This window comes from Populus nigra, chromosome 11 (genome assembly GCF_951802175.1).
Source record: "Populus nigra chromosome 11, ddPopNigr1.1, whole genome shotgun sequence".
Lineage (NCBI taxonomy): Eukaryota > Viridiplantae > Streptophyta > Magnoliopsida > Malpighiales > Salicaceae > Populus > Populus nigra.
In genome coordinates this window covers 10,616,092-10,688,061 of record NC_084862.1, presented here as the reverse complement: position 1 = coordinate 10,688,061, position 71,970 = coordinate 10,616,092, and the positions used below count along the sequence as shown (strand labels likewise).

The window sequence follows — 71,970 nt, the reverse complement described above, 5'->3', positions numbered from 1 at the left end:
CACAATGGCTCTTTTCACGACAGACCAGCCTCCAACAGCGGCAACCCACAGGCCAGAGCTCACCGCTTCCAGCAGCGGCGCCACTCCCTCATCTGTTCCCCGTTGCTGCGTAGCACACGGAACGGAGGAGAAGAAGAAGATGAACAAAGGAAACCGATCTGCAGCAAAGCAGATCCAAAAGAAACCGAAGCAGATTTTACAAAAAACAAAGGAAACAAAAAACTAAAATCAATTGGTTGCTGTGGATTTTGTTGTTTCTGCAGGTCACCGCCGGCACAGGGAGACAGAAGAGGAAGAGAGTCCCGATCTGGTAGCTCCTGCCGTCTTCATGGCGGTGGCGCGTTGGAACACGCGCCGCCACTGTTCATGCGCCCAATTCCTGAAGCACTTCCCTTGCAATTTTTGGATTTTTAAGGACCATTTTGTAAATTTGAAATTATTTTATGTAATTTTTATTTATTTTTGAATATTGTAATTTGTATTGTGGATGTAAAAAAAAAGAAGAAAAAGAAAAAAGAAGAAAAAATATAATATAATAAAAAATGTGTGTTTGTGTTTGTATTTTTTTTATTATGTTATTGAATTATAAAAAGAAAAACAAAAAAAACAAAAAATACATGTTTGTATTTATTTCAGGGATCTTTTCATGATAAGACGACAGAAGAATAAAGAAGGATTTAATATTTTGATTGGATCACGGTGTAGAAGTACAAACTTGTACGGAAGTTGTATTTTTAAAATCCGATGAAAAGACAAAATTTTTAAAACTTCTTAACACATCAAGCCACGAAGCAGCTTACCTCAGGTAGGGTGTGTTAGGGGTGCTAATACCTTCCCTAACCACAATCAGTCCCTTACCCGCAAATCTCTAAAAGACCAGTCAACCTGGGTTTCCTAGTAACCCTCAATTAAATACTAGGTGGCGACTCCTAAGAAAATCAATTCCAATAACAGAGAGCAAAAACCGCCATCGCCAGGACTGGGGATGCTGCGCGGGTGTTTTCCGACGTGCGACAATTCGCATGAAAAAAAGGGATAAATAAACCTTAAAACACAATCATAACATGGAAATCTAGGTGACAACACGTAAGCGAAGGCAAAATATAGAATTTATTAATAAAAAGAAGAATTTTATTACATAAAGTATGTATTCTCAATATAAAGTCATAAGCTACTGTTACCAAAACAAAACAAAAAAAGCATTCCAAAGCATAAGAAACCATCAGCATACTATGTCTTACAACTATATCCTTCTAACTCCTTTTGTTTGATCTTCAACAGTCTTTTTAATTTTTAAAAAATGGTTGCGTTAGTTCATTTATCACAGGGGAAAAGACTATTGTAGTGATCTCTGCTTCATTGCTAAAGGTGATGATTTTTCTCTTAGAAAGCTCTTCATCATGTGCCTTGAGGGATGACTGTAACTTGGTCTCCTTACTTTGCAGCTCCATCAGTTGTTCCTTTATTTTTGTTATCTCAGCATGAGTGGTGTAAATAGATCTAGATGCCTTCTTTTCAAAAGCTTCAGAATTTTTAAGTTGCACATCAAGTTTTTCAATGTCTAAGGCTCGCTGCACTGATGTTGTCATAAGAGATAGTGAAGATTCTAAGTGAATAAATGTTTTACCATTTTTAATCACCTCAGCCGTCATTCTTCTGATAAAGGAGCAATCAACCTTTATATTTTCTATGGAGTGGAGGATTTTCTCAACTTAACCAGCTAAATTAAGAATATAATGGACCGGTGTACGAACAATCTTATTTCTAATGCTCTTCCAACACTTAATAGCAAATTCAGATCTTATCTCACCTATTATATCATCAGCACAATTCCTAGTGTCACACCCGAACATCACGGTGACCCGTTAAAAATATTCTCGATTGGAAAAATAATAAATATCTGGCATCTTGTTTTTTTAGGGAAAAGGTCTAGTTTAAGGAGTCATCATCTAGTATTATGGTCATTAGGAACCTAACTGGTCAACATAGATTCTATGATCTGGGACTGGTTATGCGAAAGGGAAGATGTTATCACCCCTTAAGAGTCCCACCTAACCGCATTGCTGGTTTTGTCTAAATTGCTAAGAGTTTGTTCCCCCTTTCTTTTTTATTCTTTTTATCATGTTCCTAACTCTAATGTCAGTGAACAGTTCCTATGAATATTTTCAACTCTAACGTTGTTAAATATCACACAAATCCAAAAACAATACAATATTCCTGACTCTATTGTCAGTAAATAATTTCATAAAAAATGAATTTGAAGAAGAAATATTTTTTTATGTTTTTAGTTTTTGGGTTGGATCTAGCCCAGCCTCCAATGATAAACTTGATGATACTTTTGTTTGGAGTGCTTGGAGTTGTAATGGTCTTGCTAAGATGTGTCTAACAAATTCTACTTTCACTCTGCATAGGTGAAGCCTAGTCGTGCATGCTTTTTGTTTATCGTAACATAAAATATAGGCTTACGTTATAGTAAGCAATATTGACAATATGAAATAAGTAATGAATAAAATGCATAGGTTGTTTCAATGCTGAATAAAAGGCATAACATGAATAAAAGGCTGGAGACTTTTATAGGCGGATAAAACTTGTGTTTCAAAGTGGTTTAGATGAAAGCTCAACAACTATATCTTAGTCATCCATGCAATGTTGTCGAGCTTGCAATAACAAGTGATTTTGAATAATTAGTTGTAAGTCTGTCATAACTAGAAGGGGATCTGCACAAAACAATTTTTTTTAGATGGCCTAACATATGCATTTATGAACTAGTGGGATAGGTCTAGACTCAATAGAAGGTCTAGTCATACCAAACTAGAATAATGACTCAAAAATACCATAATTTTTTATCCAACCATTGGATCGTGATCATTTTTTTTTATTGTTTCGCTACGTCGACTATTAGATCTTTAGATATAAAAAAATAATCTTGCAGAGACCTCTGGTTTTGGCAATTTTTGTGATTTTTTTCCATGGCTATTTTCATATTTTTATGCTTCTTTCCTCTGTAATTCTAGATTTGAAAGCCCTTGATTGACATAAATTCTTTGTAAGACTCTATAAAATGTTTTTTATGATCTATGGGGTATCTATGACCTTGCACAAGCATAATAAAGCGAAAATAGGAGGCTTTGAAAGCCTCGTATAACAACAAAATCATGGTCTAGAAACACTTCCGGGGGAACCTACCTCTAATCAGATTTAATGCACTTCACAAGGTCATATAGGAGCTTTGAAAACAGAAACATATTACCAAGTATTGTTGAGTTACCAAAATTTTTTGCATCATAAAGATGAACCTTTGCATTTCACCTACTCAAGTTTTCAGTGTTAACAAATTCTTACAAAAAAAAATATATGTAAAATATAAGATCATCACAATCAGGTTTTTGAGACATGCCAACTTATTATATAAGTAAACCTATCACGAGGGAGTATCTATATAAACAAAAAAGTTTCTACCAATCAAATTTTACCATGTGGTATTTTTATTTTATTTTTACATGAAAGTATAAAATAAAATCAAAATAAATAACATAGAAAATAAATAAGCCTTCATACATTTCTTGGTCAATGAAAAATTGACACTTGGTGAGATATTCAAGATATCTTTTTATAAATGCAAAATCTTATTAATAAAAGTCAACCAATAAAATCATGTCATGTGGCATTGAAAAAAGACTTGGAAGCCTTTACAAATCTCTATAAATAAAGGGCGTCAACCTAGAAAAAAGAAGAAGAAAGAATTCTCAGAGATACAAATTTTCTTCAAGACAAGTTCTTCAACTAAGGAATCTCTCTCTTCAAGCAAGGAAGCTCTCTTGAAAGTTTTTAAACCTCTTTTATCTATGCTTGAAGTCTATAAAGAACAAAAATCTATTGGATCAAGTCTCAACGCCCCATAAGAGTTCTTCAACAACACTTTGAAGACAAATCAAAGGTATTCTTCAAAGCATCAAATCATCAAATTTTGCTTCACAATACACACTCAAATTTGCGCTCTTGCAAAGCACAAATCTTAGCTTGATTTCTCTAATAAATCAAGTCATCATATATCAAATCCAAGGGAAGAATAAAAGGATTGTCTTATTCTTTTGAAAGAATACTTTACATAGAGATTATACCCGGTCATACATTTAATAAAATTATATATTTGTACACGTATGTTTGTTTAATTTCAAGTGCTCAAAATTGTGTCTATAAGGACATATAGCAATGCTTGGACATTCTGATGTTTTTGTTCAGTTTTAAAAGTTTATATAGGTCACTTTGATGTTGCTTATGATGTTAAATGAGCTTTTAGACTAATAAAAATAATATAGATGCATTTTTGTATGTTGACAGTAGGTTATAGACTTTGATTCCTATGCATTTTAATGTTTACATGCTTATTGTTGTTTCTAAAGGTTTAAACATGTATTTGACTTACATGAATAGGTTTTAGTCCTTTATTCTGGGTTTGGGTGCATTTTTCTGGATTTGTCTTTGCTGGGCACTTTTGGGTTTTTTGGATTGTATTCTTTAGATGAATTTTGTCTTAGGTTGTTGATTTCTGCATCATTTTAGTTTATTAATGGTTCTTACATATATGTCCATATTTGTTGATCATTAATCTAGGGTTTGTATGACTTAAAAACATTGATTTAATGGTTTTTAATAATCGGTTCTTTCATCCTACTTTTTGCATAAAATCAATTAATCATGATGATTAAGTGTTTATTGTTATGATTCAGCCTTAAATTCTTGTTTAAATGTTGTTCTTGCACGTCTCGGTGCCTCTAATTTGAAGGTATTTGGTCTGATTTTGAATTTATATTTTCTATGTTTTTTCAAATGTTCTTTATATTCTTGAGTAAATTCCTTTGTTGATCTTTATTCTTTCTTTACTAAGTCCATTTATGATAAGGCAATGTTTGGTTGTTTTGAAATTTTCAAAGGAAAAAAACACAATATTTTAAGCCTTTGATTTTTAATTAAGGGCATGTTTGGCAAACACACTCAAAAAAATTTCTTTATTAAATTTTTATTTTTATGTATACGGTCAAATTCTAAAATTTTCATGTATATTTTATAAAAAAAATAAAAATTGCATTTTTTTCATACTTTGAAAAATACAAAGATCATTAATGGGTATCATAACAAGTTTATGATTATCCATTAGAATTTGGTCAAAATTTCAAAAATATCATAAAAATCATATGTTTATTTAATTTTTATAATATATACTTTACATATATAAAAAATGGGCTTCATAATAGTTAAGTTTTAGTTTGATAACATAAGGATCTTTTTATTAAAGATGACTTTTCTTGAACCCTAAACAGACCAATGAATAGAAATATAACTTTAGAAAAACAATCAAACAATAATACAGCTTACCTTAAATTGAGTGCATTGAGGGTGATACGTCGTCTTTCTCATGCGCAACTAGTCTCCTTACCCATATTCTCATAGAATATTAAATTTTCTAGTGACCATAAAATAGGTGGCGACTCCTTAACCCTATTAATCATATTTTTTTATGATTAATCCAAATACATCCAAAGCTCCCTCGATCCAAAGCCATACCCTCTATTCAATGTCGTGCACTAGAGGTGATATGTTTTTTCCATGCACAACTAATCTTCTTATCCATACTCTCGCAGACTATTAGATTTTCTAGTAACCATAAATTAGGTGGCGACTCTTGAACCCTATTAATCATATTTTTTTTTATGATTAATTCCAACACATCTAAAGCTCCTTTGATCCAAGGGTCATACCCTCCATTCAACGTCATGCATGTCACGACAATAATTGAAAAATCATAAGGAAAAATATGAATTTGCCCTTATATGTCAGTTTTAGTTTTTTTTATTTACTTTTAAAAGCAATGTAGTCATTTTGTTGTGTTAAATAAAAGTAAAAGACCGAAAAGCCCCTAAACCTCAACATCTTTAAGTGTATTTAAGTAATTTAATTGTTTTGAAAAAAGAAAAAAGACTAAAATATGCATGTATGTTGGTTTAATTTTTTTTCTTTAAAGGATAAATATATTATTTTACTGTGCAAAAAAAATATAAAACATCGTGATACCCCATTCAATTTTGATAAAACCAAATAAACAATGTGAAAATACCATTTTTTTTCCTTCTAAGCATCACATCTTTGGTTTTTATAATGGAGGATAAAAATGTTATTTTATCATGAACAATAAGGCGTCGATCCCTTTTAGTTTTTTTTTAAATATAAATTAAATGATTAATTTTTTAATTAAAAAAATTAATATTAATTTAATAAAAATAATAAAATGACATATATGACATCTTCTACGTTAGAATAAGATAGATATGAATAAAGAAGATGAAAATTAAGATAAAACACGAAAACCTAATATGGAAAATTGTTACCCATTTTTTGGATGATGTTTCTTTTTCCTTTAACCAATACTTATTCAACACAAAAAAAAAAATTATTTTTTTTTAAAGTATCACAGTATTGATTATACAAAATAAATATATATTTTGCATCTTTACATAAGAAGAAGGAAGCCTTGTAAATTTGAACTCCTTCCTTTGCAACTCCCCACATATTAAACACAAACTCATAAGAGTATATAAATTTACAATTTGTTTTTAAATTATGAAGTTAAAGATAGGAAAATGCAATTTTTCCCACAGAATTTCACTCTCTTAGTACAGATCAATTGATACAGATTATATGAAAAAATATAAGGTAAATTATTATTTGTTTTAATTAAATAAATTTTATTATTAATTTGGTGGAAATGAATTAAGGAGATTTGTCGTGTGTATATATATATAAGATTGATATGAGAAAATAAAAGGAGAAAATAAAAAAAAATTCAGAACATAAGATAATAAACTTGTGACCTATTTTGCAACTTTTATAATGCTTTAATTTTTATTTTAGAAAACAGATTTTCAGTATAAAAAGAAGTTTTTCCAAATACGCAAAGGCTAGATTATATTTAATAAACATATATTTTGTATCTTTCTCCAAAGCTAGGTTGGAAGGCTTTCTAAGTTTAACCTACCGTTGTAATTCACTATAGACTTGGCTATTCCAACTATGGGTCAAAGTCAGATCGTGGCTCCACATTAACAGGCGAATGTCAACCCTCAATAGTGCTACTAGAGGGTTACATCTTGGCAAGAAGGGTCTTAATTCTAAAATGCGAAGGGTTTCTCTTGGGATAGTGGTGTGTATCTTATATGGCAAGAAAGAAACAAGAGAGTTTTTGAAATGTCTGGCAACTATGTGGACCTCATAATTAGACGATTCCAAATCCTATTCTATACTATTTTCTACATGAAAAAATCCATCTCTTATTAGTGTTGGATATTGATGCTTAGCGATAGTCTGTGCTTTCTGGGTGGATCTTTTTTGGTTTCTATGGCCTCCTATCCTGATACATGTCTATTTGGATGGTTTGCTTGTAGTATGGTCCTCGGGTGCCCATATTATGATACGTTGTGTCCTGGTAATGCTGTTTGCCAATCTGTGACGTGTTGTAGCTTCTATTGTTTCTGCCTTTTGGTGATGTGGTCGCTCCCCATGCTGCATAGTACTGTTTGTTTTCCAAGGCTGTCTGCTGTGCCTGGAACTGCTGGTTGTTGTTGTGGGTGATGTCGGAGGATCCACTACATGCTGCTTCCGTTGTCTGTATGATGCTCTCCTAGTCTAAGACTGCATGTTGCTATTGAACAATTGGTTCCTTCTATTGTTTCTGCCATTTGGTGATGTGGTTCCTCCCCATGCTAGCTGCATAGTACTGTTTGTTTTCCGAGGCTGTTAGTATATGTTGTTGTGCCTGGAACTGCTGGTTGTTGCTGTGGGTGATGTCAGAGTGTCCACTACATGCTGCTTTCATTGTCTGTACTATGATGCTCTCCTGGTCTAAGACTGCATGTTGCAATTGAACAATTGGTACTTCATGCTTCATGAGCCCGAGGGTCTTTTTGGCATCTGCTGTGCTGGTGACTGCTCAAGTTTGTTTTTTGGTTTTGAGATATGCTGGATGAATGGTGGCTCCTTCATGCTGCTGGGAGCACGGTTGTGTTTTGCTGGTCATTTGGCCTACTTTTATATGACTTTGGGTCATCTGCTGCTGATGGTTCTATGGCACAATTGGATGGCCTCCCCGTTTCTCTGCTTTTGTTTGCAGTCCCAAATGTCTTTACACATACTTGCTCTTTGGGTTAGCTTAGATACCATCAACTGCGGATTGGTCTCTTCTTTAACCTGAGTTGCTGTTTGCTGTACATGGTCTTGCATGGACTGTTTTTACAGACCGTGATTTTTTGCATCAATGCCGATCGCCTTAATTTAATAGAGGATCGGGAAAAAAAAGAGACTTTTTTTAGGGTTTTGGGCTTATCTTTTTTTAGGCATCGCATTAGAAGATCTTTAATTACTATTTTATAAAGACAGTTTGTACGAGATGAGTTCAAACCCGGTTGAAAGCAGAGACTTGTTCCCTCCTTTGAGCTTGTCTTTTGTTTTCCTGGATAGTCGGCCTATTTTCATATGGCTTGCTTTTATCCAATTTTTTTTTTTTTAATTTGGGAGTCTGTTCCCTTTATGTGCTTTCAATGTATATGTATTTATTGGAACTAGCATGGGTAATTTTGATCTTAATACATATTTATGTTTTGATCAAAAATAAGCATATTCCCAAGAGTCACAATTATTATATATAAAAAGAAGAAGAAGAAATTATTAAAAAAGTAGGTTTCCCTTTAAAGAAATTGATTGGGCTGATTAAGAATGTTTGAGTTAAATAAATTGTAAATCTACCAAATTTAACCTTCATGTACTTTTTGGATCATATATAAAGCTATATGTTGAATTTCTTTTCGATTCTAATTGGGATGGAAACTAGATATCTCGAACTTTCCGTCTATTTATGGTAAGCCTAGTAACTCATCCAAACGAGAGAGAAAGATATGTTTGAAATCATGCTTAAAATCTACATGCAAACAAGAAAATTTGAAAAATGACTATTTTCAATATTATTTATGAATTCTTACAAGGCAAAGATTTATTTACATGTAGAATCCTTTGTTTTAATGGATTTCATACTTTTCAAGAAGATAGCGTTAAAATTTCATAGCGATCATATATCGAGAAGATCTTGCAATAAAGACTAGAAGTTACTATGTGAGAATTGCATTTAATTTTCTAGTTGGTTTAGGATTATTTTTTCTATTCAATTTAGAACTTTTTTATTATTTTTTCAGTCTTATTTAGGACATTTTATCTTCAATAAATATGGTTATTTAGTTTCTATTTAATTTTTTTTCCTAATATCTTTATGTTCTTTGATGACTAAGGGTTTAGAGGTACAGTTAACAAAGATATGATTGAAACCTTTACATTTAGCACATTGAACCTTTGAACTTAATAAAGTGTCATCCTAGACATTTCATTGATGACTCATTTGTCTTTATCTTCTTTATAAATTTGATCACTACTAAGATTAGACCTACAAGGTGGAGCACTTAATAAAGTGTCTTAATGTTTTTTCAATTGACTCTTTATAAGCAACTCATAATGTTGCACTACAGTGGAGGCTTGGTCAAGAGTAAAAGCACCTATGAGCCTAACATCTTTTTTAAAATCATCATTCAAACTTTTATAAAATCTACACAAAGTCATGGTTTTATTTTTCCTTATAGAACATCTTGTCATATAATCATTAAATTGTGTTATTCATTAAACTTTGTTATGAACTTATTAATAGACTTGTTCCCTTATTTTAGATTGTTTCATTAGTCTAAAAGTTTGTTCCTATAAGTTCAGGGTAGGTACTTCTCATATAGTTTTTTTTTTATTTTAGTCCAATCAATTATATGAGATTTACCTCTCATCTTTAAATAATCATCAACATCTCTAAAAAAAAAATTGATTTCACCAATGAGCATCATCTTATAAAATTTGACTCTTCTATTATCAGACAAGTTGTCACTCAAAGAATTGATCAATGTCATGAATCTTCATATTAAAAATCCAAGGGTCATGATGACTGATAAAAGTGGAGGCTTCTATTTTGTTAGAGCTCACAACTTGCTCACCAAGATCATCGTGTGTAGGATAACCTAAATGATAGTCATGTTAGGGTGCTTAGGGAGAACTTGCCTATAATGGTTATTCTTGAAATATTTATTGGTCTTTTAAGTAACTTATTTGAGAACTCTCTTAAGGCTTTATTTTTTAAAACATGTTGGTCATTTGGGTTTACAATTTCCCCTCAAATGACCCTAAGAGTTTCATTAAAGGTCGAGTCCATGGTAAATATAGACTTAAGCTTGAACACTAGATAATCATGATATAAATGCATGCAACACTAACTTAGAAATGGAACTGAAATCACATACAATTCCTGCAAGTCAAATCACAATACAAAAATAAAGTTAATTTTATTTTTTTTAATGTGGAGATTAATCAAGAACAAAATACACCAAAAAAATTTTAAGCATGCATTGCTAGATTTTTAAGTATAAATAATTAATCAAACACAATGTTACAAACAAGAATTCACAATTATTAAATAAGACAAGATACTTAGATATCAATGACAAAAAATATTGATGAACAAAAATTAAAAAATAAAAATACAAGGGGGGGTTTTTTTATACACAAAAGTAATATTAATTATAATCTGTGCAAAACCAAAAAAAAAAAGATAAAATTTAACAAATCAAAATATAAAGTGATTTACTGACTAGATTGTTTGGTAGCTGGAATTTGTTGTTGATGTTGATATGGCCGGACTAGAAGACGTGTCAACTAGCGTGGCAGGACTGGATGGCGTGGCCATTGTCACTAACATGAATGTGGCATTGATGTGGCAGGTGAGGGTTAACGGGGAATGAGGTCTGAAGTGGCAGGTGAGGGCTGATGTGGCAGGTGACATGGCAGGGGTTAATTAATTTGCCTTGAAAACCTGTAGTGAATTCCTTCTTGTTGTTGCTTGCAGTCGTATCCACACATCTGTATTGTGCAGCAGTATCGGCTTGGATTTGTCTCTGTGGTGGTTTCGGCTGAGATGAATTTTAGCGGATTTAGTGAAGATAATCAGATATGGTCTATGTTGAAAATGAACATTTTATTTCAGATTTTGATTATAAAAGGGAAAAGACAAAAAGAAACATTTTTTTATGCACAAGATGTGGCTATGTTTTTTTTTTTTTTTCTGTTGATGAAAGCTTCTCATAAGATCTGGAGTATGAGCATGAAAGTAAGAAATTTGAACAAGACCATGGATCATTTAATTGTAAAAACAATTAAAAAATACTTGGTCAGGATATTAAATTTAATACAGGACAAAAGAAAATTTAAAACCTAATAAGAAAAAAAAAAAGAGTTAAAAAGAAAAGGCTAAAGAAAAAAAAAAGGCCAGAGAGGAGAAGAATGGGGGTTAAAAAAATATACAGCAAATTTTATTCAATTTATTAAAATTATTTAATATTTATAAAAAAATATATGATATATATATTAAAATTCTAATTAAAATAAATAATTGGGCTCAGAGCCCAATAAATAAAATACATAATCATAGTTAAATAAAGTCTAATAAATAAAATTTAATTAATATAAATCAATTAAAAATTCAAATAAATTAATTCAAAAAATATAAATTAAAGTTCAATTTCTTAATGGTTTGAAGTATCATCCATCGTCAATAATTATATAAGTGCATAAATAATGTATTGGGTCCGGTGTTTCCATCATAATTATTCAATGATTTAAATCATTGTGTATGATAAAATTTTATTTTAAAAAAATTAACATTAATTTTCCCTTTAAAATCCATAATTTTATTGTTTAATAATATTTATTTTCTCTATCATTTCCTCTAAATTTACAATAATAAAAAATCATCAAAATAAAATAAATAAGTATTTTTGAGAATGTGATGATCTTTGGAAAGTTAGTTTTACAAGCTGGAGTGGTATATATTTTATAATCAAAAAAAATATTTTTTCTAGACTATAATTTTAATTGAAAAAACATTTTATAATTATCAAGCTCTTCAACAATAATGTTTTCATCTAAAATATAAAATTACGTGTTGTTTTGATATATAATTTTTGTTAGGTAAACTGTGAATAAGAAATTAATTTTATAATTAATTTTATGGATAATTCTTAATTGTATAGACATTAAACATGTTTTTTTTATCAATGGAAAGAATAGAACAAAAATTTGTGGAAAAGATAGTTAAATTAAGAGATTTGAGATGTAGGGACTTAACTGGAAGCAAAATTCATGTAGGCATTAAATTGTATTTACTGTAAAATACAAGGATTGAAAAACTTTCAAATAAGGACTTATCGATCAGAAAAAATTACACGGGCCAACGTAAATTTTTTCAAAATTCAGTGACAAATGAACAAGCAGCATTTTTTGTTTTCTTTTTGAGAATTCAGGTCAGCCTTGACTGTTTGGAAATACAAAGCATATAGAGATAAAGGCGTTGAAAGGCATTGAGTTCACACTTGTAACCAAAGCGTTGTAGAATTTTTCACAGGATAAAAAGAGAGGCAAGGGACCCTTACAGGAATAGAAAATTATAGAAGAATCAGGAGAAAACATCCAGAAAATCAACAAGTTCCAGTTGAGCTGTCTAAAAGACAAGAAACAAATCATCCAAAGAGAATCCTCTAAGAACGATGCACATCAAAGCATATTACAGAGCACAGCACTACCTGTGAGTTCAAAGAAGCGCGCACTTCAGGTCCACCAAACCACTCTAATTGTTTCCAACATCAAGAGATTATATGGACTATCAGTCAGCCGTCCAGCTCTGCTCCACTACTTCACGAACTCTGCGGTTGTACTCCCGCTTAGTCTCACTGAACATGCGAGCGGCTTCAGAGTTTGCCGGGGAATTTGGGTTTGGATCACAGAGCAGAGACTGGGAAAAACACAGAATAATCTTTTGTTAGTATATACTACCTCACTTGAGAAACTTTCAAAAAACATTTATCTAAGTGGCAGTAATATCAGTGACGATCAGCAAACTATTACATCAGATAAAATATTACACGCGTGGTAATGCCTATACTAGTAGCCAATTACAACAAACTGAAAAAAAAAAAAAACATGAAGATTATCTTTTGTCCTGTCTAAGTACGTTCCCAAATTGCAATAAACATTTGTTTTCCATGAACTGGTGCTCATCAGTTCCAAATCAGCAACCTCTTGATTGCAGACATCAGATGCATATCATTGCACTTAACAATTCCACTCAGTAATATAAGCAGAGAAAAAAAAGAAATAAAGAGGCTTATTATCTATGCCTAAAATAAGGATATTTATGGACTAGAATAAACCCGTATTTTTTGTTGGTTGTGTTTACTACTGTATATTCAAAACAAGTTTGCCGATCCAAGGACTGAGAATATTGGACCATCCTCCTAAAACAGTGTCATAAAGGGAATTGCTAAGAGAATCAAACAAGCCAATTGTCTTTTGGAAATAAAATAATCAAATGAGAAACATTTCAAGATGATAACAACTTTGAAAATAGAAACATTAAAGATGGCCAGGCTTCTCAAGTGCAACTCGAAAAGATCTGGGATGAGATTATTTGAAATACTCAACTGAAATGCCCAAATGCTTAAGCTTACAAACCAGTGCACAGTAGACAACAATCCAAAGAACAGCAAGCAAATAAAAAGATGTGAAAGGACAGCAGTTAAAAACAAATATAGAAGGTTTGGGCACCTTATTTCTTTTTGAAGCCTAGGATATTTTTCTACCAAAACCATTACAAAACCACACCAGAACACAACACCCCTTCTAACATAGAAAAATCTTCATTTTCCAAGCTCTAGCCTAGCCCATGCTCAAATCCATCACTACTTGACATAACTAGAATTGTGCTGTTTAGATTTTGTTTGTAAATACTCTGAAGTTTTTTTAAGGGCAGCAGTTCATGTCATTATGCTTGGTTCTGCATTGAGTCTGAGATATACCAGAACATGATCACTTAGAAGTTAGAAACATGCAAATTGTAGGTGTACTATAGTACAATCATCTTGTATATGAGCCAGAAGCCAAATGATGCAAGTATGTACTGGTCAAAATTTGCTACTATTTAGTTGCATTCAAAGTGAACAGATCTGAGAGTATTTGTCTACACTAAGCGACACCATTGAAAGCCGACTCATTCATGACTCATAACAAACATTGCACATATCAAGATGAAACAGAAAGAAGAAGAAAACTTTGAGCAATATGAAGGTAATCTATAATTGCAAGGTAAAGGAATTTATCTGCTGAAAGTCCCCTTTATGAAGGTTCTTGGGAGACGTGACCTTGACAGCCCACCCTTATGTTCTTCCCCCCTTCTTTTCTTTTGTTTTGTTTTGTTAAAGTAGCTGCAATTAAGATTTGTGGATTGTGATTCACAACCCTACCCTAAGACTATCTAGAGTTTGTCTAAGTTTTTTAATGGATAGTTATTCAAAACATTGCTCATGGTTTCTCAATCTCAAAAGTCAATCACATGAATCAAAATACTTAAAACACAACAAGCATAACAGCTAATTAGTACAGCATAACAATACTTTGTTAATAATATAAAAAAAGAAACAAGCTGTAGAAATTCAAACCTGGATGGAGGTAAGTATAGCAGCAACATCATATATCGGACTCCACTGATTTTGTAAGATGTCCAAGCATATACTTCCATCTGCATAAACTGGTGATACCAATTGAAACAAAGTCAGACAATCCAGACAATTGCCAATACTCCAAAAAGAAGAAGACAATCTTTATGAAGAAAAGTCACATGCTAGTTGATTTCGAAAAGGCAAGAGAAAATTACATGTCAAAAAGAAACAATGTAAGGAACCAGTTCACTGATTTACTAATGCAAGTAAATATACAAGTAAAATATCAACATACTGTTTGGATGAAACATCCGTGAAACAAATCGGACTGTTGGAGGTTTATTCGGATAATCCTCCGTGAATTGAAGAGTCAACTTAAACGTCCCTGAAGAAGATTGAGAAGAAGTTAGACACCATAAGAGAATGCTATAAGCAAAATGGTATGCACATAAAATGTGTGGCTGAACACACACCCAGTTACTGGGGTAAGTATATATCCAAAGGTCAATAGAGCCCATATCCCAGAAGTGATTAATTGTAATAAACACATCACTGTTTAACAAAAAAAAAAACATGAGAAAAGATATCAATTACAACCTATTCCCACCTGCTTGATCGTGCAGTTACATTAAAATACTAGTTGATACACATGAATCAAGTGGATGCCTTTTTATTTCATCACTCATCCAAATCTTTCTCCTTCCCCTTCATTCCATTACTCCACTTGCTAACCAACCAGAAGGATGGGTACCTTTCAGCTTCCTTCCTCTAATTTTTTATCTCCAAACTAAACACAGCGAAACATATTTACATAACTTCAAAAATCTATTACTTTCCGATATTCCACATTAAAATATTTGAAGATTAGGAGTAGTAGTCATAGTGTCCAGGGTGTGTGTCCTTGTTCAGTATATACCCTATCTTAATCACGATCGAGACTCTTAAAATTGCAGGACTTAAAGCTGTCCAACAATAAATATAATAAATGTAATCAATCAACATACAACCATAACCCATCGTCCAATAACACGAAACAAAACAAAACAAAAAAGGGGTAACATAAAAAAGATTAGATATACTGAAGAAAAAGCAAGAATCAGAATTACCCACCTCCATCCCATGGAGTATCATCAGGTCTACGAATAAAAAAAACAAATTAATAAGAAATCAAGAAAAGAAAACGATAAAAGAAAAGAAGAAAGAAAAGGGTACCCGAAAATAACAGCGTTCCAGAGCATGATGTTGTTGTCTTGGGGAGCACCACTGATGCCGGCAGGTGGATCCTGCTGCAGCCTCTTGAAATCCCTCATCAACCTCTTCCTGGCTGGGGTTGACATCGTTCTGTTTCTTCTTGTTGTTACTATTTTCCTCTTCCTTTACCTTTCTAGAGAGAGAGATCTGACGATTATAATGATGTGAGTAAATCTATCAAAGAACAAAGATCCATTAGAGAGATATAGAGGAGGAGGAGGAGGAGGGTTTGGCTTCTTTTTTCTTTTCCTTTTTTATTGGTGGGGTGGGGCGGGGCGGGGTGGGGTGCGGTGGGGTTTGTTCTTGCGTGTTTCGCAAAAGAGGTCTTACTAAGCGCGTCCAATATAAGAGACTTCTTTCCGTGTTCAATCATTCTCAACACAATTTTTACAAAACACCTCCTAAACTTTAACCTTATTTTGCACTTACTTCATTTAACTCTTTTTTTTTTTTTTGCCTTTCAATTTTATCAAATTACACTATTTTTTTTCTTTCTTTTTATTTTTCAATGTGGATGGACTAGACTGATTTATCTATCAAATTTAAGATTAGAATACGGTTTTGCGATGAAATGAAAGAAAATATGAGTTGTTAAAGTTGTAATTTATAAATAATTAAGGATTAAATTATTAATGAGGATGATGATGATATTTAAAAAAAAAGTAAATAATGAATATTTATTTGTGATCAATGATGATGGATAAAGGAGAAATAAATTTTAAAGGTAATGGTAAAACTCTATTTATTATTAAGAGATAGCAAAGAATAAAATTATAAAATTTGATAAAAATAATCAAATTAATTAAATCATGACTGCATTTGAAAGAACAATCCATCGTGATGGTAGAAAATCTTAATAAAAACATCAATTGGATATTCAAATTTTTATTATTTCACTTAAAAATCAAAATCTTTTAAAAAAGATAATCCAAATATTATAGTTTTATCTACACCTCTAATCTATAGATAAAAATCCTATTAATAATTTTTACAATTTTCGAACCAATTTAAATAATTTTGTGTGATCATTAATTTGAAATATTGATCTAGAATCAATTTGCAAGCTTTTATATTATTCTTTATTTCTATTTTCTCTTATACCATACTTTTAAATATTTATTTCTTTTTTATGTTAAAAGTTTGTTATTCATAGTACTCATCAGTTTCTTTGGAAGAATGGTGAAAGAGGATGATATTGATCACTATTGCATCTTTGTGTGGGAAAGTTACCCCTTCTCTATTCTCTATAGTAAAAATAGTTGATTTGTATCATGGAGCGTTGTCAAAAATCTAGGAAAGACAAGGTAATTATAAACTAACCCATTCAGATTCATCTCCATAGCCTTAAACTATTTAAAGACCAACCACACCTATAGGACTCTTCCTTTCACTTCTGCAAGCGTGGGTGAGACTATCTTTTTACACTCGTCTTTTAGGATAGTTATGTTAGGCAATGAGCTTTGCACAAAGATTCTTAAATTTGAGGATGGATATATGATTCAAATTAAGATACCATATACAGGTTGACCATTGAAAAATGGTAGGGAGAATCATGCACAACACATCAGAATCCTATATAACAAATATAGATCATTATTCATATTTAGTACACTTTTTATCGGTCTATTAGCCCATCATGGTTGTTTAGGTTTATTTTTATAGAGATAAAAATATCTCAAGATACAAGTGTCTAATACATGTTTGGCTAATGGAGAACCTCTCACTTGGTAGGGATATGCACTTCTATATATAAGGCTTGTATCACCACAAACTTGACTTTGCTCTAGGCTCTTTTCTTGTCGACAACCTGAGGAAAGCACTAATGAAGAGTGGTGATGACGATGGTGGTTGCTCCTATAATTGCAATTATATATTAATTTATCATTTGACTCTCTTTTGCCATTTTTTGAGCATCCACTTCAGGAATTCTCTTTATGATGTTGAGAATGGCTTTTTATGAGGGTTGTGGGATGGATAATGCTCTCTCCTACTCTTTTATATCTTATTATGGCATATTCCCTTCTTAAACTAAAGTTTTTTGCACATATTAGGAGGTGTTAGTTGTCTAATAAATGGAGAAGTCATCTACCATGAAAGAGGTAAAGCCTTTAATTTCTTTTGTATGGACAAAAATAGACTCTATAAGCTAGACTCTATAAGCTTTTTATTTGCTGGTGAAGCACTTGTGATGGGAAGGTATATGACCATCTCATGTCCCGAAGTTTTTGAGTTGCTAGTCATGGAAAGAAATGAATGATATGTCAAAATAAAGAAAAATGAAATTATTTTTGTTCAAATTACCCACATATAATGCCAATGATAAGGTTCAAGAAAATTCCCATAAGATTAAGCACATTTCATGGCTGATAAATGAGTTGAACTATTGAATTTAAACTACTAGACTTGAAAATCATGAGTACCTAATAAACAATTTCCATGTTAGGTTTAAAAGACCATCTGATGCTCAAGTTAACATAAATGTAAAAGAAATGAAGTCCTATAAATTGTGTGATGTATATGTTTGCAAAAATATAATTAAGAAGATGATAACAATATGCATTGATAAATCTGGAAATAAGAACATTTTCTTTACTTGGTGGTTCATAGATGTTTAAATAGTTGTAAATCATGCTAACTTGTATAAAAATATGTGTAGAATGGAAAAGATATGTATTACATGATTTAATGGCAAACATTTGAGGTAACAATTCTAATAACTAGTGGTTCAATATTGATTGAAAAAAATATTATCATATGAGTCATCCACTAGGTATGGGTATTTCTAATGTCACTTTATTAACATGGTTATGACATAAAAAGGCCGGGGCATTTAATTTGAAGTACTGACAATACAAAAGGTGGGTGAAATAGTTTGGGGTTGGGGTTCTCTTGTTTGGACTTATGCCTTCCAATAGGTTAATTTATCCTAAACTTGTTCTAGAAATTAGTATATTGTGAACTAGTTAGGTTAACTAGATTTCTTGAAAGTTATGTCACCCACCTTATGTCAAATGAGCATTGGATGCATGTCCAAGTTCAAATAGATATAGTTTGCATTCAGGCTTTTGACTTTGGATACATTTCATGACCCCTTAGTTTTTTGGCTTTAGATTATCTCTCGTACTCTGCATCATATGTATGATATTTAAGGTTGTAAATTCTGGACTCATCATGCAAAATATTTTTAATTACTTAAATTATTCTAATTAAAATGCAAAAGAAAAATGAAAAAAGGTTGTTATTATCTTTATTAGTTTTATCTTTTAGTGGATAAGAGTCCAAATACTTCATATTCTTCAATTTTAGAAAATTTTTTTGAGAAATAATTTATATAGAATCTTCTCATTTAAGTAATGGTTCAAAAACATTAATAACAAGTGAAATACACATAATTGTATATAAACCTTAAAAATTTATAGTTTTATATATTTTGCTATTATAAAAGATCATATTCACATAGTCTTTGACCCTTAAACCCTCTATAATATTGTATAGGACTAAGGGAAAATAGTGTAAATTTATAAAAATATAGATACAAGTCTATATAGAGAGTCTAGAAATAATGTAAAAAATCAATTAATTTTTTGTAAAATTACTCATTGAAATACAACTCATTTACTTCAATATTTTTTTCATGAATAAATAAGATAAAAAAAATCTCTCTTGTAAAGTTCAAAAACAACATCAATAAACAAACACATTTCAAATTAATTTATAAGAAAAATAAAAAATGCTAACGGTGATATTTGAACAAATGATTTTGGAGTAATTTGATTAAAATATTAAATATTTCAAAAGAATTATTCATGTAATAATTTTAAATGCCATAATATAACTTCCTGTAAAATGATACAATTAAAAAAAACATAAATTTTGCTCAGTATTTCAATATAAACTAAAAGAGAAAGCATTATGGATTCCATTAATGTTTTTTTTTTTGTCTTTAAAGTATTTTCTATTTCAATCTCTAATTTTTTATCTGGAATTTTATCTATGTTGACGGGGAATTGAGTCAAATAATTTATTTCAATTAGCATGTTATGAAGTTCTCAAGGTGTCAAAAAATATCTTGACATTAAGTTAATGTTTGATTTGACAAAATATAATTTAATTTTATTGCTTAAAATAAATTAAGATTAAAAAGATCAAATTTAAAAATAAAACAAAAAAGCAGCCTCTTTTTAATTTGTTTTAATGTATCCAAAGGCTAATTTAAAAATGTTAGCCCTAAAAGTTTTTTTTTTGTATTTTTTTAATTTTTGGTCATTTTAGTTTAAAAATTTTATATTTTGGCCCAAAACTTTATTTTTTTTAATTTTAGTTTTTGAATTTAAGAGAAAAGAGGGATTTGCTGAAAAACATGGTAAGGAAGAAAAAGTTCTCAGTTGTCCATTTTTCAGCAGCTAAAAAAATCAATCTTAATGTAATAAGATCCATTTGATGAGAGGAATTTTATTTAGGTATTGTTGACCCCTCATCTTACCATAAAAATAAGGCTTGGGCTTAAATTTATTTATTTAAAATTATTTTTAGATTTTTCATCGACTAAAGGTTACTTTGAGGTTTATAAAAAAAATTTAGGTATTTTCAGGCGGAAAAAAGGTTGAAGCATGTTTTTTAGTTTTAAGAAGGCGGGTCATGACTTTTTGGCCATCTTAGATGGCTAAAATAAAACTAGTTTTTTTAAAATAAAAAAACAGATAAAGTATCATTCGCCTATTTAAAAAAAAAAAGGATGGAAAGATGCATAAGAATGGCCTTATAATCCCATGCACCTACTTTTTTTATGGGCTAGTTGCACTGGCCCACCCAAGCCCAAACATTTAACTTTTTTCCCCTTCGATTTTAATTATAATTTATTAAAATAAGCTACTTAAAAATATAATTGGAGTATTATTTTATTAAATATTGTTTAATTTTTATTTTATTTTCGAATAAGATTATAATATTAGCAAGCACTCTTTTTTTACAATCTTTCATGATGTTTTTCTCCTTCAATTTTATTTGATAACTTTCCTACATATATCTATTTTTATTAATATAATTTAATAAAAATAAATTAAAAAAAACAAAGTTATTAAACTAAATCAGGTTCTTGGCCTAGATTGTGGCTTTGGTGGGCAAACTAGGGTTAACTCTGGTCAATCCAAAACATTATTTGTTAATATTTAAATAAAAAAAGTTATAACAATGCTATTTTTTAAAATAAAGTCAAACTGAATTTTGTTTGGGACAACTAGATCATGTTTAGATCTTTTAGGTCAATCAGGTCATAATGGGGCAACTTCTATTTGATTTGATGTTAAACACTGTCCAAGAAAAAGGGCACGATCGAGGGTTTTTAAGTTGACCCACCATGTTAGATCATGTTTAATCATACTATCAAAAAGTTTTCCACAATATTGCTTGAGTAGTGTATCATCCTTACACTTTTTTTAATATATTTGCACTAAAATTATTAGAATATTATTATTTTTAATTGAAATTACTTTTATGATTATAATAAGATGTTTTTTAAAAAGTAAAAAAGTAAATATTCTAGTAAAAATAAAAAAAACCATGTTAATAAGATAAAAAAGTTTTAATTTGAGATATACCTTTTTAGCTTTATTTCAAATCATACAAGTTTTTTAAAATATTAATAAGAAAAGAAGGAATCATATTAGAAAATTATTTGGTTATGATAAAATTTAAATTATTACTTCTTTTATAAAATAATAATTATTTTTATATAATAAAATAAGAATTTTTTGAAAGGATCCTTATAAAACGAGATAAGATATTATATTGTATTCTTTTCATACTTGTTTTAAGTTAGTATTAATAACTTTTTTTTAATATTTATTACTGCATATGATTCTCTATTTTTTTTATTATATATATATATATATATAAATTATCAATTTACAATTAAAACTTTTTTTAATGCTAAAAAATACATTCACAATGCTTTTAATTTTTTTTTTGTTTGTGTTAATTTTCCTTTTCATCTAATATGTAGAGAAAGAAAAATTATTTCATTGAATGTATATATATAGTCGGGGGAATACCCTTAAAATATTATAACAAATATTTAAAGTTTTTTAAAATGCTTTGGAAATGTAAAAATAAATATAGTCTAATCTCGATGAAATAATAATATCCTAAACATTGTACCAATTCTAATTGTTATTTAATTTATATTACTGTATATCCTTAATGAAAACAATTGAAGTGACAAATGTTTGTTTATTTTTATATTTTAAAAATATTTTTTTATTTTAAATTAATTTTTTTTAGTGTTTTTGGACTATTTTGATATATTAATATTAAAAATAATTTTTAAAACATAAAAATATTATTTTAATATATTTTTAAATAAAATTTTTTTTTAAAATAATTATTATTATATTTTCAAATATCATAACAGTACAGTGTATCCCTTCATTAATAGTGATAGTTTAGTGAGACAAGATGCCACCATGCTCGGCAGACGAATAGATAACGCTACATGGCGTGATGATCCATGGATAACATCAAAACCCTCACGACCAGTAGATGAGTTCAAAAAAAGTCTTGGATATGGCTTCTCGGCATACACGCTTTCTCTTTATTATCTACCATCATCATTATTAATAAAAATTAAAAAACGTGGTTTTTTTTTTGAAGTCTATAATTTTTTTTATATTTAATTTATTGAAGATTATGTGTTATGATTTATTAGGATTTATTTTTTCCATAATTATTTCAGCCGTATTTTGAGTTAACTTTGTTAATTTAATTTTTTTAATTAATATATATTTTTTAATTTTATCATTTAATATTAAATTGATTAAAAATTAAATTTTATTGTTTGTTTCAATTTACTTTTTACGAGGCTATACAAGTCTTATGATCCAAGTTATGGATTTTACAAATTAACATAAGTTGACTTGGTGTTTTTTGTCAATTTTTTAGAATTAATTTTATTTTTTAATTTTATTATTTAACATTAAATTGATTGAGAATTAAATTTTAAAATTTCTTTTAATTTACTTTATATTAGGTATCATAATTTTATGATCTGAATTGACCGAAGTCAATATAATATATTGTTGTTTCAATATTAAAAGAAAATATCATTTAAAATATTTTTTAATCAAACTATTTTTTTATTATTTATGTAAATTATTTTTAAATTTATCAACTTGTCGAGTTAAATTAAATAAACCTTTACATAACTGTTTTTTTGTACTAAAAATACATTAGTCCAAACTTTTTTTTTAATCGATGCAGCTCAACCTGAATTAGTAAATTATTAGATTGATCAGATCGATATTATAAATGAAGCCTCGAAAAGATAAAAAATAAACAATCAATGGATAGTGACTCAATCGATATTTGGATATATTTTTGATATCAATACATTAAAATAATTTAAAATATATAAAAAATTATTTTTTAATAAAAAAATTTAAATTTTTATAAAATATAATTTACATTGTATTTCCAAAATGTATCTATACAATAATCGATGCAGTGTATTAAATAATAACGCAAGTCGTAAGTTTTAGTAATATTACAATTACAAAAAAATCTAAAATGGATTAGAAAAACAATATTAGCAGAGAAAACACTAATAATGTTTTTTTTTAAGTTTTTTAAATTTTAATTGTTAAATATTTTCTTTCTTTAATTTCAACTTTAATATTATATCAACTTGATTTATAACTGATAATTTATTTTAATTAATTTATTATAAGGTTTTTGTGGTCTTAAAAAAATATTTTAATGTTTAATTTTATACAATAAAATCTGATTTTTTTTATTAAAAATAATAAAAATTCAAGGATTAAATTAAAATAATTATTTTAAACATGCTATAATTTTTTTTTAATTATTTTACAATCAAAATTTTAAATATTACATTTTACACTTGGGTTGAAGTAAAATTTGAAATATAATAAAATGACAATAATATCCTCAAAGCATGGAAGGTAACTTATTTTTTCTCTTTGTGCTAGCTTGTTTTTTTTGTTTTTGTAGAAATTGTTTGGAAATGTGGTGTAAAATATATTTTTAAAAAAATTTAAATTTTTTTATTAAAATTTAATATGTTTTGGATTGTTTAAATATATTAATGTTAAAAATATTTTTTTAAAAATAATAAAAATATTATTAATAAATATTTTAATATAAAAAAAATTATTTAAAAATCAACCGTAAACGTGAAACAACTCTCCCTGACAAACACAAAGGAAAGACCCAAGCACAAATCCAGTAACTTCCAAAACTTTTCCTTATAACCTCTTGCTGAAACTACTTCGGAGAGAATCACACTGTTAGATTGTACCTGCATTCATGCCTGAGAAGAGGCTGGATCTCTTCTACTTGTATACCGAGTTTGCAAGCTTCTCTGTGAAAAGACGAGGAGTAAATGGGTTTCAGAGGGTGTAGCTGAAAAAGGACTATAATTAGAATGTGTTGGACCCTGTTAATGATATGTTAAGAGTACAGGTAACCTCATCGGCGACCGGTGCTTCAGTCTAGCTGCTGTTAATTTTCTGGGTTTCGGGTTAGAAAGATTTTTAAGATGAAAGAGACTAGCAAGATGAGAGGGCTGCTTCCTTGTTTTTGGTGGTTTGACATTAGAGATCGTGGTTCACGGCGGGAAAGATGGGAGAGAAGGACTAATCTCTTTCTTTCTTTTTCTTTTTTTTTTTCAAGTGATATTTTGTTATTTTCAAGCTTTATAGCTTTTTAATTATTATTTCAAATATAATAATAATAATTTTATAATTAAATAAGTATTTTTATTGATTTTTCTGTTGTTAAATTTTTTTTATTTAAACCTTGATATTTATAAGTTTATTAGATTCTAATTAATCTTGTTAAATTGAATTAGCTTAATAAAAAATAAAGCTGATAATATATTTCATTACGAGATTTAAATTTAAAATATTATTTAAAAAGAAAAGTATCTAGTCATTTATAATTATCATTATTATATTTTTTTACCACATTTCAAAACTCAATTATAAAGTATAATATTTAAAAGTTTAATTACAAAGTGAAAAAAAAAACCAACCTGCTCCGAGTACTTTTCCGTCACAATTTCCGTCACAATTACATAGAGAAGTAGAATCAATGGATGTTTCCTTGTAAATGAATAATCAAACTTTATTTTTTTATTTTTTTTATAAGAGTATTTTAATTTTATATTCATGATTATGAAGTTTTACAGTTTTTTTTTAATTTTACCTTTTAATATTTAATTTTTTGATAATTTAGATAGACTTAAATCATTTTTTTTATTATTTTTTATTTTTTTATCATTTAAATTATTAATTAAACTAATAACTTAGTTGTTGAATTTTTTTTATTTTAATATATTTTTTATATTAAATTTTGTTTTTACGTAGCTTAGCGCTGAAAACAAATCTAAATAATAGACTTAAAAGTATAAAGTAGAAGTTCAAAGCATTTAAGGGTGTATTGATTTGAAAGTGTTTTTAAAATAATTAATTTTTTTTGAATTAATTTTTTTTTATATTTTTAAATTATTTTAATATATTAATATTAAAAATAATTTTTTAAAATAAAAAATTATTATTTTAATATATTAAAAAAAACATTTTAAAAAACAAACAACAACGAAAACACAAAAAACGGCGAATGGGAATAATTTAAAAAGGAGTCGTTACTGATTTGAAGCGCGCTTTCACTGCCTTTCGCTTCTTCAATTTTTTTTTTTATATAAATTTCCTTAATTAATAGATAATAATAATAAAGCCGCGCAAATAATAGTGAGAGAGAGCAGCAGCAGCAACAATGGGCTCCTCTTCTCCTTCTCTTACCCTTCTTTACTCTTTAATATTTGCCTCCTCTGTGTTCCTCTCACGTGCCACTCTCAAAGGTAATCAACCTTCTTACTTACTTTGTTTTGGTCGCTTCCTGATTGATTATCACGATCTGTTGTGATATTTGGAAATTAAACTGCATGTCGCTGTCTGGTCCTTTTCTTTTTCTTTTTCAAGCTTTTGGAGATGAGGCTGCTGGCATTTCAAATCCATACAGTATATTTTTTAATGGGATTTAATGTTTTTATTTATTTATTTTACGCTGTGATATTTGTAGTATAGTGAAGAAGAATTAATTGGATTATTTGAGGTTTTATAAGATATCAATTTTTATTTATGGGGTTTTGTTAGAAATCACTACAGGTAGGCACGCTTGGTATTATTATTTAGTGGATTTGATATTTAAATCAGATGATGAACGTAAAAATATTTCGTTCGATAAAGAAATGTTGCCGTATTGTGGCTGAATAGGTGTCTTTTTCTTATGCCATTTGAGTTTTGGAAGGTTTAACGGGATATGAAATTTCTTGATATCATAAACTTTGGAAGAAAACTCTTATCTGGGTGGTTTTCTTTTGGGTCTTTATTGGTAGCTCTAGCTTGCCTTGTGCTGTTTGGCTAATTTATGTTTTTCTTCATGTGACTGAAAGCATTTTCTTTGAATTCTCAAAAAAAAAAACAGTTGTTTTGAAGTCTCTAACCTTCTATTGTACTTTAAGTGATTTTTTTTTGGCCTTTGAATGATTTATGCTTAACAATGCTTTCTACAATTACAGTTCTTGACCCTGAGAATCCAGCTCTGGATGTCACCCCGTCTCGCTTGCATGGGCATGTGTTTAGCCGTGATGTTTTCTTTTGTGAACGAGTTAAAGTTTCTGGTCACTCGAGATGGAAACTCAGTAGTTATGCTAGTTCATTTCGAGTTACTTTGGCTCCATCTGCAGTAATACCGGAGAGAATGCATAGCAAAATTCAGGTTTGCTTTCACCGGTAAGTGAATTTCTTGACTCTTTTACTGCCTCTCTTGTTTCTCAGTTTGATATACTTCCTATTACAGAGTGAAAATTTTCTGTCTCATCCATGGAGCACTCGCAGGAATGCTTCCCTTGGATTATGCCAGTGTGAAAAGGATGATTGGAGGGCTGTTCAGAACGGGCTGTGGAGAACTGCCATGTCTCCTTATGTGGAGAGATATGTTGATGTAAAGTTCGCTGGTGATACTTCTGGATCTGTTTCAATCGCTGTTGATGAAGGTTTGGTTCCCCTTGTTCCCTGTCATGTTCGTTTTTTCACTGTATTGAAATTTCCTTTACTGATTCTGATTAATTGTCGTTTCCGCAGATTTACAGCAATGGCGCCTCATGTGTCTAGCAGCTGGATTTGTTTTACTATTGCTGGCATCAATTGTCAGCAGTTGGGTTCCCTTTTATTATTGCACTTCAATGGCTATTGGGTTTTTTCTGGTCATTATATTCCTTCTTTTTCAGGTACATAAGTTTGGTTTTGTTGTTTTCAGATCTTTCTCCCCCTTTCTCCAATGTTTTTTTTTCTTCTCTCTTTGCCAATGTGGTATCATCAAATTGGTTTCAAATGCATAACCCAAAAACAGTTTTCAATAAAATTTCTTGAGCACTGATGTTATTTACTTGAAATATTGGTTAAGGTTCCAAATGTGCCAGTATGTCCCTGATTGAGTTGTGGATAAATAGTGATAGATATGGAACCCGTGTATGTCCCTAACAAAACATACAAATGTTGGCAAATAACATGTTGTTGCTGCATCAAAACATATAAATGCTAACTAATTTGACTAACATTGAACTTGGTAAAATGAAATGTTGAATAATTGAAATATGAGATAATTTAGGGATACACATTTAATGCTAAGATTAAGCATTGAATTTCTGGTAGTAGATCCATAATCAAAAAAGTGTTTGTGATTGTCCCAGAAGAAATGAAATATTTTCTTCATGGAATGGGCTGTTTGCATTCCGTGTTGATTGTTCTACCTAACATGCACCAAGCCAAATGGGGCCTTCACACCTAGAGCTTATAATGAAGGGGATTGCCATGATATTTTGTTAGCTAAGCCAGCTGCTTTTAGGGACTTGAGTTGTATGGAATTGCATTTGCACGCATGGTGCATTATGCAGCCTCCTTGTGTCAGAATGGATATTTAGTGGCATCCTCATGAATTTTCAAAATTGGATTCCCTAGACTATTCTTCAATTGAATCCATTTGCTATTTCATTTCACTGATTTGTGGTGTTTGTTATCAACATATACTGTCCAAGTAAAAAAATTGTTCTGGATTTCTGAAGTTCCATTGGATTTGATGCTAAAACTAATATGTTGCAAGAGGTCAACCCTGTAGAGTTTGATTATCACTCAAGATTCAAGAAGGTGCTAGTTTGGCTGGCTTTTGGTTTCCGTGCCTCAATCTATTCACTGAAAAAAAGTTGGAAGTTTCGACAGAACAGTTTTTTTTCTTTTTCTTTTGGTAATTAAAACAACATTTTATAATATTGCTTAGGAATATTATTTTCAAATAGCATCACTCTGGAACATTGATGTTGGTTTTGTTATAATATATTTTGGTCATATCACTGATGTTCCTGAACATTAATATGCTTTTAATATATTCAAGTTACAATTCAATGCCTGCAATTTTGCGATTCTATATTTCATCTTAGTTTTTCAGCTCAACATTTTATAGATACACTTATTATGTTTTCCTTTGCTCTAATGATCCAGGGAATGAAATTGTTGTCAACTGGAAGGAAAAACTTTTTCTATCTTTCCATGTATGGATCAGTGGTGAGTTTGCTTTTACTTTAGCTGTAAGTTCCAATATCTTCTTATCATTTCTTCGCACTTGCTCCCTTTTTTCAGATAATTTTCTTTTTTCTTTAGTCTGTGATGCATAGCTATCTTTCTATCCATCTCTGGTGCAGCTTGGAGCTGGCACTTTTGTTTTACATCAAACTTCAATTCTGGTAAATTCGATTCTTGTCAATTTTGGGCTGAGTGAAGAGATGCACTATCCAGTAAGCCTTTCTCTTTTGCAGAGTTTTATAGCTTACTTGCAATTACAGATTCAAGGGAATCAATGTTTTAGAGCCATTCCTGCAACGAACACCATCTCACCATGCAAGCACTCCCATATTGATACTGCATTAAATCTTTTGGGTACCTAATGCCAACAGCTTCAATTTCTCATATTTTCTTTTGGAATATCCATAGAATTATCCACAAGCTACGTTGGCTGTTCTAATAGGCTTCTTAAGACACATATTTGGCATTACTTTCTTCTTTTGATAAATGTGATTTATTCAGATAATATTTAAAAATTTTGATAAAAAAAGAGAGATACAGCTTTTACTTAATTCAAAATCCCCTTCTCTCAAAGCACTTATACACAAAGAAAAGAAGGGGAGAACCAATTGTGTGCATGTGATCCTTTTTACTATATTATTCTTCACATAAAGTTTATTCTTTATTTGCTTCTTCCTAACTGTTATTTTCTGACCTTTCCCTATTTCACTACAGGTCTACATATTTGTATTAGTAGGGATTGTTCTTGCAGGAGCTGGTTTAGGGTACTGGATGGTGAGGAAATTTATAATCTCAAAGGATGGGAGCGTGGATGATGAAGTAGCTCAGTTTGTTAAATGGGCAACACGCATTATTGCATCCACCTTTATTTTCCAGGTATGACATGTGTCCAGGTTGATTCCATTGCACAATGTTGAACTAAACAAAGATTTCTAAAGTTGTTCAAATGCCTCAAAATTGAAGAATCATCATACAGCTGCAGCATTTTACAGATATACCTGTGCCCCATTGTACATCCACACATATAAATACAACTATAACCCATGCATGATGATGGCGTGGATAATGAAGTTCACCTATTTACAATGAATACCCTCCGTTTGTTGCATGGATAAATCTCTTATGCCACCACAGTCCACAGATGCATGAGGGGACTTGTTTAATTTATATATAAAAAAAGAGGGGGGTGGGGGTTACTTTAGTGCATGAACACAAAAAAGCTTTAATGTTTTAGATAGTAGAAGATGTCATTAAAGAAGAAAAGCTTTATAAATCACCTAGAAAAAAGTTTTTTTGGGGAAGATAGAGGCTACTAAAGGGCCAATGATGCAAGCTTTAATCACTTAACAAGACCTTACTACCTATTCAAAGGTATCCAGTTATCTGTTTTGACAAGAGAAAGTGAGAGAATGGTAATTGGTTATCTGTGACTTACTTCTATTGTATGATGTTCCCCAAGTTACTACTATTATTGGACAAAGAATCTTATAGAGGATGAGGTGATGCCTCAACAGACTTTGATTGTTGTTAGCCAGCCCTTTAGATCATGTTAGATAATTATATTATGTCTTGGGTTGTGTACTTGTGTTGGTTAAAGCTGCTTTTCTGTTCACCGTGTTCTGCTTTGTGCTGAATTCCGTTGTGGCCAGTTGGCCTTAGTTTCGCCCTGTAAGGCAATTCTTTGATCCTTCCAATAATTGTGCCTTATTTTCCTATGACTATGGGATAAGATGAGTCTGTGAACTTGCATACATCCTCTTCACACTCCAGAATCCATGTAGTATAGACTCGACTTTATTCAAAAAGCACCATCATCATTCACTGCCTTAGGCACTGTGTACACTGTCATTCTATTACAATCTTCTTGTGTCTACTAGCTTAGCTTTTTTCTTCTTAGCTCATTTATCTTCTGATGCAAGTGAAGTAAATCTCTTGTAGTTATTTGAAGGACAAATTTTGTTTGACAGCAGATTTGAGTGATGACTGATGTGTGACCTTTCATATTCCTGTTTTCCTCTTCTTTCTCAGAGCACTCTTGATACTCCTTTAGCAATGGTTGCCTTGTTTTCTTCTTGGGCAATCTGCACTCTTATTTTAAAGTGGTGGTATCGAATGTGAGTACTATAATTTTTCTGTCCTTTCCTTTTTTTTCTTAGTAGTGTTGTTTTGAAGTGGATGCATTCCGCTAAAAAGTTGGTAAATTTTGTATCAAATTAGTATTTGGAATCTAAAACAAATTAATTGCCTTGTGAAACATTTTTTAGCAAATTATCTACATTGTGCATCACAATGGTCTTAAGAAAAGTTATTTGGATGGGTGGTTGTAAACCCTGGGAAATAAATGTTTGCGTAAATTGCAAACTAAATAAATGGAAAATAAGATTGAAGAAATTCATGTACAAATTTAAATAAATAAAGACCTATATTGGTTGTTAATATGAAATGTATCCTTGAATGAGGATAATTTATGAGATATGCATGTGATTATAGGAGGGACCACATGCATGGTGCAGCAATAGCAGTAGCAACGGAGCACGAGTCAGCAACAACGGAGCACGAGTAGAGCTTCTACTGCAGGTAGGTGATCCGCACCTATGCTTCTTAGTTAAATTTCATGATTTAACATGTTATTGAGGTGAAATGTGAATTAGCGAATGTTAGATATTATATGAAAGTTTGCGTAATGACATTGTTATTTCGGATAGTATCCCGAATGTATATGTGTTCAAGGTGAGTGGTCTTTTGTGTGAATTGCCAAGTGATGGAAGTATTGCTGACATAGAAAATAAGAAGTGTGATATGTGGCATGGACTAATATATATTTAGTGTATGTTAGGATCTCGGGTAAGGGGATCACTATTCATTGGCTAATATATATTTAGTGTATGTTAGGGTCTTGAGTAAGGAGATTGTTATGCATCGATGCCTATGAGGTGATGATGATACTGATGAAATTGGTATCAATAATGTGTTAGGCGGTAATAGATGTGGTTGCTTTTATGGAATCTTGAATGGAAGTTGGAAATGGAAGATGAAACAATTTTAGTAGTTGAATGAGAAAGAGTTCCAATGGAAACAAAAAGGGAGAAGTGAATAGAATAAAAATACATGTCTACCTTTTTTAAATTATTGAATATTTGTGTTACTATGCTTATTGTGATATTCATGTTTTAATAATGTGTATCTTGTTTCAGGACCATAGCATGCACGACAGGAGTAGATTCTAGCTTTTGTTCACTTTTTGTTATGTAGTTTAGGGAGTATATCCTTGTATTTTGTAATAATGAAACATTTGTATAACTTAATTTGTATAATTAATGTTAAAATTTGAGTAGATAAACTTAACTTTGAAATTCATATAACCATGTTCCATGTATGCATGTTTATCTCATTTATCCCTTTATTTATCCCTTTATAATGATAAATGTTGTTCAATGTATGTTATAAATATTATGGTTGAAATGATGATAATGGTTGTGAGATTGAGATTCAGGATGACTAGGTCATGATTGAGTTATGAAATGTGGGATATTAAAAGTGTAAACATGTTATATGTTGATAACTTGGGACCTTCCGGTATAGGGAAGATTTTGCTGAAATTTTGAAAGACTTTTATATGAAAATTATATATAAAAAAATCTTTGTCCTATTTGCCCATATGTTTGGAGGTGATTTGTTCCGGAAAAATAAAAAACGTTACAGGGTTTGCCGCTCCTTGTTCATAAAGTTTAATCAACAGATGTTGAATTTGGTCAATGTCATCTTGACATCCTATAGTAGAGTTGAAGTTTTTTGAAAAAAAAGGTGAAGTTGGACACATTTCAGATGGTATAAACAAGGTTGTATTATTCTCTGTTTGTAAAGTGCCTGTGAAAGACTTGTTTGTTTGTATGTGTTCTAAATATTTTACTTCGTGTATTAGCATTTAACTCCAGAACTCAACTGTGATTTCATGCAGGGATCAATCAGATTCTGGGGGTGCGCGTGCTTGGGTCCAGCCCACAGGACAGGTGGCAAGATATAGACTGCTGAATTCCTTAGCAGGTCAGGAGCAATGAGCCCCCAGAGGAAGATGCGCAACAGTCCAAAAAGCTCTTCTGCTAGGACCAACTCCCCTGTTAAAGGTGAGTAGCTAGAACCACAATACAGGTACACGATTTTGTTGCTCAAATTGGTCACAGTAAATATGAGCCAATGGATTAGAATCTTCTTGCTTATTTTGTCCTTGTTCTACAATTGCACTTTAGCCATATGCTCTGATGCTAAATATGAAACAATCTCTGACCTAAGAATTCATATAAAACAATCCTATTTCATTCACAAAAAAATGTGAAAGAATTCTAAAAATAATTTTGACAATACAAGGCAAGGCAGTCCCAAAATATTTAAATTTGTTCACAGTTATCCTGATTGCTATTATTATTATATGATCTATCTATCTATCTATCTATCTATACTTTGGTCTTGAATTTAGGCCAAAATCTTCAAGTCAAGGACCAAATGGGCTTAAGAAAAAATTGATTCAATTAATAAGAGTCCAAAATACATGAGCCTAATTCTTTTTATTATATATATATATATATATATATTATTTAGAAAACACTTAATTATGATTAGGTTATGATATAATTAGCGATGAACACAAACCAATTTGATTTCTACAATTGTATCTACTTTCTTGTTTTTACTTTCATTTTTTTTTTGCTGGCTCTGTATTTATATTGCTGCAATCAACCAGCTCTCCGGCTATCAAACTATCAGTTTGGTAGTTCATATCTCATGTATGTGCTAGTTGTTGCATTAGCATTTTTCATTATTTAAGCTAAAACTGATATGGTTCATTTTCTTTTCCCCAAATAATTCTCCATATGTACCATTGATGTCATCTGTTCTGGCACTTTCCGTGCTTATTCTAAAAGATTTATTAATAGAACTGTTTCATAATTGTTTATGTCCTTGAATTCTGTTATAAATGTGCCCCCCAGTAGGTTTCAGAAACATTTAGAGTTTCCTTGCCTGATGATGACCGGAAATTCTTGAGATTTCAGGGCAAAAAATCTTGTTATTTACTCTTTACTTGGATAGAATGTACATGTAGATAACTGATCTGCGTGCATTCCCTGCTACATCAAGTGTATAGTTTTTATTTCCTATTCTTCAATCGGATATAAAATAGCAAATTCAGATGCTTCCTGAGCAATTTTTTTATGCTTCTAATCGATGACATGTTTGTTCATTTATTTTCCATTGTCTTTCTTTAAAAATGTTTTTGGATCATTCAGCAAGGTGCTGAATCCTTGTCATTTCTCAACCTTGTAGCATAGTGTGAGTTTCTTTTCTTGGCATTGGCAGGTTTGGTATCACCATCTTCTCATTCGGCAACAGTAGATAAACAGGATTACTACTCAACCTTCCACAAGACACCAAAGCAAAAGAAGTTCACAACAGCGGGAGGATTTCACCAGGGAATCAACACACCAAGCTGTGGCCGAAGGGGCAGCGTCACCGGAAGTCACCAATTGGATCATCGAGAATGCTGATCGGATTCAACTCCTTCCAAGTGATTATAGCTCGGAAGAAATGGTGGGAAGTGAATCAGACTTGACAGGCGAGACTGTTGCTGGGAGTGGCATACCATGCGGCCTTTATCGGCGCTGAATGGACCAGAGAAATCACGGTAGCAATCAGGGATCAGGTATTTAGATTGTGTTGGAGGTGACACTAGTTTAGGAAATGTAGTTTGCTGCACCAACAAGCCGAATGGATTTTTTTCTAGGATTAGCCAACCATTTGGCTAACAGTTTGTTTCCAGAATTAATCTCCTAAGGACATGCAAGGTTACCTTGTATAAGTAAAAAATCACAGTTGTGCACAGAAGGGAAAGCCATTGTTAGTTCTTGATTACTTTCTGCTTGCTTGGATGGTAATATGCGGTGGGAGGTGCTTCTACTCCCACTACACTATAAAAAAAAAAAAAGTTGATTCCACCATCAATTGATGCTTGTGGTTGTTGTCAATTAAGTTTAATTATACAGTTGAATACTTTTTAACTATAACTTTTTATTATTATTATTATTAAACACGTATTAAAATTCAAAAGCAAAAGCAAAAGCAAGAAGAGGCAGAAAAAGAAAAAGAATTTTCTTTCAAGTGTCAAATCCATCCATGAACATGTAGCCATTGGCAAGGTGATGGAGTTTAGTAAATAAAATGGTTGTCTTGATAAGTTAATTATAAGTAATGAATCTCGTAATTTTGACATTTATATATTGAAATCTCAAAACCAATTGGATCAAGGAATATCTGGGAGTGTGACAGTGAAAAATTTATTTTAAATAAATTTATTTTAAAAAAAATTATGAAATGCTGTTTTGATTGTAATTTTAAAAGGTTACTTAAAATAGTAATGGTTTATTAAAGTGTTTTTTTAATATATTTAAAAAATTAAAACATCAAAATAATTTTAAAATATATAAAAAATTAATTTAAAATAAAATAATATATATTTTTAAATCATTTTAAAAATATTTTTTAAAAATAAAAACAAACATTCTCTTAGGCAGTGTTTAATATGGTGTTTTGGAAGCATTTTTTAAAATATTTATTTTTTTTAGATTTTTTATTTTAAATTAATATATTTTTAATATATTTAGATCATTTTAATATATTAATATTAAAAATATTTTTTTAAAAATAAAAAATAATATTTTAATATATTTTAAAATAAAAAATACTTTTAAAAACAATATCTTTTACCACTGTACCATATTAAAAAATAAGCTATGATAATCAAAGTTGTCAATTCCGTTCTGTTTCGTCTAAAATGACCAAAACATTCCATATCAATTCAAAAAACGGAATAAAACGGAATAATTTTCATCTCATTTTAAATCTTGGTTCGTTCTGGATTTTTTAGCTAAATTTCGGCTGGAATGTTCCAGTTCCATTCCACATATTCCGTTCCGCTCTTGAAAAGTCATTGAATCAAATTTAACCTTGTTCAATTTCATTAATTAAATCACCCAAGCATAAAAAACTCATTTTCATTACTATTTTCAATAACAATAATATTAATAATAATATTTAAAATTATTATTACTATTTTTATTAACAATAATATTAATTTTTTAAAATTAGATTTATCACTAATATATATGGTTTATATTCATGTTATTTTTTTTTCATGTTTATACTTTGTAGGAATTTGAGGAAAACAAGGGATGCTTTAGATTCCATTAGCCTTGATAACATTGATCTAATTTTATATTTAAAATATTTGTGTTAAAACATTTTACTTTTATAATATTTTAATATTTTGTTTAAGTTAAAGATCTATTTAATCTTGATTATTTAAAAATATTTTAAATTATATTAGTTTGATATTATATTTGTATTGCATAATTTATAATTAATTTATTAAATTATATATATAATACAATTTCAAAACAGCATGTTAAAATATTTCAAAATTAAAACATTTCATTTCAATTAAAAAAACAAAATACCTATCAGAATTGAAAACCTTAATGTAATATATCAAACAACTTTAGAAGAAAGGACGCCCACCACCCACCATCGTTCCTCATCATGCAGGCCGGCAGGCCCCACCCTCTCTTTATAAAATTAACCACACCCTCTCTTTCTTCTTCAAAAATCGAAAAAAACTTCCCCTCAAATTCCCAGCACCCAACACGCTCCCTTCTCCTTTCTCAATGCCACCCACCACCTCGTCACCACCGGCATGCACATCCCCGACCTCTTCGCTCTCCATAACAGAAACAGTAAACGGGTCCCACAAATTCACAATTCAAGGCTATTCATTAGCCAAAGGAATTGGTGTAGGGAAACACATAGCTAGCGAGACTTTCACTGTTGGTGGTTATCAGTGGGCAATTTATTTCTACCCAGATGGCAAAAACCCTGAAGACCATTCCGCTTATGTCTCTGTTTTCATCGCTCTTGCTAGCGAAGGCACCGATGTTCGTGCCCTTTTCGAGCTCACCTTGATTGATCAGAGTGGTAAAGGCAAACATAAAGTTCATAGTCACTTTGATCGCTCCCTCGAGAGTGGACCCTATACCCTCAAGTATCGCGGCAGCATGTGGTATAATAAGATTCTGGGTTTTCTTTTTTTCTTTTTTATTGTAGTTTCCTAATTAGGCATCAGAAGAACTTGGGATCTTGAGTAGAATCAATTGCATGATAGAGTAGAGTGATTGAATTTAAAATAGAGTTTGTTTGCGGGCGGGTTGATGTTATTTATGAGCCGTGCTAATTTGTACGAATGCATTTTCCGAGTGATCTAATTCTGAGCCCCGCTTGCAGATGAGACGCTGCCACTTAAATTGTTGTTGGTTTTTTCATGGTCTTCCTTTGTGTGGTTTACTTTGTGGGATTAATGCTCTTCCGCTATTTGGAACTCTCCTATACTATTAAGAGGATATATGCTGTTTTATTTATTGAAATGGAATATTAGAGTTGACTTTGGTGATAAAATGGCATTTTCTGTATTTTCAATTTTACGGCTGAGAACATCTAAAGTTTTAAGTGATCTATAGATTCTTTGCTGATACAATTTTCAGTGTTTTTACCTTTTATTTTGTTGGAATTGGTTGTTAGCGTATGGAATGGTTTCCAGTTCCTATAGCTAAATGTGTGCCCTTTGCCCCCCTCCAGGGGTTACAAGCGATTCTTCAGACGAGCAATGCTTGAATCGTCAGATTTTCTAAAAGATGATTGCTTGAAAATTCACTGCACTGTTGGTGTTGTGGTTTCTGCAACTGATTGCTCTAGATTGCACTCTATAAAGGTCCCTGAATCAGATATTGGAGACCATTTTGGTATGCTATTGGAGAATGAAGATTGTTCTGATATCATTTTCAATGTGCAAGGGCAAAAGTTTCATGCTCACAAGTTGGTATTGGTTGCTCGGTCTCCTGTATTTGAAAATGAACTTCTTGATGCAATGGAGGAAGATAACAGCGAAATAGTTATTTCAGATATAGAACCTAAGGTGTTCAAGGTATCATTTCTTGGAGTGTTCTGCTTTACCTTTAAATAATGAATTATATGTTTGAAGCATGCATTATTTTAGAGCTCAATTTACATTTTTGGTGCAGTCGTGGAAATTATTTGCTCTAAAGATTATGTTAGTCTTTGAAGGTTTTGTCTTAGGTCAGTTAAGTAATTATGTAGACAAAATACAGACATAATTCAAAATTTGCCAAGTTTGGTTAAAATATTCTATTAATCATCCGCTTGTAATGCATAGAATTGAGTTTTTACGCTAAGATACATCCTTCAACTTGAGTTTTATTTCTATTTTTATTTTTGGGTTACAAAGGACGATAATGTTATAAACATCAGAATAGGAGAGCAAGGTATCCTTTGAAATAACAGTGTACCAAAACAAACGAGCTTCTCAGTACTGCTGTTTATCAGCCAGGGAATTTTGCCAAGTCTCTGCTGCAGAAAAACACAGAAGCTAAATCATTAGTGTTACCCCATGGAGTTCCGAAGCCCTTTGATTTGATCTCAGAAAGTGCTTACTGCTGAATGGAGCTGAGGATCAGAAATGACAAGAGAAGATTTTAATTTGACCATTTCCCTCTCTTAGATGTTTTTGATGACATTTATGAGACTTATTTGGGATTGTAAAGAAATGTGTCATGAAATATGTATGAAGAACATCATGTTTATTCACAATGTAATGCTTGTCTCAAAAACAAGCAGATATGAAATTTAAGCTGTGAAATGAGTTTTGGTACCTGTAAAATCATGAAATATTTGGATATCAAATATAAAGGGGCCATTCATAGTAAATATATGTGTGGCCTACAATGGAGGGAAAGAGAATTTTTCGGCCGTGTTTTTTAATATCTTCTTGCATGTCTATTGTCCAGGCTTTGCTACATTTCATATACAAAGATGATCTAATTGAAGACGAGGAACTTTCTGCTTCTAGTTCAACTTCTGTGATATCTGTGTTTGACACATTAACTGCAAAATTGTTGGAGGCAGCAGACAGATATGACTTACCTAGACTCAGACTTATGTGTGAGGCTGTACTCTGCAAGGATATATCTGTGAGTTCTGTTGCCAAGATTCTTGCCCTGGCTGATCGATACCATGCTATGGATTTGAAGTCTGTTTGCCTAAAATTTTCTGCTGAAAATCTTGTAGGTATGTTCTTGTTTTATTTCTCGTTTTCAAGATTTCTATATAGAACAGTTTGGACATTGCTTTACACAAACTGCAAAAATGATGTTTTCTTGAATTTTTGTTGTTCATGTGATTAACTGACTAGCCACACTTGGTATATCCGTTGCATATATTCAGGTTGTACAGAGTTAGACCATCATTTCAATGATCTTAGCAACATTTATATGTTTGTGGCCCTAAAATGCAGTTCTTTTGTGAGTAGCATCTGATGGTTTCTGAGTTACTTGTTCTGTTACTGTATCCTCTCTTGCATCAACTATTGGGACGGGTTTTGTGGCTTATAGACTATAGTTTTCAACTCCCTTTTTCTCTCTTCAATGTTGGCTTTTATTCGAGGCAAAGTCATTCTTACAGAGATCAAATGAATTATGACTATTTCTGTTGCAGTCATTCTAATTTAGGCTTTCTTGAATAGAAAGCACATAAGAATTTCTTATATGAGAGGGGAGGAGGGGGGGGGTATTACTAACCTGTCAGTTTTCTTTTTCTTTTTCTTTCTTTAAATGCTGAATTATTGTTGTTGGAGTGGATTAGATGGTCTAGCAAGTAAGTCACATGCAACCTTGCAAATTATAACCAAGTTTAGTTTGCTCACATGAATAATGATACAGCTTAAGTGCAAATGACATGTGGTGATAAAAGAAATTTTGGCTGGAGGGACAGTTTTTGGATTTCAAGAAAACTACTTCATTTCTCTGGTGGGATGCATAAAGGTTGTTTTTCTTTCTTTTCACTGATGCATGTCTTTGTTTATGTGCATTTGTAGAGAGGGGAGGGGTCTTTTCTAAAGCTGTATCTAGTGGTTGGGAATTCTAGACACATTTCATGCTGACCAACTGACTTAGATGTAGGGTAACTTATCTTTTGTTTGTTGTACATAATTGTATGCAATGAAGTATAAATAAAGCCGAGTTTTTATATTTTAGGCTTGTTTGAAATGAGCAGGACATGCAATTTAGAGGCAATATGTAGTACCTGAAAACTACATACTAAGTATAGCCTTTCAGATTGAATTATCATAGCTGATTTCCTTGGACAGTATTATTTATACCCATAATTGTATCATGTAAAGGCACTTTTTTGAATATGTGAGTCTTTGTTTTGAAAAGAACCTAAAAAGAAAAAATCATGTGACAAAGATATGGCCTGAAAGAGAACTGTATTGCACATTGCCATATCTAGGAGCATGTTTGGGTTGGTATGATGATCTAGAGAAATGAATAAGGTTGTTAGGTAACCATCACCTCTTGTCTGGATTATAAGTAGTAAGGTAAAAGGATGGCAGTCCAATATACATTCAGGATCTATGTAGTTCTCCTCAAACTGGTGGTATAAGATCGAAAGGGAAAGAAATGTTTGTTGAATATTCACTTAGAGAAGTTGTTCTTATCAACAACATAATTTTAACTTATGAAATTTCCTTATAGTAAATCTGCTGATCCTAAATGGTTTCCATTATCTAACTAGAAGATATACTATGTTACCTTCTTTGTCCTCCTAAATTGGTAAAAAGAAAGATTATCAATTTTGTTCCTTCTTCTAAGGTTTATCGCTTCTAAGAGACTGAGCCTCCATATAGCTTGGCACCCATATGTGGTGGGTAAGTGATTTCTTTTTGTGTTTTTTTTTCTTTCATTTTTTTTTGGCGAGGATGTCAAAGAACAATTTCAACTCAAAAGCTTAAGATATTAGGTGAGTCTCCAAGATAAAATATATATTATTCTCTAACACATCCTTTTAAGTGAAAGCTTTTTGAGCTTGAAATTTGTATATAGTCACACTACCTTATGTTATAAATTAATTTAATTAGAAGATAGAATGAAGCTGGTGAGATTCGAACTTATGATCGTTTGGTCAAGTCATTGATACTATGTCAAAAAACCTCTCAACCTGAAAGCTTAAGTTGTTAGGTAAGACATGAAGAAATGATTTATATTATTTTCTAACAGGAGCATTGGGGGATGTAGCTTTTGTTGTTTCCAAAATCAATTGTATAACTCTTTTTAGCCTTTACAAATGCTTTTAAGATTTCACCCAGCAATTTCCCTATCCAAATTCAGAATATTTTCTCAATTTACTTTTTATGTGTTTAGGAAAATTAATTCTTCCATACTATCATCCTTCCACCACCAGCAACATCCAGCATGCAAGCAAATTTGCACACCCACACATGCATTGAGAGTTGCATAAAATATTTAAAGGCAACTAATTTGGTTTTGCTGCACTTTAATTTCCTCCCTCCCTCAACCCTACCCATATAATATAGACATGAAAAATAAAAATTCCTTGTAATATCACAGCTAATTATTTCCTTATTTTTAGCAAATTGCGGTCGAGGGAAATTCAGTGTTCATTTTCCTTGTTGTAGCTCATTAAAGAAATTAATTTAGATTTGTAATGGTCATGATTCCTTATTTATGGCCTTTATATGGGACATAAAAAAATCATCTTAAGCTGTTAGAAAACATGAAATTGATCAAATGAAGAATCATCTCACCAAGCTATTGTAACATGTGCTTGCTTTCTTCTCTTTCCTTTTTACAAAGAATCTTTTGATTGCCTAATGGATGTCAATTCATCCCTTGTTTCATTAAACAAATTCTCAGTACCCCTTTCATTATTGCAACCTTCTTTTTTACATCAGACCAGAAGCTATTCTCAAATGATTTGGATCTCAGTTGTTCTGAAGGCTATTTATTTTTTGAGTAGCATTACCAAATCCTCGACAAGTTTTAGAATCTTGAAAGGATAATGCTACACATCACGAGTAAAACTTAATAAAATTTACATGAATAGACACAATGGCAAGATATGTAATTCTATTCAACTTCAAAGTTATTTATTTCATTATGTTCCTGTAAAATTTGCCAGCTTCTATCTTCATCCGTCCTGAAATTATTCTCTAAACTTTCATGTTTGTATGGATTTCTAAATATTGTTGCTTATCACCATATATTTATTACTTTTTAGCTAGGATCTAATGAAGTATTTGAGTAGGATAAGGAGCGGGAAGGTACAAACCATGAGTCCACAATGTTAAACTCTTGAAATTCAATAGGGGTGCTTCTTGAATCCATTTAAAGCTATGCTCATGAAATCCATGAGAATAAAGGAAATTTCGCAACACATTTTCATTTATTAAATGGCCTATGTTATTGTAGGCACGCCAAAATGTTTAAGAATTGAAATAAGAAAGGAAATCCTGACATAGAACTCCCGACCAAGTTAGCAATAATAATAAAAACCTGCTCATTGCAAATACTAGGATTGGAAGCTTCTTAAATAATAACTTAATTACATGATTTACAAAATTTAGAAATTCCTGTTCCTGTTGTACGCATCCATTATCTTTTTGTGAACATTTATAAAAGAAAAGAAAACTAAAAAAAGAAAAAAAAAACAAAGTTTTTGCATTCTCAACATTGCATTAGTTTATCTATTTCTATTTCTTTCACACTTGACTTTTTATTTGCATGCACTTAGGTGCCCCTAAGAAAACCCCTTGCTTCATCACTATCTTTCCCATTTCTTTTCATCCCAAACTACCAAATGATAGTCTAGTTAGTTGACATAGTTAAATAGAAATAAACTGGTTTATTTTGTTATTTTCTCGTAATTTTATTTGATGTTTAGTAAGAAAAAATATAGTCTAAACTTGTGTAAGGAAATGCCTTAACTTATTTCCTTTTCAACTTGAAAATGCACACCCAATGGTAATCAACCAGCAGTTGCCTTGTTTAGGAGTTAGATACTGTATCCATTAGGCCACTGGTGCTTCTTCATATGTGCAAGGTCATTTAAAAATTTCTATGTAGTTTTACTGGTTTGTTTCTGTTTTATTTAATTACTCTACAGCTATTTGTTTGAAATGGAAGCAAAAAGATTCTTAAAAGCAAAAAAAGTAACGCAAGTTCAATGGTCCAATGTTGGACACATTTGATCTGAAGTCAGGGACCGGGTTTTACACCAACCTTTTAAAATTTTAGCAAATTCCAACTTCCATCACAAAGTTTGCTGGCCATTTTCCAAATGCCACTGGTTGAACTGGTTTTGACTGTTTTGCATTGCATCTCTCTCCATTGGAACCAACAAACTGGAAAAGCTCTTGTCTATAGTATGGTTTGACAGTCTGGTTTGTATGACCATGCTATAGTCTTAGTGAGCTTACATAAAGGAGATGAGAAAGTTGTGTTTATCATTTTTATGAGTCATTTTATGTTTTGTCCTCTGAATTGCTTTAAAAAGCAGTCCTGTCTCAAATACAGCTGTGAAGCTGTCTTATATCCCATTTACAGAAGTATAGTAGAGCCAAGGGCCGTGGACTATGTATAGCACTTATGCATTATGTTTGATCAAAATTTCCATCGTTACATTTACTTGAGGTGAAAAGACTTCAAGGAAGTTGTCTTGCTTCCCGTATTTGAATTCCCCATAATTCTCTTTGCCGACTTTCCATATTTGAACTCCTTCCCATAACTCTCTTTGCCGACGAAGAGCATAAAAATGCTCTTTTTTGCCAACCTTGCATTCTGTATATGTATATTATTTTGTGTTTTGGCTACCTGTCAGCCACCAAAAATAACTTATATTTTCACTGCTGATGTTACTTGTGTTTCGTGATTGCCCAGGTATAATAAATGGTGGCAAATATAATGCCATTTCTTCTCCTATTATCTAATTTTAAAGCCTGGCATATGAATGGGGGATGATGTGATTATAGAACTGATACCGGCACATTTTCTTTTCCTTTGGGATTGTTTTGTGCTGGAGGTCCCAAGGCTACGTCACTTGGAAAGGGATTGGAGCTTAGGATTTTTATTATATATAAGCTTTCCTCAGGGTTTTGCTTGTTCTGATTGTATCATTTGATGCAGCTGTTGTGCAGTCTGATGGTTTTGAGTATCTGAAAGAGAACTGTCCACTACTGCAATCTGAGCTCCTAAAAACCGTGGCAGGATGTGAGGAGGATGTCAGTGGAGGTGGAAAGAGCCGAAGCGTTTGGGGGCAGTTCTCAGATGGAGGTGATACAAATGATAGGAGTGTCAGGCAACCATGGGAAAATGGAGGGGAAAGGAGCCAAAACTTGTGGGCTCAACCTGAAAATAGCAATGGAAGGAGTCCTAGGCAAGAAGAATGACATGAAACTAACCTTGATTTGTATTTTGACAACGGTGGAAAGGGATGGGCAAGTAACCGGGAAAGAGGTAGGAGGAAGACAAGGAACAGTATGAAAACATTGTCTCCGTGATAGAAATGTGTATCCTCCCTTGGTGTTGCAAATACAGCCGAAGACATTTTCGTAAGAACTTGTAATTTATCCGATGAACTTGTGATTTCTCTCCAGAAAAGGTGATTTTCTAATATTCTTCTACCTCTGAAATTCATTCAAAACTGAAATTAACGGTAAAACAATGCTGTAAAAAAATGATATGAATACTAAATCAGGGGCGAGCAAAATAAGTGAATTGTTTAGAATATTTGCAATAATCGATCCAAAAACTAACAGCAAAAACTTATCTAGAAATCAAATTAAAAAAAAAAAAAATCGCAAATGAACATGAAAGTGTCGTACTGCAAATCAGAGCATGCTTTTTTAACCAAAATCACAAGGCTCGGATGCTTGTAAGAAGTTATTTGCAACAAAATGATTCTACGTGTTCCACATACTGAAAATTGAAGAACAAATCTTGTAAAGATATAAAAAAAAGCTTGTTTTTGAGATATCAAGAATCTACAAAGGCATCCTTAATTAGAAATAAATTTTAAGCTATCAGAAGCGTTGCAACTCACCAGCCTACATATCATTTCATGGATTGATTCAACATCATATCCAATTTGGGAAAGGTTTTGTAAACTCTGGACAGAATTTCAAAATTAACAAAAATTTAATTGGGAAATAAAATTTAATTAATTAATAATAATAATAAATGATTATCAATATTTTTATGGAGGTTGAAGTTAATATATATTAACTTGAGTGGCCGGTCATGAGCATAGGGAGGGAGGTAAGGATTTTGTGAAAGTTCTACTAAAATCCACACTAAAATTAATTAAAATAAACACTAAAGAGGGTTAGATTGAAGTGATCAAGGGGGAGTTAATAGAGTTCTAAGTTAGGGTTTGGAGTTTTCTTGGTTAGAAAAAGAGGAGAAAGGGACGGCAAGAAGAGGGGAAAAGGAGGAGAAGCGAAAAACTTATCTCCAACACTTCTATCACCATTTTCTTAGATTTTAGATGGTAAGTTAACTTGTTTTAAGTATGGATACATTTATTTTGATGAATTGATGAATAATCTTGTAACGAAACATTGTGTAAATGATTAAATTGAATGAATTGATATGTTGATATTGGATTTTGATGTTTTATTATGCTATTAGAATTAAATGGATAATTGAGTGATGAACCAAAATTACATATTAAAAAGAAAAAAAATTGGTCTCTCTCTTTATGGGCGAATAAAAAAAATTAGAAATAATTTAGTTTGAAATTTTATAGCAATTGAAAATAAAATTGGATTATTTGGGTTTTGTAAAAGTTAATTAAGAGGTAATGTATATATGGGTGTCAGCTAATGGATAAATTTAGGGGGTAGATGAATTAAATTTATTTAATCAATGTTCGATTATGATTAACAATATAAAATAGTGAGGGATGAATTTTTAAGAAAAGGCATGTTACTTCAAAAATTAGTGATATGAGAAATATTAAAAGATATAAAAATTATTTTATTTTATTTGGATTGTTTACTACAAGAGAGTTCTAAGACTCTAATATGGTGTGAAGATTTGAATATTTAGTCATGGATTTTATGATGAAATCTTAATAAAAAAACTTTGAGAATTTATGTGATTGGTTGTGTTGTAAAATAGGTCGTTGAGACTATACAATAGTAATGAAGTACTAGTTGAGTTTGAATATTTCAATTTTTAACATATGTTATATCTAAATAATATGCTTATATGCAATAATAGAGTTATTTTTTTTTTTTTATTCTAAATTCTATAGATATCTCAGCAAAATTTCCCCTATATTTAAAGAATACTAAGTTATCGATATCTTCAATCACAACTTAAAATTTACAACACCATAAACATGGACCCATCCTCCTTAACCTTATCTTACATATACACAACTCAAAATTATCATACAATAAATTTTCTTCTATGAAATATAAATAATAAATTGTAAAAAATCAAAATGATAAGAATATAAAATATGTGATAAGAAAAATAAATGCATGGTACTGTATTTAAAAAGTTTACAAAATGATTAATTTACATAATAAAGTTAAGGATTCTACTTATTATACATTAAAAGTGTGAGTACAAAATATATCTAATACAACAAAATCTACTCTTAATATATCAACCCTGCCCTACAGTGCGCGATGATTATGCAAATGACAATAATAAAATAATAATAATAAAGTTTAATAATGAAATCCACAAGCGCACACCATCATTTAAATAAATTTTAATAAGTTTCGACATACTAATTATCTTTTTCTTAATATAACATCTTTTCCCTTCCAATCCAAAATCTTCATTTCTTTACAAGTATAACCTTATCTCCCTTTCAAAAGTCATATTTAATATTCACAAACACTTCATCTCATTGGTTTTCTTCTAGCAATAGAAACGATATATTATTAACTTTCATTCAATTATGAAAGTAACATATAATGGTTTCCACTCAACGATGAAAATTACAAACACTAGCTTTCATCTAGGTATGAAAGCAACATAACAATGACTTTCATTCATCGATGGAAGCAACAAACATAGCATTGGCTTCCATTCAATGATGGAAGCTACAAACATTGGCTTTCATCTAGGTATGAAAACAACATAACAATGACTCTCATTCTTCAATGGAAGCAACAAACATAACATTGGCTACTTTTTTTTTTGTTTCAAGAAAACAATACGCATTGGCTTCTCTTCAATAATGGAAGCAACAAACATTGGTTTTCCATAAACCCCTTATCAAGATACGTTTATCAACTTTACCAATGTTTTATTAGAAATATAAGATATAAGGCTATAACTTTTATGAAGGATGATGAACCCAGTTTTGCCAGTTAGGTATAAAAAAGTACTCCTTACAATAATATGTGGAGTTGTCTAGTAGGTTCTAGGTTAGACCTTTCATCAGTTGTTTGCCTATATTTGGAGTTTTATAGCTCCAAATGATGCAAAACCAGTTGCATTTGAAAGTTAATATTCATACCTATAACTTCCATAAAGATAGGTATACCATATTTTAACATTTTAAGAGTCAAGTTACAGTTAGAAGTCTAGTGACAAATCTATGTTTTTAGCTTATCACTTTAACAAGTAATTAAGTGTTTTAATGTATCTCTTCATCATTCAAAACACCTATTTCCTTTCAATATCTTTTCTAATACCATTAAATATGAATCTAACATAAATTAAACTAATCAAATTTACCCTCTATAGGCAAAAATCTCTCAATCAAACCATGTCAAATGACTATTCATAGTAAACAACATCATTCCACTATAACAACATCAAAACACATAACTAAGGTTCATTTCTAATAATTATATCACACTCTTACTCATTAGATACACTAATAGTCTTAGTAAAAGTAATTCTCACCTTCAAATCACAATATTCAAGAATAATTTGTAAAAAGAACAAACTTTTATCCACTTCTATTTCTTCCTCTTTTCCATCCCTTGCTTGTCATGACCCAGTCTCTGTCAAATCTACTTCTTCTCACTTCCCCTCATATGATATGTCTCAATTTAGTATTTAGGAGGTTTATCTCTCACAAATTTAAAAGGTTTTCCTTTAATTTTCTTATTTTCCTGTAGTTTTTCTAAACTCTCTCAAGCTCTCTCTTTTTCTTTTTCCCTCTTAAATGGCCGAACATAGGCCATGTGTTTATACCCATTTCCTTATTATTGTCGTAGCCATCATTTTTTAAATACTAATTTTTACCACACCTATATATGGAACTTCACAAACCAACCATTTTTAATACCAAATAATAAGCTATTAATAAGTTTCACGATTATGAAGGCAGAACAACATTCAAAACAAAAATCAATTTTGGATTCCATGTCATAAGACCTTTTGTTTTGTTTTTCCAATATTCCCTAATAGTTATATGAATTTTTAGGTGGATTATTAGTTGGAATAATTTTTTTGATTTGGTTTGTCAAAGAGTCTTTTGTGTTTGTAAGCTTGGTTTTGCATTAAGAGTTTGTAGAATAATCATCATCATGAGTGTTGATGCTACTAGTAAATGTCAAAGATTTTTGTTAGTTTGGCTCGAGGGAGGCATTTGCTAAACTTGATGTTTGGGACTTTATCATTCTTTGCTCTCTCCTACATCTTCAAATAATTATTAGTGTAATTGGAACAAGTCTAGGTTAGTTTGCAGGTGGTGATGGCAAGGGAGGAGGAAAAAGCTATTTATGCTTCAGTGATTTTATTTTTATTTATTTATTCCTTATTTTAATGCAACAATGACACTTTAATCATTAATTGGGATATAATGGAAATCTTATAAATATTTTAAAAAAAATTATTCACTTTTTTTTTGTGTTAGTAAAGATGTAAAGTGTTATACAATTTTAAATATTGACTCTGCTTGATCTATTTTTAAAATTATAAAAGCAAAGTATAATCAATAGTTTTCTATAGAAGGGTCAAGGAAATTTTTTCTTTTTCTAATAATTTTTTTTTTATCATATACTTGATCTATATAAACTAGATTAGAAAGATCCCAAACAAGGATGACAATGGACACCAACAGGTAGGGTTTGGTATTATTCGGTCATGAATTTGAAACCAAAAGCTATTATCCATCACTGACCCAGAAAAATCAACAGATATAGATTTTAGATAATCTTGATTGAGTTTTTGGTATTCATTCAATTACCTATAATATAGGAATTTAGAATCTTATAAAACATTTTTTCTCTTTCAAATGATTATATTGGTGCAAAATGGACTATATTTAAAAAAAAAAAGGTTTTATTTTTCCCTATATAAAGGTCCATTCCAAAATAAATCAAATCATAACTTTTTCAACATAAAGGTGGCCTCAAGCTCACCATCTATCAAAAAGTATAATTATACACAACATACATGCAAAATAATAAGATCACAAAACTTTCTTGAATATATACAAACATCCCCCAAATAAAAAAAAATTCCTTGCTTTTTGTTTTTCTTACAATCCATATTGTATTAGTAGCTTAAGTACATATGATAAGTTTATTTACATAACATTAATTTATTTTACTAAATTCTACCTAATGTGGAATAACTAAGAGGTATTTGGAGTGTGATATCAAGATAGAGATGGTGGATATAATGTATCTATAAAACATATAGAAGTATAGAATATATAATAAGTATATGAGTATCCATTTCAAGTAAGAGTTTTACCATACTCTGATAATAACATAACATTAAGGGACCTTTCTCGAGCATATTCAATCTACACCATATTTTTAATTTATTCCCCCCCTTATTATACTATCATTTTCATGTGTAGGTTAATATTCCATCAACTATACACTCATTTATCCATTTCAATAATCATAACTTGTGTCTTAAAATACTTTTTAGAACCCATCATTATGGTAGATTCAAATTTACAACAAAGCCCCCATCATTGCAGACAACTCAATTTCTTATCATAGCCTCCGTTTTTATGATTGACTCAATTTTCACGTCATAACCCTTGGCATTGTGGCCAACTTAGTTTCACGACACACTCATTTTCATAACATAGTTCATCCCATTTTAGCGGACTTAGTTTTCACATCTTAACTTTTGTTATTACGGTCGGCTTAGTTTCACTTCATGAACACATATTCGTAGCATACTTCATTTACACACTAAATAATTATACTAAACACTTATTTAAATAAAAAAAATTCATGTAATGAACACGTACCTGAAGCTCTTGTGGAATGCGCTCTTTTTACAATGGGTTCTACTTCAAATATCCCTCTAAATTCTAAAAGAATATTCTAAGTCAATACCTAATTTTTTTTAGTCCATTTATAACTTTTACTGAATCATATTGTCACCATTTTTGTTATACAATTAATTGTCCAAACATATCGTCACCCATTTTTGTAATAGAATTCAATGTCCAATTATCATCATCTATTTTGGTGGAATGTGATGAACGCGTACTTTAAGCTAAATAATTATGCTAAACACTTATTTAATTAAAAAAAAGTCATGTAATGAACGTGTACCTGAAGCTCTTGTGGAATGTGCTCTCTTTGCAGCGGGTTTCACTTCAAATATCCCTTTAAATTTCAAAAGAATATTTTAAATCAATACCCAATTTTCTTTGGTCCATTTATAACTTTTATTAAATCATATTGTCACCATTTTTGTAAAATAATTAGATGTCCAAACATATCATCACCCATTTTCGTAATAGAATTTAATGTTCAATTATTGTCACTCATTTTTTTTTCATACAACTCAATGTCCAATTATATCATCACCCATTTTTGTAATACAATTTAATGTCTAAACCAATCATTACCCATTTTTATAATACAATTCAATATCTCACATCATATCTTCTCAATCTATTATTCATATATTTTATCAAACACATTGTGTGCATTTAAATTAAACCATTCTTTATATAGAGATTAAACATGTCCAACCTTCCAAAACACACCAACAATGGTTCAACACATCAAATATTTTTTTTATAATTGTCGCACCCTCGCGGCAGAGCGGTGATCCTCGATTGATTTAGGGGTCTTTTTGGTTTTGTTGAATAATGGAGTCGCCACCTAGTATTATGGTCACTAAGAAACCTAACTGGTCTTTCAGAGATTCTAAGGCAAGGGACTGGTTGCATAAAGGGAAGGTATTAGCACCCCTAATACACCCTACCTAAGGTAAGCTGCTTGGTGTTTAGTTTGCCTTATAATTGCTATGGTGTTGGTGTTTTTCCTAGGATACGTTTTGCTATGATGAATGGATTTGGGCTGAAAGTTTAAAAAGAAATAATCCTTGGTCAATGTGGATCACACCCTTTGATATGTCTACAAAGTACCAAGGAGAACCAATGCAGATCTCTTGAAATATGTGTTTGATTCAGATTAAATTTATTAAGATAGAAATCCAAGGAGATTCCATGTGCTTTAAAAGCTCATTTTTCCCTTAGTATTTCAAGAGTTTGCGACTCGTAAATCGCAAGGAGGAGGGACAAAAATTTAGAAATCTAGGGCGCTTTAAAAGCCTTTTTTTGCCTTAGTGTTTTATACTCTCACGGCTCGTAAATCGTAGAGTAAAAAAAATGAAATGTCCTCGATTATAATCAAGGCTTCTTTCAAAGATTGTGATGACTTATTATCCCTAGAAAATTATTTTTGATATTTACCACTTAAGGTTTCTTTATCCAAATATTAACAGTGAATAATAACAAGTTATTCCCATTAAATATTTTGGATATTCATTCCTTTGGGATTTCTTTATCCAAACATTAATGGTGAATACTAGATGATTTCTCCATAAAATAAAATTTTTATATTTTTTGGAATATTGGCCAACACCTTTTGGAGTTTTACAAACATGTTGTAAAATCCAGAAATGCAAGAAAATAATTTTTGTGTTTAAGAAATCTATGCGAAAACATATTTTTCAAAACTTCTAATATTTTTTTATATAAAAAAACGTTTAAAACATGTTAGGGTATTGACCGTATGCAACACACAAAAAACATTTTTTTATTTTTTTTTATCGAAAACACAAGCAACGCAATTAAACACAAATGAAAAATCACAATAAAAGCTAAAAGCCGTCATATATATTCTAAGATTTATAATAAGCTTAAAGCAATAATAATAATAAAAATTTCAAAGCCAACTTAATGCGCAGATAGCCAGAATAAAAACAAAAAAAATTTGGGAGAAATCAGTAAAAAAACAAAGACCGGCTGATTTCTTCTCCAACGGGTGTAAGGAAAACAAAAGAAAAGTTCCTAAATGTAAAAGTTCCTAAACATGAAAGAAAAAACCTTTTTTACACGGGCAGCAACTGAACTCAAAAATCATGAAAAAAAAATAATAGGCAAGCGTTGGTTTTTCTAAACAGAAACCAATTATTTCAGAAGGAAGAAAAGCTTTACAACCGAATGCTTAGTATAAAAATAACAAAGGATGAGAGATTGGGGCTTATACCTGCAGCTCCTGTTTGTAGAAAATGAAACTAGGGACCAAAAAAATCACAGCTCACGCTTGCTTCCTTGAATACAATTGCCTGCCTCTCTTACGTGTTCCTTCAAACTGCAGCTCCTATTTGCAGAAAATAAAACCCAAGGCCGAAAGACACAGCTCCCGCGTGCCTTCTTACCTGTTGGTAAATGACAGACGAAAATAGAGATGCTGAAACGGACGAAATATTTCAGCTATGTGCTGGTAAATGACTGGTTTCCCTATCGCCTGCCTCTCTTACGTTTTCCTTCTCTTTATTTTGCTGTGTTCTCTCTATCCTCTCCTCTCTTTTCTGCTCTCTCTTTGATGCTCTCTTTTTTTTCTGTTTTTTGTCTCCTTTTTATGCTCTCTCTTTTCTGCGTTTTCCACCTCTCTTTCACGTTCCAGTGCAAGCTTTTTAGTATCAAAGAAAAGCCTCCTTTCTTTCCCCTTGTTTTGCCTCCATCTCCTCTTTTTTTCTTTCTCTCCTCTCCCCCTCTTTTAGGTCAGCAGAGGCAGCGTATATATAGTCTATACACAGCTCTTATTAGGAAAGATTCAATGCATTAATCTAGGATGCAAATCCTAGCTGATTTGCAGCCAAATAATTAAAATGAGGAAACTACAATATTGTCATTGATTATGTGCTAATTCTAGTGATTTCTTTCCAACATTAACACATCATCCCAGCCATCTATGTTAGGGATAAAATCCCAGCCATTAGATGATGGTGAGGTTCTTCTTTTTATGGCATTTTGCAGCTGTCAAAAGCTGTTGTTTCTTATGAATTATAGCTGCACAAAAACGTGATTTTTCTTATTCGGTATGGTAGAAATCCTGTCATTTATGATGATCCAGCCCCCCTCTCTAGCTTTCAATATCCTTCTTCAATTCAATCCATTTTAGCACCTTTCGATTCAGTCCTTGGTCCAAAAAAAATCCTTCGAATCAATCCTGTGAACTTGGGCAAAAAACCGTTCTTGCGGCAGGAATCCCTACTTTCATACTAGATATTCAAATGAGAATATCTTGAGCTTCTGATATCGAAATCAGGTGATTCAAAAGCCCAAATTTATCTATGCGTCTAGGACTACAACTTTGATAAAGGAGTCGAAGTGAGATAAAATCTTTTACAGAACAGAAATTGGCAGTAATCTAGTTGGTCAAAAGGGATCTTCGGGTCTAACTCAAAAACTGATGAATACCGAGAATCCTGATATGACTGAGAGTATGAACTAAGAACAAAAATCACAAAAACCAGGCCAAAAATAGAGTTTTTTTAGTGCAGACTCGGGTCAATATCCTTCTCGCGGTAGAATTCTCTACCTTTACATTAGATATTCAAACAGGAATATCTTGAGTTTATGATATCGAAATCAAGCGATTCAAAAGCCTAAAATCATCTACACGTCTAGGACTACAACTTTGATTAAGGAGTCGAAGTGAGATAAAATCATTTTAGAGAACAGAATCTGACAGTAATCTAGTTGGTCAAAAGGGTTCTTCATCTGATAATGCTGAGCATCCAAATCTGACTAAGAATTTGCTCTAAGAACAATGATCCCTAGGACCTAATAAAGGTGTACATTAATTTTTCAACATGTCATGAGTGACAAAGTATACCTAGGATGGTCAGATATCGTACGAAACCGAGTCAGAATCAGAGCCTAAGTTGGAACAAAAAATTGCGACAGCAACATAACTATTTTTTTAGTGCAGATTCTGAGGGATTTATTCAACCTTAAAGACCAGATAAAAAGGAATGAATTTAGCATTATAAAGACTCCTGATCAACCTAAGAAAACCTGATGATTTTGGTAGTAAAGGGGAAGGATAAAAAAGAGCAGAAAACAGCTCAAACAGGGTTAATATATATATATATATATATATTTCTTTTTCCTCTGCTTTTGTCAATCTTCTGGCGAACATGAGCTAAACTTCTACACTCCTGTTTCAAAACGGGTATACACCATCTCCAGCTCGTGGGGTTCAAAATTGAGTAACAACAATAATCATTCACACAATTTATCGAAAACAAGGTGTGCACATAAATGAAACCATTCTTCACTTAAATACTTACCCAGTCTTTCAAAACACACCAACAATGGTTCAACACATCATATCAATCTAATATTAAATGGTGAAATTGAAAGGGAAAAAAAAGCAACAAAAAAAAGACTTAAGTCAATCCTAGTGAACCTACCGAATCCATAAGAACATGAGATTGGGATAATCCCATAGAAAGAAAAGTTAAAAAAATAATAAAAGCTAATTTCCAACCAGCTAAATTTTGAGAGATGAAATTAAAAAAATAATTAAAAAAAGGCCTAAAAATACTAAAGCCAGCCCAGTCTAATCTTCAAAACATATGATACGGATCATGAAACTAGATTACACCATAAAAGGCAAACCCAAAAAAATTACAGTGTCAAATTCCTAACCAACAAAAATAATTAGGGATAAATTAAAAAAACCAAACTTGATAAAAAAATTAAAATAAAATTACGAGAGATGAGATTGAAAAATAATTTCAATTAGGAAAAGTATAAGAAAAAATAAAAATAAAAAAAATAAGGTTCAAATTTTAAATAAAAAATCAAATTCCAAGGGATGAACTTGAAAAACAAATCAATGTATGATTCAAGATTAAATATATTACAATTAAAAGAATAGGGACCTAATTTGATTTAATGGATAAATGACCAGACTTCTTTGGTTTTTTGCAATGCCTAACATATTTTTTGAGGAGGAGAGAGAGAAAACAAGAGAGAAAAAACACATTGTTATAGCTCAATAGTCGCTCATTTGTTGTCATAGCTCAATTGTCGCTCATCTGATGGCACACACCTCACCACCATGATGGGGACAATGAGACACATCAAACACGTGGCCTAAAAGGCAACGTTTCAAATATAAACGACTCTACATACATCACCCAAAAGGCATGAGCGTCACCTAACACATGCCAACCATTTTTCATTTAAATTATATTTTATATATATTAAAAGACTCAATTACCCTAACCTCACATGATAATAATAATAATAATAATAATAATAATAATAATAATAATAGCCAAAATAAAATGACAAAAGAAAGTGGCATTTAAATCATTGCACACAAAACTAATGAAGTTTAATTTTAAGGGGCATTTAAATCATTATACTGTGCAAAAAAAATGAGGAAAAAAAACCATTGGCCTAAGTTAAATGTTTTTTTTTCTTTTAAAGGTAATTTAGTAAATTCATTATGCAACAAAAAATTAAAAAGACTAATTCACCTCTATTTAATTTTGTAATGACTAATGAGTCCATGAAAAAGATCGTATTTCCTTTCATATCCAGTCAAGTGGTTTGTCTTCTCAAAGGTAAAATGATAATTTTACTGGGAGAATCCGCAATAAATTATAAGTGCGTGCATAGTAATTAATTCTAGTACATGTGGTATGTTGCGGGCCAAATCACTTTCAAACATAAAAAAAACATGTGGATCCAGTTATATTTTTTTATGTCGATGAAAAATCTCAAATGCACATTGAAAGCTTGATTAATGTGTTTAATAAAAATAATCGATCACCATATGAGTTAATAAACACTAAAAATAATCATTCATGATAAACAAAGATTGAACCAAGATGTTAAGTATTAGATGCGGATAGAAAACATGATCTTGCAACATGTCATGCTATTTAATATCTTTATTTAATCATGTGTTAGTATTTTATTTGAAAATAAAAATAAAAGTTGAATCGAAACAAAAAAAAACTTGTTAGCATAGTTCATTTGTTTTTTTTATTTATTTATCTAGCTTTGCTCTATGTCGCGGTCCTTTATATGGCTTAGGTTTCAACTCTAACCATGTTTGAGTTGACTAGGTATGACCTGTTTGACCAAACGAGCGCAAATACGGTTCAGTCGCCCCATCTATAGCCTAATCTCACTCCAAATTGTTTTTGAAGTCGTCGTTGTTTTAACCTTTAACTCACCTAATTAGGCTCAAATGCAAAACAACAAACTGTAAAATGATAAAATAAAATAAAAATTTACTAATTGAAAGAAAAAACGACACCATACTGGATCAACACAGTCAACCCAGGTTAACCTTCCAAATCTATGACCTAGGTTGTTACATGACCATAATAAGTTAACTTAATTTGGCCATCGATCTCTTTCATTTTAATTTTTTGATTTGGTCCTTAATTCTTTGATTGCTTTTCAATTTAGTTCTAGATTTCATCTCATCTGAACCTAATTAAGGCCAAACCGAGGAGAAAAGAAGGGATGAAATAAAAAAAAAAGTATTTGGGGTGTGCGTTGCAATCGTTAGCGTGTGAGAAAGCCTGTTACATTCAAGTGGCACAAGCAGCTTCTTCCTAGCTCTATCCATGGCCCTTCTTGGTGATGTTTGAATCATGTCAATGAGCTCTCCATCCCAAAATAGCATGTGTTAGCGACGAGTAAACAATGTGGCTTCGATGACTAATTTTTATTTTTCTTATCTCTCTCTTATTTTGATCTTTATGCCAAACTAATAAAAAAAATATTTTTGTTGTGTTTGTCTTGTGAGACAGTTATAATGTTTTCAACTTAGGAATTATTTTTATATATATAATTATAATTATAACTATTAGATAGCATTTGATTATTGTCCTGAGATAATAGGAACGAAGACAATAAAAACAATGATGTGTATGGTAGAAGAGACAAAGATAGAGACATAAAAATTAATCTGTTTTTGAGATAATTTTAGAGTAAATTTCTGTACTTCAAAAACAAGAGGTACAAAGAAAACATGTCTTTAGAGACAATATTTATTATTTTTTATTCATAAAATATCCTTGTAAAAACTCCTAATTTCAAAATTGTCCAATTAAAACATGTAAGGATAAAAATAGTTATTATCATAGTTTTAAAACCTAACTCAAATGTCGATTTAGGGCGAATCTCGGGTCACTAGTCTATACTCGGATCACTATCCGGGTTGACCCAAGTCAGCGTAAGAATAAGTGGTTATTATCATAATTTTAAACTCAACTCAATAGATGACTTGAGATAAGGCATGGGTCACAAATGAGATTAATCGTTGACCAGGATCAATGTAAGGACAAAAGTAGTTATTAACATAATTTTAAAACTCGACTTAGGTGTCAACCCGAGGTAAGGTCTAGGTCATGTGTCAGGAAGGTCAACCCAAGTTGACCCGTGTTAACATAAAATAAAAGTAGTTATTATCAAAATTTTAAAACTTTATTCGAGAGTTAACTCGAGATAAGGCTTGAGTTACGAGTTAAGAAGGTCAACCAGAGTTAACCTGGGTGAATGTAGTGATAAAATTGTTATTATCATAGTTTTAAAACATGACTCGGGAATTGACCGCGAAAGGGCCCAGGTCACATGTTGAAAGGGCCAACATGGGTTAACCCGAGTTTATGCATGGATAAAAATGAATATTATTATAGTTTAAAAATATAATTCAAGAGTCGACCTGATGCAAGGTTCAGGTCACTAGTCAGAAGAGTCAACTTGGCTGACAAAAAAAAAATCAAAACAACCTTATTTTGACCAATTTTTTTCCAAAAAAATCAATGAGTTTTTGACCTATATTTTATCTCATATTGAATTGAATTTTTAACTGAATTAGGTTGAATCAATCATTCTTTTTTTTTTTAACTCGAACCAATCTGAGCTCCAAGTTAACTAGTCAACTTAGTCTTAATTTTATATTATTATAATATTATTAATTTTAATACTTAATATAAACTAAAGTAAAAAGAATATCTAATTTTTTTTAAATATATAAGTTTGTTAATAATACATATTAAAAATAAAATATACTATTTTTTATTTTATTCATCATAATTAAATAAAATATATAAAAAAATTATTTTTTCTTCTACCATTCTGTTTTAATTTTCTTTTCTATATTGTCTTATCTGTTTTTTTCATCTTGTCTCTTCTATTATTTGACAATAATCAAAAGCTGCCTTTGTTTTAAAAATTAGTTACATCTTTTTGTTTGCTTTCCAAAAGCAAATCCAAAAAGAAGACACGCAAGTAAAGTGTGCGTGTCAATGATGGATCAAAATTCTTCAATATACTTATAATAATTACATATTGTTCTCTCTCTCTCTCTCGATCTCGATCCTCCAATTCTCAGTTTTGGATTTGGTTTCAAATTCAGGGCAGATTCAACGTACCCCAAAAGCCAGCCACCCCCCCTCCCATCCCTTCTTCATTCTCCACACCGCCTTTTATTATTGTTATTATCAAGAAGAAGAAGAAGAAACAAGAGAGTTTTATGTCAGTTTGGTTATGGGTGTGGCTGACATGCAAAGCAACGGGAATGGGAATGAGGGATTCAGCTTCAGGAGCTGTGTTTTTAGGAGAAAACAAGTGGATTCTCTTCGTGTCAGCAGCCATAGCGGTGGCCAAACCCAACAATTAGCTAAGATTCTCTCTGTTGTTGACATCATTGCCATTGGTTCGTAACTAACTCCATTAATTCTCCTTTTTTCCACCTGGGTTTTGTTTTTCTCATGGTTTAAGTTTCTTCCTTCCTTCCTATATTGGCTATGTGAGCATCTTTGCTTTTCCTTGAAATGCTGTTTCTTTTTTTGCGTTTGTTCTGGTTTGCTTTGAAAGTCTCAAGGTTTTCTATGTGAATTTGATGTTCGTCCGTCCTGTCTCGTGTCTGGTGTCTGCCTTTATTATTGGTATTTTTTGTTTTTCTCTTTGTAATGAAGCTAGCTGTCAGTGTTTTCGTTAACTTTAAGGTTTTGTTTAATAAATACAATTATTGCTTGTGGCTGTGTACTATTAAATGTTGGTTATATTTTATATCCTGGAAAATCTGAAATGCGAATCCTCTTTGTTGTTCAGTTCAGTCATGAATTTACTCCCTTAGTAATTACCGGCAGTTAATGGGGATCTTGGGCTGCTGGGTGGGATTCTATTTCCTTTCAAATTTATCCAGTTTAGCTGGGGGAGGATTTTATGCATGTTGATATTAACACTGGTTGTATTTTTATTTTATTTTTAATCAGGAGTAGGAGCAACGATTGGAGCTGGAGTATATATTCTTGTAGGAACGGTTGCTAGAGAGCAGACAGGACCGGCTCTTACTGTTTCTTTCTTCATTGCTGGAATTGCTGCTGCTCTCTCAGCATTTTGTTATGCTGAACTTGTTTGCCGGTGCCCATCAGCGGGAAGTGCCTACCATTACGCATACATTTGCATAGGAGAAGGGTATTTACAACTTATTGGATAATTTTAAGCTTTCTATATTAGTTCTCGTCTTTATTCACATTATTATTTATTGTTACTAAGGATGACATTGAAAAAAAAATTTGAGGTTTCAATCCCTGTCTCAAAATATACAGATCGCACAACTTGATACATCTTTGAAATTATAAAAATGGCGTGCTTAAGAATTGTTATAAAGGCATCTTGATGGTTGAGATTGGTGGTAAGTTACTGCTTTTGATAAGAAGATTAAATTGCAAAAGGACATAATCAGTAAGCTCATTAAATGGAAGATTAAGTAAATCTATATCTATATGCTTTGCTATGCCCTTTTCAGGACTTGAACATATTGTCTTGCAGTGCAGCATGGTTGGTTGGCTGGGCATTGATTCTTGAATATACAATTGGTGGTTCAGCTATTGCTCGTGGCCTAACCCCAAATCTGGTGCTGTAGATCTTCTCTATGTGAAGCTCTCTCGTCCATCTATGCAATAAATTCCTATTTAAACCCTAGTGTCTAATAGAGTTTCTTTTTTTATGGCTTCTGGGCATTTGCTTGAGATGCGTGCGTGATTTTGTTCATGCATGTGCACCATTCACAAAATTAAAGAAACAGTAGTAATTGATCATGATTCATGAATTATAAAGATGTAGGGCTGCTAGCACTCCATGAAGTGTTAATGGCACTCCCTTTCTCTCTTCAAAACAATGGTGTGCCATTAAAGTACTAATAGGCCCGCTCATTTTAAAGCTATTCATATTGTTGTTCTCCAAGATTGAATCACTTAATAAGCAGTCTTATTTTGTCTTTACATCTTATAGAATGAATACTAATATGCCAGTGTTTCACCTTTAAGAGCAACAAAATGAAGTTAGATTTGGCCAATGGTTAGTGGCATGTATGCTTCCACCCAACCCCCGGCCTCTCTCTATCTCCTTAGTCTTAGACCATTGGTGAAAATTGATACAAGAAAGTTTCCCCAGATCTGAATGGTCATTGGCCCAGGTATCCAAATGGTGGTATAATACTTCACAGTTTGAAGAGTAACTATTGGTCCTTTGTGGCATGAGCTTTAGAGTGGCTCAATAATGCTCACTCTGAATGTTATTGTATCTTGATTGGTAACACATACAGCATTATTTTTTCAACTTTTTTTTTTCCTGGACATAACTTTATCATTTTTCAGATGAATGATTATAACTATCATTGAGGTTTTAACCTTCTTTTTTTAAAAAAAAAAAAAAACTTTCAAGCTAATCAGGTGACTTAGTTTCCTTGGATGCTGTACATCTATGGTTCTCATAATATATTTATTTCATTTATCTTGGTTCAAACCACTTGTCTCTTTGGTTTTTCAGGCCTTATTTTTTGGAGGTCAGGATAACCTGCCTTCGTACTTGGCCCGCCACTCCATTCCTGGGCTTGGCATTGTGGTAGACCCATGTGCGGCAGTTTTGATTCTTGTTGTCACTTTGCTCTTGTGCATAGGAATCAAGGAGGTAATTTTTTTTTTCTTTTCAATTTATGTTTTTTGTGTTGGCATGCATCTGTTTTTTAATTTGTTTTAGTAAATACTACATCTTGCAGAGTTCATTTGCACAGACTGTTGTTACAACAGTGAATGTTTTTGGGATGCTTTTCATCATAATAGTTGGTGGATATTTAGCTTTCAAGACTGAATGGATTGGATATGAACTTCCTAGTGGGTGAGTAGTGTATATTTTGTCTACTTTGGCTCATTATATCTACCCTAGTGGTCTAGTTCATCTTCTTTTGTTTTCCCTCTGGTTTGATAGGTATTTTCCGTTTGGAGTGAATGGGATGCTTGCAGGATCTGCTGTGGTGTTCTTTTCATTCATAGGTTTTGATGTTGTTGCTAGCACTGCTGAGGAGGTAATTTTTAATGTGGAATGACTGATGACTGGTGTTGCATGTGAAAAAAGAATCAAGAGAAGAAATGAGAAAGGAAGATTGCATTCACAGTTCATCCTCTTCATTTTACTTCCTTGCTAAACTAAAAATCAAACTTTGTGGAAACCCTATGATGCAAACTCAACAGATATTCATTGACTTCCCACATTGTGCATTAGTTCCTAATCTATTCAGAAATCTGGTCTCTGATCCCTTAACTTGTGTGCCTGATCTTACCTCTGTCCTATATGAAGATGTGGTTTACTTAGCTTATTATTGTAAATTAATACCACCATAATGTGTACATTCTGACATGATTTCTTGTTTGGGCATACCTAGCTAATTATTCTACACTCTTTAACCTAAGATTCAAAAGGCATTATTAAAGGCTATTGTGGTCTTGCCAAGGTGGGATCCTGGTAGGAAGAGTATTAAATAACTCTACTCTAATATTCAAATCTGCGGCTTTATGAATATGAGTTCAACTGTTTTACGATTGCATCAATGATGAACCCCTAGGATACATGAACATGACTAAATTTGAAAAATCATTTACTTTTCTTCATGTCCTTGCACAAGTTGAAGTGTCTGTAATTTGGCAGGTCAGTGGAAGTTACCTGGTTCAAAATTTGATATAATAAAGTTACAAATTCATCAATCGTTCTGGGAGTTATTAAAGCAAGAATGTATTGTTTTTCTTTATCTATCATCTATGCCATAGTGGTAGCTATGCATCTTATGGTCTCATTTCTTCTGCGTGATTGTTGACATATGACTTAATGTGTTCTATAAAGAAAACTTGTGTTATAATTTGACATTATAAAGGATAGGAAGATGCTTTTTCTTGGACAAAGGGAGTATAATTATGGGAGACCATGCTTGATACATAACTAGGATGGCAACCATGTATATATTGTATTATTAGATGTAATTTGATAAAATTCTGTACCATTCTTAATCTGATTCCATCTCTATATTTGTGTCATTTCTGTTTGAGTTATTATTTAGTAGTTTAATCTTATCTTTACATACCATGTTAGCCTCTGAGAGTGAAACTTTGGGCCTCTTTTGTAGCTTTTTAACTACATTATGATCATCATTTTCTTACCATGTTAGGTGAAAAATCCTCAACGTGATCTGCCCTTAGGTATAGGCGTTGCTTTGTCTATATGTTGCATTCTATACATGCTTGTCTCTGTTGTTATTGTTGGCTTAGTGCCATACTACGCATTGGATCCAGACACCCCGATCTCTTCAGCATTTGCTTCTCATGGGATGCAATGGGCAGTGTAAGCTTTTCCTCCTGGTTTGTCAATTTGATTGGTTATTTAACTTTGAGGTTATTCCCTCAAAGTCAGTTGTAATCTGATTTGTAACTTTATAATTGCAGGTACATAATAACAACTGGGGCAGTTACTGCTCTTTGTGCTAGTTTAATGGGTTCGCTTCTTCCTCAGGTGCGTAATCCATGTTTCTCCAGTGATTTAGAATAACTCTTAGTCCTTTATAACATATTAATGTGGTAGCATGGATATAGATTCAGCTCTCAAATTTCTTTGAGCTCCAGTAAGTGCACAAAAGTTGCATCACTACTTTTGCCTTTTGTTTTTTATATGCTTTGCATGAGACTTGTTAACTTTAAGTTATAGGTGCATGTTATTTTGCTGCTTGATAAGGCCATTTTGCAGGAGTCGGTGTTGTTTTTTTTGTGTAAATACAAAACGGTATAAATCTATTTAGTCATTGATTGTTTCCATGAATTCTTTTCAGCCTCGAATGTTCATGGCAATGGCTAGAGATGGATTGTTGCCATCTTTTTTTTCAGACATTAGTGCACGCACACAAGTTCCAGTGAAGAGCACAGTAATAATTGGTATTCTTGCTGCAGCCCTGGCATTTTTTATGGATGTTTCACAGTTGGCAGGAATGGTATGTTACGCATTTGAATTAGAGATGTTTTATGAGGAATAATACATTGCTGTTTATTTATTTATTTTTTATGTACATGAACCTTCTGCTATAAAAAATATAGGAAGGCAAGGCTTCCTAATTCCTTTCCTGGGTACAGGTTAGCGTGGGTACACTTCTTGCTTTCACTTCTGTTGCAGTTTCAGTGCTAGTACTCAGATATGTTCCACCGAATGAGGTGCCACTTCAGCCATCACTTCAGCAGCTGATTAATTCACCATCACTGCAGTTTAATATTGATTCTCAGGAGATTGCATATCAAAACCCTAAGGGTTCTCACAGCAACTATGATCTTAGTCAACATTTACTTGACAATATAGGGACTTCAATTGGATGCATGCTTCTTCGGAAACACATGGCTCAAGGTACTACCCAATGCATTCTTTAGTGTTTGAACATGAATTTTTTTTTCCATTCTATTATTCCCGTACTTTTTTGTCGTCATGTTTTAGCTCGACATTGAAATGCATATACGTAACAAGAAGTAGCGGAACTGCTATAAAGCATAAATGTTGATTTTTAATGTAAGTTGTTTACAAGGTTGCACAACAAAGAAAGTGCTTAGACACTGCAAAACAACTGAGTACTCTCAAAAAGGTATACTGCATTCTACATTACTTGAACTGACATTATTAGCTAAAGTAAGCATCTGTGCTGACACAATGTTTTGTGATAAGCCTTGGCAAGATAACATGAAACTGGTAGGAGGTGAAATCCAGGCTGGATATGGCCAAAGAATGTTGTATTATATATTAGACTAGAGCGAAGATGTTTAGTTTATCATAACAAGAGCATACAAAACATAAAAGATTGTTTAAGGTAAGCCTATAGTGCATACAATTTTAAATCTATAAACATGCAAAATAAAATTCTAAGAGAAATATACTTTCAACATAAATATAATAAAAATATTAATAGCATGCATACTAAGTATATATTTAAACTTGCAATATATATAATATCAAAGCCTACTTTAAAGGAATGGAATTTTTGTTGTTGTTAAGAATGAATCTTTTGTCCATAAGACTTTATTGCTCCATACTTGTGCAACTAGAATGTTTGAAATATTTCTCTCAAGATTCTAACACCGCCACCTTAGTTTAGATATATTTTTAAAAAAGGTCTTTGAACCAAAATAAATGAACTCAAAATATCTCTCAACAAAGTATGAATCTAAACTCTAGATTTGGGAGAAAAAACAAAAGCATAAAAGAGAATGAAAACTCTAAAAATGAGGTGAGAAAGAGTGAAAAAATATGAAAAATTCATGTTAGAAACTATTTCAACTTCTTTTATAGTGACTTTTGGAAGCTAAAAGATTGAAGAATTAATAAGAATTAATTTCCAAAATTATCAACCTTTGATTAACCACCATAAATCAAGAATTAAATCTAGGAAAACCAAGGTTCTTCGAGTAGAAAAACTAAGGATTCTTTGAAATTAATTTCTTATTTACCCATAATTTATTTAAATCATGTTAATTAAATAAATTTCCAATATTTTCTGTATATGAAAGAGTGAGAAGAAAGAAAGAGGAAGAAGAGAGCTTTGAATCTTTAAATCCTTTTTCTGGATGTGTCATATGGGTTCTTTCATTCAGTTGTTGTGGTACATTAATTCAACTGAACCCATAACTTGAAACCAATTGGAAAAGCACAATGATTGCCATTCCTTTGTTCTTCATTGCTAGACATGTATAAGCCCATCTGAAGGGACCTTTTTTTAGGGGAAGACTAATATTATTCTTGTTGATAATTGGCACAAATCCACACTGTACCTGACTTTTCAGTTCGTCCAGGTATCCTAATTTTCTAGGTTTTGGTAAATCTGGTAAATTTTCTATCTACCAAATCTATGTGATACAGAGTTGCCTTAACCATTTCCTTTAACAGTGACCCCTCTTTTGTTGGCTGTACATGTGGATGCTTGTGTATGGTCCATGAGTTTGTTTTATTTCTTTGTTGAATTTCGTTGGCATCATGAAGCCTATTATTAATTGGAATGACATATTCTACCATTCATAGTTAAATAAACAATACTTAAGGAAACACTTCTGCATTAACATATTCACTGGAATTCTCTTGACAAATTCCATATGATATGTAAATTGATATTAGTTTTCTTGTTTTGTGTCAATTAAACAGGTGAACAGAATGAACAAAAAAGGCGAAAAATTGCTGCTTGGAATATAGCTCTTGTATGCGTAGGTGTTTTTGTCCTTGCATCTGCAGCTTCTGTTGAAAATATTCCCAGGTTTGTCATCTGCTCTAAAATCTGCAGCTTTCATCTGATTCACTCTTCTAACATGAGTCCCCTTATCACAACTAGAATTGTTCTTAACCTTTGGCATGTGAGTTCTCAATGTGTATAAACAATAAATGGAAGTTTTTTTTCTCTGGAGATACAGCACAACAATTCTTAAAAAAAAAAAAAAACAAAGACTTCATCTTCTGCAGTATAGGGTTAGTCCAAGACATGTTTTACCTTAATATGTGACTGATATGGTTCTACTGGTTTGCAACTTGATCTTTACTCTACCAGCATTCTTCGCTTCACATTGTGTACAGTGGGTGGAGCTATTCTTTTGTGCAGTTTGATTGTTCTGGCTTGCTTAGCACAAGACAATGCAAGGCATAGCTTTGGACACTCAGGAGGTATGTTCAAGCTTATGTAATACAATGTTAAAGGATATTGGTTGAGGTTGGGTATTGTGTATTTTGGTGAAGAATTTCATAAACCTCGTTACCGCTGCAAAGCTCTGCTGGCATTTGGCTACTTGCCTTAAAAAGTTTTGTCAGATTAATATGTATAGAATCTTAAAATGGCTGGTGCGGATTGAAGTAACGAAGAAAACATTGCTTCAACTCAAGAAACCCTCAAAATTACATGAATTGGTAAACAACATCACTTGATAGAATTTCTTGAAAGTTCAATATCACGTGCAGTAGCTGAGGGGAAGAAAAAGAAAAGCTGGTGTTGTATAGTATAGGAATTTCTTGCTCGTATCACATGAGTATTCATTGCTAAACCATACTACTGTAGCTCTTTGGGAAGCCTGTGCTTATAGTCTTACCCATACTTACTGTATGATACTGTTACCTCCAATTTAAAAATGGTGTTCGATATGCATGCAATAATCATTTACAGAATTATTTTTTGGCCTTTTTCCAGGTTTTGTTTGTCCTTTTGTTCCATTCTTACCAGTTGCTTGCATTCTTGTCAACACATACTTGTTAGTTAATTTGGGGTGAGTATCCAGTCAATTAACTTCGCCTCTCACTCTCTCTAATAAAGTTTTTCATTTGAGCTCAATCTCACCAAGCTTTCCACGTCTGACTGTAGTGTCGATCTTATGCATCTATGTGCAGGGCTGGCACATGGTTCCGTGTTTCCATATGGCTGCTAATAGGGGCACTAGTTTATTTATTTTATGGTCGGACCCACAGCTCATTGAAGAATGCAGTTTATGTTCCTACTGCCCATGCTGATGAGATCTACCGCACCTCTTCAGATCTTCTGGCGTAGATCATGGCAAGGCATGCACCATAAACACACATCTATCTCTCCTCCATCTGAGGCATTCTTGGATGCTTTTTTGCTGCTATGGTACATAGTTCTAGCTGATAGAAGGGAAATCAATCTTTTGCTGTATAGTTGTATTGCTTAATTAGCTGGCATCTTCTACAATTCTAGTGCAGACATGTAAATAGCATATAGCTCAAACGTGATGGTTCTTACAAATATGCGGTACAAGCAGTATTTGAATGGGGGAAAAAATAAAAACAAGTGTTTACTAAATTTTTGTTGTGATACTTGTGACATTTCTCTTAGCAATTTCTCTTACAATGCCGCATGTGACAGTGAAAGTGGTTAATATGGGGGGGTAGTAATAGATAATAGAGTAATCCATGAGATGATTTTGACGTCTTTTTGGCATGCATGGCATCTGAACTGGCTTAAGGTGACAAAACTATAAATGAGATTTTTAAAATATTCAAGAAATATTTTTTATGTATATCTACAAGTGGTTCTTGTGCAATTTTCATTGGGTTTTGAGCAATTTACACTTCATTTTATAAAGTATAATTAACAAATATATCTAAATTTTTTTTATGTGTTTTGTTAAGTGGGGGTCTTGGATCATTGTCCAAGTAGCTCTTTGCTTAAGCCGAAACAATGACATCAAATAATTTGGATGAAAGGGCACACATCTCTTTTGAGAAACCATATGGCTGAAGTAAGGTGCTTGCTTATATAGTCAATTTGGAACGTCAATTTGGAACGTGGTGTAAACAATTGTTTTTTAATTTTAAAATGTACATATTTTTTTTTTGTTTTTTTATATTTTCAAATCGTTTTGATGTACTAATTTAAAAAATAATATTAAAAAAATAAAAAATATCATTTTAATATATTTCTAAATAAAAAAAATTTAAACAATTACTAGCAGGGAGAATGGAAACAGCAACCTTTGAGGAATGAAAAAAAAAATCCCAAAATTCGGAGAATGCCTTGGTCCTCGGGGTCATGGAGCTATGTTTCGTGATGATCTTGAGGAGACTGTTGCTGCACTTGTAAAACAAGTGATTTTGAGATTTAGTCAGAATGGAGTTTGCTGCACGTCTAGCTGCTAGGCACTCCAATCCCAGCGCAGGACATGCTCGATTGGAGCATTCTTGTGGATCCACTCAGCCGAAGGCGAGGACACAAAATAAATTTAAATATACCTTGTTAGACCCATGAAAAAATTTGAACTTGTTTCATTCGTACCAAAGCCTTACATGCCTTCTAGCATTTTTTAATAAAAAATTTTGAAAAAATAACACTATTAACGTAACCTTAAATTACCATAAAAAAACATTAACTTTAAACAAAATTATTAATCAATTATGATCTTGTATGTCGATTTTTTACAATAAAATTAAATTTTTTTTATTAAAATATCCATGAAAGTACTAAGAGTATATTTTGCAGTATAATAACAGTTGCTTTTTAAATAACTTTTCATATTGAAATGCATACTAATGATATTTTTTTATTTTTTAAAAATTATTTTTAATATTAACATATCAAAACAATTTAAAATATATAAATTATATTAAATTTTAATAAAAACTTTTAAATTTTTTAAAAACTCGATTTGCACGCATTTCACAATTGATTCTACAACTTCTTTTCTTTTGCTTACTTTCTTTATGTTTTTCTCATGCCATAATCGTTGATAGTTTTGAAGATGCATTTAAACCATGTTAGTTTTCAAATAATTTGCTAATCTGTCGTTTTTCCAAAACTTTCAATAAACTTTGTTATTTAAAAAATAATAATTGACATGATGTTTTGTATAATTGAGGAGAAATAATCGTGGGCAATGATCTAAGCATGTCATGTCATGTCACATCATCCTAATGTACACTAAGCCCATGCTAGCAATATAATAATAATAATAATAATAATAATATAGATGATGTAATGCCTTTAGCACTCCTCCTCATCACCTTAAGTTTAAAATAAAGAATTTATTTAAATAAAAAAAAATTGAGAGGTAGAGTTTATATTTTAAAAATCACATGATTATTAATTTTAAAATTTATAAAATTAATTAAAATACATGTGTTTGAACACCTATATTAATTTTTTAAAAAAGGTTCAAATAAAGAAACTACTATTAGTTTTCTTCTTTTCTTTCACCTACGCAGTTGGTAGCGTGGAGTTGCAGAACTTGACTGGAATAGGATGCCTGTGATGGGGAGACAATTCAAACATAACATAACCTCTTTTGGCTTTCGTGCTCATTTTAGAAATATTTTTGGATTCAATTCTACTCTTCAAACTTTCTATCTCTGCTTTTGTTTGTTCCCTTAACGGAAAAAAAAAAAAAACTAAATTCAGTATACTATTTAATCGGTAAAAGATTTGAATTCTTGGGATATCAAGTTTGAACACATTCTACGAGCCGAAAGAAATTCAATGTTGACTTTGAAGATATTAGCTACTAGAATGTACAGCTTAATTGCTTTTTCGGTATTGTTTTTATAAAAAAAATATGTTAAAATAATATTTTTTTATTTTAAAAAATTATTTTTAATATTAATACATCAAAAAATAGTTAATTTATTGAAACTAAAATCACCCATTATATTTGACGTGGCTTGTTCGTGATTCAAAGCATAAACTTAGTTGTATTATGGTTAATTAAGAAACTGGGTTCTTTGTATCCAGGCTTGTAACCCAGCGATATTGGTAGAGTTTTTTTGTCTCTGTCTTTTGAGTTCAAGCCTTAACGTATATGTCTGTCATCTTTGCAGTGTCTTACCTGTCTTCTGAGTTTGTAGGATATTCAGTGAATTCAAGAATTAATCATAATAAGCTTAAGTTGACCCGGACATTGAGGTTATTAAAAATAAAATAAAAAAAGAAACTGGGCTCTTCCGTGCCCTATCATTATTAATTATATTAAAAAGAGAAGGGAAAGAAGGCATGATTGTGTTTCTTAAAGTCATCGCTACATGAAATAACTTTGCACATTTTCATGACAAGTTGTTGTCTGCTTTTCTTCACTTCTATTCTTACACGCATTCTCCACTGTAATAATAATAATAATGTTAATTGCGTGGCCATTATGTGATGTCTTTAATTTATAACATTTTTTATTTATTTTTTTAATATTTTGGGTGCTCATTATTGTGTCAACTAGTCATATATATTATTATTATATAGTTGGCAAAAGTATATAATAAATTATATCATGATGGATTGGAGTAAATACTGTGTCTTCTTTCATGATGGATTGGAGTCATGTTTTGCATTTATTTTTTTTGTTTTTTTAGTTTTTCTTATTATTAATTTTATTTTTTCATATTATATTAATTTTAACTTGAACTTATAACTTGTTTTAGTTTGTTTTTTATAAGATTATATCAGTATTAAAAAAATATTATCATTATTGGTACACGATTTTGCAGGAAGAAATTTAATTTTATTACATTTAAAATTTAAGATTTCAAGGATTAATATTGAGAATTAGAAGAAAAGAAAAACCATATTCTTTTGAAGAAAAAGACTTGCTCTCTCCAGCTTGATGGACCGACCATTCATTCATCTTCATCTTGTTCACACGGCCATGCTTGTCTAATGGCCTTCTAAAACACCAGTAAATTGGATTTTAATGGATGGTTTTACATAAACTAACCATTGTTTTGTGTTTATTTTATTAATTTAATTTAATAAACATGATTATATTCCATGATTATTCATGGAAATTCAAACCTAAAAACCAAGCCATGCAGCTCTAGCTAGTTTGAAATGGTCATTATCGCCAGCTGTGTCTAATTAGAGAGAAACCTAAAAGAGAAGGAAACATTGTGTCTTCTCTCGTGTGTCTATATGAATTGAAGTATTTTTTTTTATTAATTTTATCTTTTTATATTATATTAATTTTATATTAAATATATAACTTCTTTCAGTTTGTTTTTTATAAGGTTATAACAATATTAAAAAAAATATTATCATTAGATTGATATTCAATTTTGCATGAAGAAATTTAGTTTTATTATCTTTAAAATTTAAGATTTCAAGAATCAATATTGACAATTAAAAAAAATAGAGTTTTTCTTTTTCTTTTTTTATTATTCATGCAGTCTTTAAAAAAAAACAATTGCCTATAGGATTTTTTTCATTTTCAATTTTAATCCCTTTCATTTTAAACTTTTATGTTTTAGTACAAAACTTTATTTTATTTATATTTTAATTTTTAAGTTTAAGAAACGAGAGAGATTCAATAGAAACCAAAATGTCCTACCTTGATTTCTTAGGCATCTCTTTAGCGGTCAAAATATGAACAAGGAGATAACATGACATCTGCTTTAAAAAAAAATAAAAAACATGTCATGTGTCTTTAAGAAAAAAAAAATAAGATAAAAAACATGAGCTTGGTCTTGCAGACTAGCAAACACGCAGACCCTTCTTTCTCTTGGGTCAGGCACTTGAGCCTAACCCATCTATTTGGCACAAACACCTATTTTTTTCTATATTTTTTTTTATTATCATTAAAATACACTATGAAAAAATAAAAGCATACCATGATGCTATCCAATTTTGTCATGGTTATTAAATAATGTTATAGGTTTCTATTTGAAAGTAAACAATTTTTTAAAAAAATACTGTGTACCTAATATATAAAATAAGAAATAAAAGATTTCTCATGAATATTCAATGAAAATAAAAATTCTTTTCTTAATTTTTTTTACTAATTGCTTACATTATTTAATCATATTTATTAGTTTTTTCCCTCGATCACATCTAAAATATTGTCTTAATATTTTTAAAAAACTTGCTTTTAAGATTATAATAGATTTTTATTTAAAAAACAGTGTTTATAAAAAAAAATTGTTCAAACAATCAAAAGATGTATTGATAAAGAAATGAAGTTTAGGTTGAACATATATATTTCTCCTCCACGGTAATTTTATTCATTGTATTGCTGGCAAATATCTATTTTTATAATTGTTTAATTAAATAAAAAAACAAATTTTATAAAAACATGATTATTAAACCCAATAAGTGTTATCATATAGTTTACAAGTTGGATAAATGACAATCCAAAAAATTATCATTTCAAATTTTTTTAAAAAACAAAACATTAAATCCACATTGTTTTTTTTTTCTTTTTTAAAATCAAACTAAATTAATCAAATTATTAAAGTGGCTAGACCATTCTACGACTCTCACCTAATTTCCTTTAAAAGTCAACCCAATTCATATGCCAAGTTTACGGGTCAAGGACACATGCATGAGACGGGCATTACTTTTCTTTTTATTTTTGTGCGTGTTTACTGTTTTTTTTTTTCTTTTATCTTTTTGCTAACCTTTAAAAAGACCCGGCAGTTATGGAGCA

At 31.2% G+C, this 71,970-nt stretch overlaps 4 protein-coding genes across 13 annotated transcripts; 3 read left to right on the top strand and 1 right to left on the bottom strand.

Annotated features, from left to right (window-relative positions):
* Positions 1 to 12,556: 12,556 nt before the first annotated feature.
* LOC133668513 (ubiquitin-conjugating enzyme E2 2) lies at positions 12,557 to 16,169 on the bottom strand. The gene is made up of 5 exons (XM_062088418.1): positions 15,834 to 16,169; positions 15,732 to 15,757; positions 14,917 to 15,006; positions 14,622 to 14,710; positions 12,557 to 12,919 (listed from the first exon to the last, which is right to left on the bottom strand). Exons 1-5 carry the CDS (start codon positions 15,956 to 15,958, stop codon positions 12,791 to 12,793), a joined length of 459 nt encoding a protein of 152 aa, XP_061944402.1. The 5' UTR covers positions 15,959 to 16,169; the 3' UTR covers positions 12,557 to 12,790.
* Positions 16,170 to 25,529: 9,360 nt separating this feature from the next.
* LOC133668209 (uncharacterized) lies at positions 25,530 to 34,429 on the top strand. Of its 8 annotated transcripts, none has more exons than XR_009833649.1 (11): positions 25,533 to 25,746; positions 25,868 to 25,906; positions 26,467 to 26,680; positions 26,786 to 26,943; positions 27,032 to 27,177; positions 28,445 to 28,507; positions 28,645 to 28,737; positions 29,240 to 29,401; positions 31,016 to 31,102; positions 32,484 to 32,674; positions 33,878 to 34,429. XR_009833649.1 is itself a non-coding variant. In XM_062087976.1 (11 exons), exons 1-10 carry the CDS (start codon positions 25,662 to 25,664, stop codon positions 31,086 to 31,088), a joined length of 1,119 nt encoding a protein of 372 aa, XP_061943960.1. In that variant the 5' UTR covers positions 25,537 to 25,661; the 3' UTR covers positions 31,089 to 31,102; positions 32,484 to 32,620. The 8 variants fall into 8 exon arrangements, 4 of the variants coding, with proteins under 4 accessions (XP_061943962.1, XP_061943960.1, XP_061943958.1 ...); XR_009833648.1 differs by having other exon boundaries at positions 25,534 to 25,746; positions 32,484 to 32,649; XM_062087976.1 differs by lacking the exon at positions 33,878 to 34,429 and adding an exon at positions 30,554 to 30,639 and having other exon boundaries at positions 25,537 to 25,746; positions 32,484 to 32,620.
* Positions 34,430 to 36,110: 1,681 nt separating this feature from the next.
* LOC133668441 (BTB/POZ and MATH domain-containing protein 4-like) lies at positions 36,111 to 44,117 on the top strand. 3 transcript variants are annotated; one of them, XR_009833711.1, is made up of 5 exons: positions 36,111 to 36,629; positions 37,202 to 37,547; positions 38,428 to 38,707; positions 39,358 to 39,459; positions 43,621 to 43,849. XR_009833711.1 is itself a non-coding variant. In XM_062088293.1 (4 exons), the coding sequence occupies exons 1-4, from the start codon at positions 36,238 to 36,240 to the stop codon at positions 43,651 to 43,653; spliced, it is 1,047 nt and encodes a 348-aa protein (XP_061944277.1). In that variant the 5' UTR covers positions 36,111 to 36,237; the 3' UTR covers positions 43,654 to 43,880. The 3 variants fall into 3 exon arrangements, 2 of the variants coding, with proteins under 2 accessions (XP_061944277.1, XP_061944275.1); XM_062088293.1 differs by lacking the exon at positions 39,358 to 39,459 and having other exon boundaries at positions 38,428 to 38,703; positions 43,621 to 43,880; XM_062088291.1 differs by lacking the exon at positions 39,358 to 39,459 and having other exon boundaries at positions 36,119 to 36,629; positions 43,621 to 44,117.
* Positions 44,118 to 57,980: 13,863 nt separating this feature from the next.
* On the top strand, positions 57,981 to 66,875 carry LOC133668708 (cationic amino acid transporter 4, vacuolar-like). The gene is made up of 14 exons (XM_062088657.1): positions 57,981 to 58,436; positions 58,999 to 59,200; positions 59,558 to 59,642; positions 60,557 to 60,697; positions 60,786 to 60,904; positions 60,995 to 61,091; positions 62,226 to 62,398; positions 62,500 to 62,566; positions 62,880 to 63,038; positions 63,178 to 63,442; positions 65,222 to 65,330; positions 65,619 to 65,731; positions 66,249 to 66,324; positions 66,446 to 66,875. The coding sequence occupies exons 1-14, from the start codon at positions 58,268 to 58,270 to the stop codon at positions 66,600 to 66,602; spliced, it is 1,932 nt and encodes a 643-aa protein (XP_061944641.1). The 5' UTR covers positions 57,981 to 58,267; the 3' UTR covers positions 66,603 to 66,875.
* Positions 66,876 to 71,970: the final 5,095 nt, after the last annotated feature.

Excerpts from the sequence above, each read along its gene's own strand:
- LOC133668513 (XM_062088418.1), bottom strand. The coding sequence starts at position 15,958 with ATGTCAACCCCAGCCAGGAAGAGGTTGATGAGGGATTTCAAGAGGCTG. Across the intron at positions 15,007-15,731 it reads TGATACTCCATGGGATGGAG|GGACGTTTAAGTTGACTCTT; the intron begins GTGGGTAATTCT and ends AATCTTCTTCAG. Across the intron at positions 12,920-14,621 it reads CTATACTTACCTCCATCCAG|TCTCTGCTCTGTGATCCAAA; the intron begins GTTTGAATTTCT and ends TGTTTTTCCCAG.
- LOC133668209 (XM_062087976.1), top strand. The coding sequence starts at position 25,662 with ATGGGCTCCTCTTCTCCTTCTCTTACCCTTCTTTACTCTTTAATATTT. Across the intron at positions 26,944-27,031 it reads TTCAATCGCTGTTGATGAAG|ATTTACAGCAATGGCGCCTC; the intron begins GTTTGGTTCCCC and ends TCGTTTCCGCAG. Across the intron at positions 28,508-28,644 it reads TTTCCATGTATGGATCAGTG|CTTGGAGCTGGCACTTTTGT; the intron begins GTGAGTTTGCTT and ends TCTCTGGTGCAG.
- LOC133668441 (XM_062088291.1), top strand. The coding sequence starts at position 36,238 with ATGCCACCCACCACCTCGTCACCACCGGCATGCACATCCCCGACCTCT. Across the intron at positions 36,630-37,201 it reads AAGTATCGCGGCAGCATGTG|GGGTTACAAGCGATTCTTCA; the intron begins GTATAATAAGAT and ends GCCCCCCTCCAG. Across the intron at positions 38,708-43,620 it reads TTCTGCTGAAAATCTTGTAG|CTGTTGTGCAGTCTGATGGT; the intron begins GTATGTTCTTGT and ends CATTTGATGCAG.
- LOC133668708 (XM_062088657.1), top strand. The coding sequence starts at position 58,268 with ATGGGTGTGGCTGACATGCAAAGCAACGGGAATGGGAATGAGGGATTC. Across the intron at positions 59,643-60,556 it reads GTGGCCTAACCCCAAATCTG|GCCTTATTTTTTGGAGGTCA; the intron begins GTGCTGTAGATC and ends TTGGTTTTTCAG. Across the intron at positions 65,331-65,618 it reads TCTGTTGAAAATATTCCCAG|CATTCTTCGCTTCACATTGT; the intron begins GTTTGTCATCTG and ends TTACTCTACCAG.